Source organism: Camelus bactrianus, chromosome 9 (genome assembly GCF_048773025.1).
Source record: "Camelus bactrianus isolate YW-2024 breed Bactrian camel chromosome 9, ASM4877302v1, whole genome shotgun sequence".
Lineage (NCBI taxonomy): Eukaryota > Metazoa > Chordata > Mammalia > Artiodactyla > Camelidae > Camelus > Camelus bactrianus.
Genome location: NC_133547.1, coordinates 30,014,338 through 30,086,426, shown reverse-complemented (window position 1 = coordinate 30,086,426; position 72,089 = coordinate 30,014,338). Strand labels below are relative to the sequence as shown.

The following is a 72,089-nucleotide window of genomic DNA, read 5'->3' as shown; positions in this document are numbered from 1 at the left end:
CTAAGCACTCAGAATGGAGCCAGCCTGGAGAGTCGGGGAAATGGCATGAAATTCTAGAAACATCTGTGTCATGTCTGTGTCACGTGGCCACAGTGCCGCTCCCACTACTGCCAATCTTATCTCCTTCCTTGTCCTGCGGGAGATGTTAGGCATGCAGGTTTGACTAAGTGCCTTTGCTCAAATGTCACCTCTTTAAAGACTCCGATGACCATCTATCTGAAACAAAGGCTCCTGTCCCCTTGCTGTCACCTTCACTGACTTCACTTTCCTTCATAGGCCTCGTTACTATCCGAGTGTGGATATGAGGCTGCTTGACGCTTCATCCCCTAGAAGATAACGTCCAAGAGACCAGGCTCTTTGTGGTCAGTCCTCATCCACTCATCACTGAGAGCTTCTGCATCGCACCTGGTGCATAGTCAGTACTCCTTTGAAGAGAAGAATAGCTCTAAATTCTATATGTAACTATCAGTCTGATAGTCTGAGTGTCGGTCTTTCATTTCAAGTAGAGGAACTGAGGCCCAGAGATGTTCTGTTGATTTCTCAATAGCTCCAGCCAAGAGTGCTAGTCTTTTGCAATTCCAGCAGATTGTCACCCACACCACTCAACTCCATCCTCTGCCAAAGTGCCTGTTTTTATCTCTTCTTAGAGACATGATCCTTTGAGAGATACAAGGATGTCTAAAAATATTCAATTCTGAAAAGACATGTACTGCTTGGAAATTTTAGCCAAAAAAAAAAAAAGTCCCTGAACCAAATGAAAATTAATCTAATTCAATGTCTACGAAATGGAACATGTCAACTACTAACATAGCTCCTTGTTCAGCTGCTCCTCAACTCAATTCTTACTTTTGATGTAGAAATTAAATGGAACCTGGGATGTGAACACGTTGAAATACATTTTATGTGATTAAGGGTGGAGAGATAGATCTCCAGAAGGAAAAAACGCCTAAAACCATTCTTGCCTGTTAAGATAGTCAAAGGTTGGAAGCATAACAGCTATTGATAGATTTTATATCAAAATAACACTGAAGAAAGTTTTTCAGGGCTTTCAGAGGAAAGTTATCACATTCTGATGGCTTAGATACCTAAGCTGTGGCATGAATCTTTTTATTAGAAAAAAATATGTGCACTAATTGGGCAGATAGACGTGAGCATTTGCAAATGACACAGTAGTGTTTTACGAGCTCAGGTTCTGTGGTCCGATGTGAATCACTGCTATATCACTTCGTTGACTGTGACCTTGGCCAAGGACATTGATGTCTCTAAACCATGTTTTCTCTATAAGTAGAGACCATGGTAGCCATTAATCCCAAAATCCAATTGTAAGAATTATGTAAAATAATATATATAAAGTAGTTAGTCCTGGCACACAGGGATTGTCCAGTGGAGTTAGCCATTATTATTGCTATTAGTTTGATCACTCTGACTTATGATTATTGTTATTTTTATCATTGTTTAATATATCAGGTTTCTCTTCATCTCGTGAGAGCCATTGACACATTTCCTATCCCACTGTCTCAGAGAAATTTCATGGCCTTGGTACTAGCAGGTGCCAGCTCCCAATTTGAGTGCAGCAGGATGGCCACAGGTCAAGTACACAGACTTCTGACCATGAGAAGCCGTGTACTCTCTCAGAGCGTCAGCCTCAAACACGTCTTTGGCAGGGGAATATCACTTGCCTGGCTCTTCAAAGACCAACCCCTGTGGCAGTCTCGAGCCCACCAGGGCAGTGTTGAGGGAATAGGAAGAAAGAGAATCAAAAAAGAAGACTCTCTTCTCTCGAAGTCCCCAACACCATTTCTTTAATATTTTCCAGTTTATGAGATTTGACAACGAAATAAAGGCATTGCTTCAGGCCATTCCAATCTCACAATGTAACTATTCTCTTAAAATTGCCACATCTAGGAGAGAGAGAGCCTTTATATCCATGTCATTACTCAAGGAAGAATTGTGAGGATGTGGGCAAGGGTGTGCGGGAAATCTTATTAAAACATTTGCACACACACACACACACACACACAATCCTCTACCTCTCCATTTGAAAGACATCTCTTTCTACTTACTTTATATCACTCATCAAAAATGTCCTGAGAAGCTGAATGATTAGCATTCTTGCAAAAGCTTTGAAAAGTACGGCACATAAAAGGAAGGAAAATAGAGCACCTTGCTGGCTGTAGCGTTACGGTCATGAAATAGATACTGAAATATGAGTGTGTGATAAACCCACAAGGGTGCGTAGGTAAAAGCACAGAAGATGAAGGCGTGGATTTGATTTAGAATCGTATCTGAAGCCAAGAATGGGAATAGTCTTCTGGAACCAGATCTCACGAAAAGAAAACTTGACTGAACATTTAATGCTGGCTGTTGGGGGAAAATATCATGCGTGTGTGAGCCTGTGTGTATGTGTGTGTTTGTGTATATATCTCTTCAAGCTCTTTAGGCAAAAGGAGGTTTAAAAATACATGAAAACATAAACATCTTTGAAAATCAAACAGGAAAATTACATTAGATGAAAATTGTATGAGGGTGGAGGGGCAAGGAGGCGGCAGAAACAAAGCTATTTAAGAAGGAATGATGATACTTCTGATCTTTATCAGCAGTGATGAATTAATGCCTTCACAGTTCTAGAGGAAAATGTTGTTACATTTAGATTCCATTCTTATTCAAATTTCCAACTAAGGGGGGCGGTGAAAATAATAAGCTAGCTGAGGAATAAGAGGTTCTCCCCTCCAAGTACATGTTCTAAAATATTTCCTGAAGACAGACTTGAGCAAAATGAAAAGAAAGGTGAAAATGTAGGGACAAAAGTAAAATAAATAAACAGTCTGAACCAATCCAGAAGAACTTCAAGAAATACAGGTATCTTTTGGATGGACCTTGAGGGCATTATGCTAAGTGAAATACATCAGAGAAAGGCAAATACCGTATGATCTCACTTATATGTGGAATTTAAAAAAAATCGAACTCAGAGATACAGAGAATAGCTTGGGGGTTGTCAGCGGTGGTGGTGGGAGGTGGGCAAAGGTTATGAACTTCCAGTTGTAAGATAAGTAAGTCCTGGGGATGTAACGTACAGCATGGTGACTATAGTAAACAATACTGCTTTGCACGTTTAAAAGCTGCCGAGAGTAGATCCATCTTAAAAGTTCTCATCACAAGAAAAAAAATTTGTAAGCATGTTTGATGACGGATGTTAACGAAGGTTATTGTGTAATCATTTCTCCATATTGATATATATCAAATCATTATGTTGTGCACCTAAAACTAATACAATGTTATATGTCAATTTTATCTCAATTAAACCAAAATAAATAAATAATCATTTTAAAAGAAACAGAGATATCAGCACATTATCTAAGTGTACGGTGACATTAATGACAGTGGTTAGCATACTGCTCTTCAAAGTCATACAGACCTGGGATTGGAGACTCATCTCCACCAGCTGTTCGTTCTGTGATGCTGAGCAAGTTACCAGCCTCTCACAATAGTATCCACCTCTGCATCATGATGAAGATGGTGAAAATCAGTGTACGTCAAGTGATTAATCCTGAACCTGACACAGGATGAGTCCTCAGGAACTGTGGGTTATTGTTACGGTCAGTATTGTTATTCTGCACAAAAGCCACATGTTGCATGTGCAAACACACTATATGAAAAGTAGACTAAGTTATTCGATTACTTGACTATCTTGACTATATATGAAATATTTTGAATATCTATGAAATGAACGTTAGAGCTTTAAATGACAGGCATTAATGACATTTAAATGACAGAATTAATTGAGTGTTATAGAAAAACATTAAATGAGGAAGAGTTAGTGGTTCGTATGTGCACTTTACGGACAAATATCAAGTCCCAAGAATCATTCATCTTAAAGTAATTACTGACCTGTACGCTGGCCTTAGGACTTAAACTTGTACAAGATATGACTCCAATTTAAAACTATTTTGTACCGTGTGCATTTTTGGCGGGAGTAAGCCTTGATAAGAATAATGAAAAAGAAAATGATGCTTATGATAACTATGAAATAGTGTTGAGATGTTTATAATAAATGTTAAGTAAAAAGAAGATATACATGTTTATGTTACATGACGACAAGTAAATAAAAAGAATAGATAGAAGAAAAGACTTAAAAAATAGGTATGCTAAATGCTAATATTGGCCAGGTTGGTTGGCCAATATTAGTTAAAAGGTTAAGATTATGGGGTTATAGGTGATTTTATTTTATCTACTTCAGTTAGTTAGACACCTATGGAAAAACACACAAAACATTGATATCACAATGTACAAAGATGCTCTAACCAAGATCCATATTTAGAAATTATTGAGATTTAAGAATTCTTCAATAATCTCAATTATTAATGACTTGTTTTCTCTTTAGGGGCCCCAAGTTAAATTGTTTCACTGCATCATCCAGTGTATCTATACCGATGTAGAAAATAACAATGAGTTATATAAAATTATCTGCATTTGCTCTTGAAATACTTCCTAAAGCCATTACAGGCAGACCCACAATTAGTTTAGAGTCATAGTAAGTTCCTTCCCCAACCCTGACCCTATGCTGGTCGAATGCCTTTCCTGCCTGACTGGACCACTATGATGGGGCTAAATCAGATCACACCACTCTCCCAAAGCCACGGCTGCACCGGGATCCCGTAGCTGGATCTAAGCAGCAGAAGTCTGGCTCCTCAGCTAGACTTTGGAAGCCCATAATCACATGCTTGGGTTTTCATCAGGCTATATCCTAATTACCACAAAGAAACCTATTATTATGTGAATTAATACATAAAATACATCAAATCGTGTCCCAGAAACAGAACGACTGCAGACACTGAGAAGCCTGTTAAACACAATGAGCCCACAAATTTAGCACATATTGTTCTCTTTCATCACCAGTTTCATAAATAGCTTATCATGAATTCATTCATTCATTCAATAAATATTAATAAAATAGCTAATATATATTAGATATTCTATATTTGCTAGGCAATGAGCTAAGAATTTTACATTTAATTATTTTGCTGATAAATATTTGAGACTTGGAAAGGTTAATTAACTTGTCCAAGAAACTGTTGAGAAGTAGTGGATCCAGGACTCGAACCCTCATTTGCCAGGAACCGTGAATTCTAGAATCTCCAAATGGCCGTTCATGTGTGAGTGGGCTGGCTCAGTGACATGGCCCTTCTTCCTGGGATCCTCTCTGGCGAACAACGCCGGGGCTGGAGGTGAAGGCCGCAGCCACGGGTAACAGGAGGCTCAACTGTACGATGTATCCCCCTCCCCCACCCAGGGTCCGGGTGCTGGGCGCTCAGCTACTGCATTGCCTCCAGCACAAGGACCAGGTGGAAAATCCCTGAGGAAGCCAGGACAGGAAGTCGCGCCATGGACAAACAATCCCAGCTACCTTACAGTTTCCACCCGGACACATTTTCTCCATGTGACTTGCCCGGATCCATTGCTGCTCCGCTCCGAACTATTCTCTGCACAATAGCCAGAATGATACTTTCAAATGAGCTTGAGCGTGAACTTGGAAATCACCTTCCTAACATCTTCAGAGGCTTTCTATTTCCTCTGTGGATTAAATTGGCAAGACTGTTGTAAAGGCACCAAAAACGCAAAAGGCCGGGATTTGTTCAGCGAGTGATCACAAGGGGTGTCACCTGGCCTGAACCCCCTCCCCACCAGCCTTGTCATGGGTTGCCCTGCTCCTTCCTCCCCACACTCCAGTGATAATGGCCTTCTGTCCATTCTTCCCTCTTGCAGGGTTTCCGTGCAGTGGCTCCTGAATTTATTTTGCCCACCCACCATCCCTAACGCCCACACTTTTCCTGGGGAAGCTTTTACTGCCTCTACAGATCAAGTGAAGTTGCATGAAACATTCTGTTAGAATGAAGAACTACCACTAATGTTTCTACAGAATTTAAGATCTGCGTCCTTTCACGGCCCCCTGCATCTCCTTCAAAGCCTTTATCTCACGTGACTGGAATTCAATAGTCATTTGTTTGTGATTTTGTTGAACATTTGTCTACCATGATCCATGTCAATTTGATGAGAATAGATCACATATATTTTGTTCATTATTGAATCCCCAGTGCCAGGCACACAGTCAGTGTCCAAAAATATTTGCCAAATTAATAAATATTCACTGACAAAGAATCGAAGAGCCAGTCACTTTGTGTCCCTTTACCAGGAGCCCGTGGTGAGCCATGTGACCTCCTGAAAAGGCAGCCTTTCCCTCGCAGCCCTGTCACCTTCTGCAGCTTCCAGGGCTCCGATGGGATCTTTCCTCCTAAAAGCACTGACTTTGAAATATCTAAACCTCAAGGACATGGAGGTTTCCCCAAAAGTAGGGAGACAGGCAGCTCCCCACTGTCTACAACAGAACATCACTTGCGAAAGTCTACACACTTCTTTAGAACCATTCATCCGTTCACTCTGTTCATTTAATGAAGAAGCTGAAAGTCCCCTCTATGCCTGGCACTGGTCGGGGGCACTGGTCGGAGCTCTGGGCATTCACAAATGAAGGGCAGTCCTGGTGTTCAAAGAGCTTCCTGTTAAGTGGGAGAGATGGGAAAATTAGACCAATGATGGCCACACAGTGTGGCAATTCTGAGAGAGGACCTCAGAGGAGGGACACCTAGAATACCAAGAAAGGCGAAAGAAGAGGTCATCAGGAACTGCTGGAGAAGACTGTGCCGGGGCAACAGGTGGTAAAAAGCCACCCAGACAATGGGAGGAGTCTGTGTTACAGCCAAGACAGGGGGGGAAAGGCAGGTCATAAAAATCCCAGAAGTTTGGGATTGGGTGCTGAGTGATGGACAAACCTGGGGGGCAGGCCACAGAGCAAAGAGCATGTTTAGGATCCCATCTTGAAGGTAACTGGAAGCTGTGAAGACTTTTAAGCCTAGAAATGGGACCAGGGGAATCAGATTTGCTTCTCAGAAAGAGCATATCAGAACAGTGTTAAATATGGGAAGATGGGGAACTGTAAATGGACAAAGGTCCTAAAAGAATGTCCCAAAATATTTTTGCATACTTTGAGATGGGTGTTGAAGTGAAAAGAGTAATAATTTATGTGTACTGAAATAGGGATATATTCTCCTAATATTTGAGAAAAAGGTTTACATACATCATTTCCCTTGAAATAAATTAGGAAATGAGGATAATGGTTCTGCAAAAACTAAAGACTGCTGGGGACTCATCAGCCAATTAATTGATATGAATACATTGGGTAAATCAAGCTAAAGGAGAGTCAGTTACCGCATATTAGTAGAGAGAGAGCTGAGTAAGTGTTTGTTGTGTTTTAGTCGGTTTTTTAAAAAATAATAAAAGCAAGGCTCCTGCACCTTGTTGAGGAGTGCTAGGCAGAGCCCCTGACCCTCAGCAACAGGGTGTGGGGACAGCGTGGATGACAGAGACCCTAGATGGACGGGTGGGTCAGGCTGGGCTGAGGAAGCCTCCGTCGGCACCCTGAGGCCCACCCAGCACTGTATTATTTTAAAAAGCATTGTAGGTTTCCTCCATATCAATTTGTAATCCACACCATTAGCTAAAAGCACACCCCAAATCTTTTTCAGAAAAGCCCGTTCTCTCCCTGGGTCCTCCTTGAAGCTGCTGGAGAGCAATGCCCTTGAGATGCTCAGCAGTCGTGTTTAATGGAGACGGTGTGCAAGTCACAGGCTTATGATCCTTAGAAGACTCACTGTCCAGTGGAAAGGGTCTTTGATGCTCTGGCTTAAACGTTTCCTGATTCTGAGGGAAACATTGTGCAATGGTGGTAGGATTCGGGGTATCAGTAAACAATTTAACAGACTAGCCTTTAATATCTGCGGAACTTTTTCCATGTGAACTTGAGGGTGAAAATGGGAAAATGAACACTTGGCTTTCCCGTTAGGAACATTGTCATCATCCACACACTTAAATTTTTTTCCTTTAGTTTCTTAACTAGCGCCGTTCGATTAACTTTTCATTATTCTTTCTGCTTACATTGTCTATAGGAGTCTTTATCGGTGAACTCCTTTCCCAAGTTCTTGTGATGGGGGCGGGAAAATCCAATTGCTTTATCTGGAAAACCCCTAATTTATTCTAGACTTTATTCTGATTTTGTTTTATGGCCATTTCAGGATTGTTAGTGAATAGTTGGAGACCTGGTGACGGAGATATTTCTCATTCCTGTTTTTGCTTCCACATTAAATCCCCTGGTTCTGGCTTACGGCTGTTCACAGAAAAGTGAAGAGTTGGAGTCACATCTGCTCCAGGATCTCTTCCTGAATGCTGCCTAAAGGTGTTAAAAAGCCAGAGTCACTGATCGACTCATCCTTTCTTTACTTGCAGGACAAGATTACAGTGCAATCTGTCTTCACAGAACAGACTCTGAGGATGGCACCTTACAGCTCCCTCTCAACACCGACAGCTTTTCCAACCCCTCTGATCTCTGCAGCTCAGGGTCTATTAGGTTATCCTCGGAATCGCGTCACTCTGATTTTTCCATCCAGTTTTTTGCATCTGAGATTCCTATCAACATACTAGCCAATTGATAAAAATCTGGGATTCCCAAATTATCTGTTTTTAGAACAACTCTGAATTTCTTCGTAAATGTCTGCCTGCATTGTATGTGTAGGCTTTAGAAAGTGATTGACAATGGCTCTCAATTCAAAGACCAGAGTTTAAAATCAGCCACAGCAGAACTTGATCTATTCTGAAGGAGATTTAATTTTAAGAAACATTTGAGATTCAGCAGTTTCTTGTTGGCTAGAAGAGAGAGGAGGCGAGTCAGGAAGAAGAGGAGGAGTGAGGGTAATGTAGGAGAGGAGTAAAGGAGTTGAGACAGTTATAATCGGACTGCTGCTCAAGAAGATCTAAGAAAGATGGTTTTCATTTTTTCCTTACATTTCTCATTTGCCTTGGCTAAGGCATCTTTTGAAAGCATTAATTTTAGAAACTGGAATTCTTTTGAAAGTTTTCTTTTGCTAATGAAAAATGCAAACCATTTCCTTTCTAAAGTGCCTCTTAAATGAATAATTTTTTTCAAATTGAAAGTCCCCCAAAATAACCACTTTTATGCCCCTTAAGTGGGAAAATACATATATTATAGCAAAATTACATGTTAAAAGCAAACTTCCCAAAGTTATGCTGATATCCAGAAAAGCAAAGACCTTGACTTGGAACAGTATTCTCCCCTGAGGTCCCTTGGTCTTGTCACTCTGAGGTCTCTGACTACAACGGGGTGTGAACTTAGACTGAGACCACATCAGGAGAGCAGCAGTCTTCTGAGGAAGCTGCTTCTGCACTTTGTGTCTTAGGCGCCTGTGCTAATCAGCTCAGGTTGCCCTAATAAACCACGGCAGCACAAAGGTACTTTCTTGCAGTTCTGGAGGCCCGGAGAGCCAGGATCAGGGTGCCAGCCAATTTGGTTCCCGCAGAGGGCTCTCCTCCTGACCTGCAGACAGACGGCTGCCTTCGCACTTCGTCCTCGTATGGCAGAGAGAGAGAGACAGAGGCAGAGGCAGAGAGAGAAAGCAAGAGAGACCAAGAGCAAAAACTCTTTCCTGTCTCTTCTTATAAGGACACTAACCCTATTGGATCAGGGCTTCATCCTTATGACCTTATTTAACCTTAATTACCTCCAAAAAGTCCATTTCTCCAAATATAGTCACATTGGGGGTTAGAACTTCAACATATGAATTTTGGAGTGACAGACATTCAGTCCATGGCAGCCCCCAACCCAATCGTCAGCCATTTCAAATGCAGATGAAAGATTAGGACTAGAGCACTTGCCTTGAGCCAGACTCTCATGGATAAAACAAGACAAGGCTAAGAAAAGTGCTCATAAGACTTTAACAGGTGACCCAGGATAAAGCTTGTCCCATGAGGAGCCCAGTATGAGGAGACCTCCGAATTCCTCAAGGGATGGCTACTTCAGATCTACACCCATTCTCCTTTGATCATCTTTTTATATATTTTCAGCAGAAAGTGTTAAGGACAGACAGAGATAAAAAATAGCATTTTTAATCACAAGATGGCTTTTCTCTAAGGGAAAAAAGTTTCAAATCTGTTCAGATAATCAAAGGATTCCAAAACAAGGATGTCTTCTTCCTCAGAGACATTTGGGAGCTGAATATAAAGAAATCACAGCTCCAACCCACTTGAGGAACCCATTATCTATCTCAGTCAGAGAGACTCCAGACAGAAAAGCTCCAGGTGTCTCCTCGGAGTATGCTATTCCAATTCCAGAGTCTTGGGACACCATATTTCAGTACATTTTTGAGGATTTTCTACTGTCAGATCCCCAGAAGGCCACTGGAAAAACCCATTGATAAAACAGAACTAAATCTGTTAGATGTAACTCAGTGAAGAAACAATCACTCAATAGAGTCTTAGTAATGTCTGAGCTGAGAAGGCTGATGTCAGGGAAAGACATTTATAGGCTTTATAGGATGACTTAAAGGGAAGTTTTGCAAGGAGGCATATTAGTTAGGATTTTGAAGATTTTATGACATAATGGACTTGGATCGGAGGGCACAGGGAGGTAAGAGTTTTAAAACAGACCCTGATGAGCAAACTGTTAGTTTTGATAAGTAATCTCTTTCAGTTGGTTCAAGTCTTATCTTCCAGGACCAGGTATTTCCTGGAGCAAGTAACTAAATTATTTTTGCCTGGCCCCAGTATTGTTTGGCGTGAAAATAGGAAAGTAAGCTTGGTCAAAGACTCGTTTCACACAGGGAAGCAAGATAGGTTTGGTCTCAATACTCATCATTACAGAGAAAAATTCTGGAATAGTCATATTTTAGGATTCTTTCTTGATAAATTTGTTTGAATGAGATTTAACCAAAATGGCAAACTGCCTCTTTTTATATTTTTATTTTATAGGATTAACAAACTGAATTGACAACAGAAAAGGTTTGTGCTATTAAAATAATGATGATAATAATAATAATAGTAACAAAAGTAGCAAAAAAGAAGACAAGTGCTCTCAACTTTAAGAACACATTGATAAGGCCAAATTTATATTTGCCATTCAAAGAGTAGGAAGAGGAAGGTTTGCATTTGACTTACAAAGAATTTAAGATCATAATTTTAAAAATCTCTATCACACAAACCTATGTTTGACTTGGAAAGCAGATTCCAAATGTGTGTGTGTGTATATATATATATATATATATATGGGAGAGAATGTGTGAATTTGGGTGTGTGCCTATATGGCCCATCACCCGTGAGAAAATGCGGTGTGTAAACACAAGCACTGTCTACAGATGGAGAGTCGGGGTGAGTGCTCGCTTTCTCATGGAATAGTTCTACAGGGCACAGGCTACAGACCAGGCTCTGTGACGAACATCACCAACACTGAGAGGAATGAAAAATCCCTGGCCTCAAAGAGCTTACAGTAGAGGAGGAGGTGGACCCACATAAGTGAATTATTATTTTAAAGAAAACATGGAAGACGTAGCGGGAACCCTGTGGAGAGTGACGAAGCCTGCTTAGAGGGATCAGAGAACATTGACGTTGGAGCCAAACCTTGAAGGAGGAGTGAGCCAGGCAGAGAATGGGGCGTGCGGGCAGCTGCAGCGCCTCCATGTGGCAGGGGTGTGCGTGGGGATGGACGGGCCTTGCTCTGGCATTTTGAGGCCTGGGGAAGAGGACTGATGGGGGGCCCGATCTCATATGCTTAATATTTAAAACTTATAAATCAAGCTTAAAAGATTGTGAAAAAAATGTTTATCTTCTTCTTTGAAAATATAACTTTATGACAATAAAGATAAAAGATAACATGAAAAGTTATGGTTTTAGGTAATTCAACATTGGCAAACTAGCAAAGGTAACTAATTTAAATATTATTGAATATTTCTGGTATAAACTAGCAATGTTTAGATGCGCAAAAAAAAGATAAGTTCCTAAATTATTTTATATTTATTTCATGACTTTTTTTGCTTTTAATTCAGCAAAATCACCATGTTGTTATAAAATAAGATTTTTATATACTTGTATTCCATTAATAAAACTTACAGAATTAAACAATAAAATGCAATTGTATTCAGTGTAAAAAATTAAATATACTTTCATCGAAAACACAAAATCAATGTAAAAAATAAAAATTATTTAACAAATGTTTCCAAATTATTTCTTTTTAAACCATTAAAAATAAATATTTAATAAAAATAGTAGCTACTCCATTAAAATTAAAAAACAAAAATCAAATTAGAGTTAGCCAATATCAAATTTTTAATCAAAATAAAATTTTATTTGATTTAAAGAATATTTTAATTAAATATATTTAATACAAATTAAATTGATTTTAATTAAAATTAATAACTTTAACTTTAAAATACTTTTAATTTTAATAATAAATCATGTTAAATATTTTCACAAAAATGAAACTATCCACAATTTTAGTTTCCATGTTCCTTGACTGCCACGTACAGTGTACTGAGTACACCACTATTTTTTGCGATTGCTTATGGAATTTCAGATTGGAACACAAAGAGAGGCAGAATAATAGCTGCTCAGAACTCCTGGGTCAGAGTGCTTTATTACAGAAGAATATACTGCACTTGTGTGATCTGCATGGACTGACCTGAAACATTTAACATGTGGGGCCCTCTAAACAGGTTCATAACAGGGCAGTTCTATGAATCAAATTGCCAAATGAAAGATAATGGTGACCAGATTGCCACGGGCCCCACAAGCCATGCTAGGGAGGGTCATTGAAAGCTGTCTGCTAGTCAGGGGAGAGCACGGATATAAAACAGCCTCCTTTGCTGTTTCCACCTCCTGAGGTCACATCAGCTCCTCTCTGAAGAAGACATCCAGATATTGACTCTGGAGCCCTGAGCCTTCATGAAAAGAGAAAGAAGTCAAAGGATGTAACGACTTACAGTGTCTTTTGAGAGTCCCCTGTATTTCCAGGAAGAAATTTACACTTGGGAAAAGAATATACATATTTAGAATCACACGTATAGATTTACGTTTACACACAACATATTGAAAAAAATTCCTGACAAGTGATTTTGCTCCTCTACTTTCTGTAACTTTAATAAAGTAATACAGCTAAACCCCAAACATCACTACGCAACTCCCCAGCTAAAACACTCTCCCGAGAGCCTAGCCCTTGCACTAGAAAGCCCCAGGCGCTTACCGTGGTGTCGAACCCCTTCTCATCTCTCAGCTAGACCACTCGCCAGAGCCTCCTTGAGGGTCTCCCATCCTCTTGTGCCCTGCGTAACCCATTCTCTCCAGTGTGATGTCAACTGGTGCCTGCCGAGACCTGCAGCCCCCAGACTTCCAGCCTTCAGGCATCCATCTGCTCATCCTCTCCCGACGTGTGTCTGCCTTAGCAGAGCTGACAGCCCTGGGAAATGGCCAACCTCACGCTAGCGCAGGCTGACTTGTCTCAGCCCACGTCTCCTCCTTATCAGAGTCATGAATCCCACTCCCCTGCTTGTCTCAGCCCATGTCTCCATCTTATCAGAGTCATAAATCCCACTATCCTCCCATTTATCAAAGCCCCTTACTTCACTTATAATCAATCAAAAATCTATTCCCCTGTCCCTCTGTGTCATAGCCCGTTCCCAAAAAAGACCCTAAGCTTTCACCCTTGGTGAAAGGCACCTCTTCAACGTGTAGCCTGCTGTTTTCTCTAGCAACCTATTACACTTTCCTTTATCTCTGGTAAATTCTTTTTACCACCCATGACACCGGCCCACCATGTCCCCCAAATCCAGCACACCCTGAGTGAGAAATGAGAAAATGCCTCACCCTGATTTTAAAGCCTATTATTGACTTTCTCTTGCACATAGGATAAGATATAATCTGCATACCATGAGCTACAAGAGGCTGCAAGATTTGACTCTGCCTACGTCTTAAACTTACCATCCAGCACCCTCCTTCCTGCTCACTGTGCTGCAGCCTCTTCGGCGTTCACTCACTCTCTAGCTCATGTCAAGTTCCTTCCAAGGGCTTCTATGCTTCCTGTTTCTTCCACCTGGACGGTTCTTCTGCTAATCTTCACATGACTGGTTCCTAAAGAGCCCTTCACTCCCCCTTCCTCCAACAACACATTGGTTGTTCTTTCTCCCGCACTTTATTTGCCTCTATGCTTCCTCCACAGTATATTTTACAGTCTCTATTTTGTTCATTCCTTATCCAGTATATGACTGATATATTCCTCTTTCATATAGAAAACTTTCCTGATTTGTTCAGTGATGCATTCCCAGCTTTCAGCACAAAGCTAACGTAGGAGAGGTGCAGACTAAATGTTTGTTACTTACCTACCCCTACGGGCTCGTTTACTGGCACTGCACACCTTGTGGTCTTTATACCAGTGCTGCCAAACCTCCCGTGTTTCCTCCAAATGCTCTAGGAGCAGCCAGAGCTACTTTAGACCTCTGTGTCTTTGCGTGAGCTGTTCCACCAGCTCGGATGGTTCTTCTCTCTCTTCACCTGGCTAGCCTCTACTCATTCTGTAAGTCCCAGTTCAAATAGCATCTCCAGGAGATGGAGCTAAGTACACTTCCCTCGTACTTCCATAGAATTCTCTGCCTTTTTTACAAGCTTTATCACCTTTTGTGAGCATGTCACCATCATATATCTGTGTACTTTTAAAAAGCAGAAACCATACCTTATTTATTTTTTATCTCCAAGTTGAGTATCACAATTTACCTTCCTAAATTGAGTATGAAATCTTTAGTATACTGCAGGTGTTAAGTAAATGTAGTTACATGGAATTGAAATGTTTTTTCCACTTCTAACAGGGGAGGCTACATACATAAACTCCAGGGACAAGAGTGCGTGGCATCAAATCTCAGCACTGCTACTTACTTAACCATCTTGGGGAAGTCACTTGGATTTGTGCCTCAGTTTCCTAATCTATAAAGTAGCACTGAAGATAAGACCTAACCCATAGGTTGTTGTAAAGATTAAATTATAAAATGCATGTACAAGATTTAGAAATGCTTACATCCCTGGTCATCATTCAATAAATGTCACCTGTCACTTATCTACAATGTGTTTCTCCTACTCTTTTTTTTTTTTTTTAAGGACAACTGGAACAAATAAAAGAAGTTCTTCCAAGCTCTCTTCTCATGTAACAGTAATAAACTTTAGTTTATGGCAAATTTGTGATTATCTTGGCACCAGCCTCTTTTCTAATTGGGCACACATACATAAATCGTGACTTTAGCTGCTTGACTGTTGTGTAACTTAAGGAGTATGTATATTGCCAGTCTGTGCCACTTGGCAGCTTGAAAATTTTTAATTTAATTTAATTTAAAAAGGGAGAAATGTAGTACATATGAGATTAGTACTATGTAAATCTGCTTAAATCTATACCCATATGTTTTGTTCAAAATGTTTTGCACTGTTCAGTAGGAAAAGAAAACAGATCTGATTATACGTCACCTCCCTGCTCCGGATTTTCCAACAGGTCTCAAAATAGGGAAGAAAAATGAAATATCTCAACAGACCCTCAAAAGAAATAAAATGAACAAAGGCAATGGAAAAAAAACTGAAACACATATACAGAAGACCAAAAAAAAATCATAGAATCAAGCTTATTAGTAATCAAAGAAAATCAGATCAAATCCAAAGTTACCAATCTATCAAATAACAAGCTTTAAAAACAAATATTCATTGTCGGCAAGAATACAAGGAAATACACACTCTTACACAGTACTGTTGGGAGGGAAATTTGGTTCCAGCTCTCAGGAAAAAAAATTGGAATAGGTACCAAGAGCCTTTAGAAATTTCATACTCCGTCGACTTAAAATATCTTTCACATCAATAGTGTGGGAAAATAATCAAATATCTTGACCAAGATTTGTCCATATTTTCATTATGATATTACTTATAACAATGAAACATTAGAAATAACCTAATGTCCAGCTAAATTAATTTGTGTTACAGCTACAGAATGAAATAGCGTGCAAGCACATAAACAGTGGTTTTGAAGCATACTTGGCAACATTAGGAAGTACCTACATTTTATATTGAATATACCAAAAGCAGTATATAAACGAAAAATTTGTACCATAATGCCAATTATATAATATATTTGTACATACGTGTATGTGTTGTGTGTATAAAAGAAAACATTAAAATGTTATTGACGACAAGCAATTCTCCAATGAAGACATAGCAAAAATATGATACAATTAGGTAATTCATACATAGCTTACTAAAAGCAAAAGCTCTGATTTGATCTTCTCACTCTTTTCTGTCCATTCTATAGTAAATGACCACTCTTAGTAAACTTAGTGAGCAAAAACTTATAATTAATTTCTGGAAAGCTGAACATGTCTAACACTGTGTTTTTCAGTAGATAAGGACCCTTCAAGGTACCACATTTTTTCTATGTATATGGAACAAGTAGAATTCAAACTTTTGTTTCAATTTGATCCATACTTCTTTCCCTGAAGAGCCAAAATCAAAACCAAATAATTGCTTCTTAACATCCTTGAATTAGACCTTTTGATCATTAATCTCAGTAAGAATATACTGCATTTATTTAACACCTTTATATGTGTCAAAATATTTTCGCTTAAAATATCCTAACTGATTCTCAGAACCACCCAGGGAGGAGCCATTAGCAGTTCGTCTTTAGTTCAGTGGTATCCCCAGTGGTCTACTAGACCCATGCGTCCCAGCTAGCCAGAGCTGACGGTAAGATTTTTTGGAATTTTGCAAGCTGGTTGTTAAGCACAGACAATATTAAAAGCTAAATTATATGAATTGTATGTATAACCTAAATATAACTAAATTATATTTAAATGATTACAAATACTTAAAATTAACCACTTTCTAATTATTTATTACATTTGACTCTTATTTGTGCTCTTGAGTTTCTTTGTGTCGTATGAGTCTCTGTAAGAGAAATACCATACAATAGTGTGCTACCAAATTTACACTCAGTGGCATCCGATTGGTTGCTTGAAATCAACTGTAATGGGAGTATTTATTCCACTAAAATTGGCAAACACACCAATCATGGCTTGATTTATTATCATGTTGATTGCCTAGACTTAAGAAAATGACAGAGAAAATGTTACTAATGAAGATTAAATTTAAATGTATGCCATGCCTATAGTCATTATGATATGAATTGCACAAAAAAATTGAGGAAATACTCTTCCGGTATTTAAAAGTTACTATGTCATTCAGTGAAGAAGACACTCATGTCATTAATAAATGAGTAAAGTTCCAGCATGTGCTTTCATTTTTTCATTTCCGTTCTGCTCATTGACTGAAATGAAAACATCAGCTAGCATTTCAGGTCGGAACCACACCCATTCATCAGCTGCACCGGAAGTTGGCTACTCTAACAAGAATGGGCAAAAATCAAAGCCGTCGTTCGGTGAGAATCAATAGGCTATGTGGCATTTATACCAAAGGGTATATGTAATTATTACTTGTAAATTATGTGAAGTGCATCCTATATAACAGTAAAATGTATTATATAAAGTCATGTATGTATAGATACTTAAATATTTTGGAAAAAAGCTCGGTGTTAAATGTTTATTGGCACACTAGCATCATATAATGATAACATAGAACACGCAGGTAGAAAAAAATAAACAGGAAAACAACGCATAGAGCGACCTCCTCTGTCAATTAATGACTCATTTTTATCGCCTGCACAATCATGCTGGAAAGCATCTTAAAGTATATACTTCTGTCCGACCTCCACCTAAACCTCAAATATATCCCAGCTGTTTGTCACTTCCATGAACCCCAGCAGTTTGTCTCAGGTATCAGAGAGAGTGTCAGGCACAACCTATGTGCTCCTCAGACTTCTTCCTTTGTCTCTGAGACCCAGGCCACCACAACCACCAACCACCCATGGCCATCACCTCTCCAAACTGAAACCTCTAGCCTCAGTGGCTTTTGCGTCCCCATGCCAAGCCTATACAGCCCAGTTTGTCCCTATACTTGTGGACATGTGTGAAACCCCACACCACATAGTGTGGGATCTGCTTTCCTGAGCCATCGCTGCTGGGCTGGACCACGCAACTCAGAACTGAGATGCTGTCAGGGAACTTTGACCACAGGAAATAGAAGATGGGATGGATCCCTTCCTTTCACCTTTTCATGAACAGCTAGTTGGTTCCTCCCAGCAGCTTTGCAGAGAAGTCCACATGCTGAGCTGATACACTTGCTGAGCAGCAGATGGTATCTCTCAGCAGTGACTCATAGCCAGCAGCCAGGTCGGTAGGAGACGAGACTTTGCTCCACATTCTCCCAGGCTGCACGCTTGCTTTTCCTTGCCCTGCTTGTAGGTCCTGCATGGGCATCCATCTGTTCAGCCTTACCTGTTTCCTAGAGACTCAAGACACAGAACTACAGCTAACTAATAACATGTTGCTTTTTTAGGAATCCAAATGTATTAGTTTCCTGTGGCTGCCTTAACAAGTGATCACCAACTAGATGTCTTAAGACAACAGAAATGCATTCTCTCACAGCTCTAGAGGCCAGAAATCCAAAATCATGCATCAGCATGTCTGCACTCCCCAGAATACTCCAGGAGGGAATCTCGTCCTTACCTCCTCCAGCTTCTGGTGGCTTCCAGGAGTTCCTTGGCATGTAGCCACATCACTCTGATGTCTGCCTCCATGGTCACGTTGCCCCCTTCTCTTCAAAAATCTCTGCCTCTCTCTTGTAAAGATACATGTGGTCACATTTAGAGCCCACCTGCATAATCCAGGATTAGCTCCTCCTCTCAAGATTCTTCGTTTAATCACATACTTTGCCGTATAAGGTACCATTCACAAATCTAACCATTAGGACCCAGACGTTTCTTTTCTGAGAGCATATTTCACCCACTACACCATGAAAAGAATTTTGCTCATAGTCACAAGTCAATTATATTTTAGGAAGTGGAAGTAATTTTCTATACCAGATACTTCTTGTAAATTATGCAGAACATGGTACTCATGTGACAGCATAATTAGATATACATTTATTCAAACAAAATGCAAAAATCAAGCACAAGAGAGTAGAGATGAAACAATGCAAAAGTTTTTACTCTGTTATTCATCTGCTTAAACATTAGGGTCATAGCAAGTGCTCCCGCACACACAGAAGACAATGACAGCCTTTGAAATGCAGAATAAGTGTTTTGAAGTGGTACTGGTTTGGATGGAAAGAATTTCTAATTATTAAAGCAAGATCTTTTTTTTTAAATAAATGCTTAGGATTTGCCTTCTGCTGTATAGGTTTTTTTCCCCCTACACAAAAGGTTTTGGCTTCATTTCTGCCTTTTTATAAAAATGAAGAAAGCTAGTATGAAGGGTTACTGGAGGGGAAGGGAAAGGGAAAGGAGGCAGGCTCTGTAAAGTGAACAGCTGGGGTGAGCCTGATCTGAAGGTGGCTGCTAATATTACATAGTATAAAATCCCAGCGTGAATTCCAGCTGTGATCATGTACTCTGTTCTTCCATCTACAGTGTATACAAAAGGAATAGTTATCATTTGCATATTTGAATTCCACATGCATTTTTATTCATTTGTGAGTGTCTTCAATTTTTCTTCTTCAATTTGCTTTATAAGAATAGGCTCCTTTCTCTGGTTTGGGGGAAAAAATCCCGGCACAAAATAATATGATGTGTTTATATTTGAGTTTCTAAATATAATTCATACCATACTCATCTATCATTGTCTCATTTATCATTTATTCTTTGTATTGTAGTTACAATTACGACATTCAGGAGAAAGGCAGATTTTCTGACTCCTAAATGCCCCTGGGTCTTTCCTTGCTCACTGAGCAGTTATAAATGAAATACATTTAACTCCCTGGGTTGTAGGTTTCTGCAATGCAATTTTCGGTTTACAGGTAAAGCTAGCTATCATTAGAAGCAGCTAACAAACTACACAAGCAGAATCATTTCGGAAAGAAATGCTTCTCTTTTGGTGATCTTCAGATTAATTCATAATTTGATAAACATATTTTTTGACTGAAGTTTCTTACATTACCTGAAATGACTCTGATTATAGATATGACCCTTTCCTCACACTCAGAACTCGTGTCAACAAGTTTGATTTTGTAAAACAGTCATGTCTTTGTCTCTTCTTGCATTATTGACATGTAAAAGCCCCACTGCGTATTTATTGACAGTGCGCCTCAGCGCCCTGGACCAATCTCACACGGGGCACCATGACCAGCCCTCCTGAATTCCACTGGTCAGAGGCCCCTTCATCTTCAGTGAATGGTCATATTTTGATTATTACAGTAGTTCTATTTCAAGGAGAGTTCTGGGAATCTTTGATGACATATATTGATATATATATATCCCCCCAAAAATGGAAGCCATTGGAAGACAAGGATTAAATCATATTCAAAGTTGAATTTGCCACAATATTCTCCACACAGTAGGTACTCAAAGTATCTGTTACTGGACATGTGGTTAGGAGACAGACAGTAAAGGCTGGTTAGGAATAATAACTGGAATGTTCAATTAATTCCATACAAAAGCCATTAGCTCATAAGATCCAAATTCATGCCTCATTTCTGGAAGAAAATTTCCAACAACAATACTCAAAATTTTAAATTGTTTCTATCCTTCATGTAAAAATTATAAATGTATTCCAGGAAAATTAGCAGACTCTGGCAAATGTTCAGTTCAGCATTGTTAATAACAAATAAAAATTAGGAAAAAACTCAAAGTCCAATAATAAGGGGCTGTTTAAAATATGACACATGCCATCAATGAAACCACAAAGATGATCTAAAATATGCTCATTGGCATGCAAAGCAATTTAAAATTTAAGTGTTCAAGATACATGAACATTAAATATCTATTTATTTAGATCTTCAAAGTAAGGATTAATTTCCAAAATAGGTGAAGAAATCAAGGCTTAGTGTGTATAACTGGGATAAATTAAATCAATTAGTGTCATCTATCACGTCCACAGCCTAAAGAAAATCATATAATCAATCAACAGGTGCAGAAAAAGTATTTGACAAAATCAATACTCATTCATGATGAAAATTGTTAGCAAACTAGAAATGTACAGAAGTTCCCTCAAACTGGTAGGAACACCTACAAAAAATCTACATCTAGCTTCATAGTTAATGGTAAGAAAGTTTATATTTTTCTCCTGCTGGCAGGAGATAGGCAAGGATGTCTCTCTCATCTCACCTATTTGACATCTAGTTAATGCAATAAGAAAAGAAAAAGAAAAAGGTATATAGAATGGAAAGGAAGAAATCGAGCTATCTAATCACAGATGCTATACTTGACTATGTAGAAAATCCCAAAGAATCAACAATAAAACTCCTGAACTAATAAACGATTAGAGCAAAATTGCAAGATAAAAGGTACAGAAGGGAATTGCTATCCTGCATGCCTGCAAAGGACGACTGGAACTTAAAACTAAAAATACAACATCTTTTGTACAAAAGAGTTAAATACTTAGCTGTAAATTTTAAAAATATGTACAAGATCTATAAAAGGAAAACTACAAAACTCTGATAAATAAATCAAAGAAGATCTAAATAAATAGATATTTCATGTTCCTGGATAGGAAAATTCATCCCTGTTAAGGTACCAGTTCTTCCCATTTTGATCTAGAGGGTCAGTCAAAATCTCGGCAAGTTATTTTGTGAGTTAGCTGATTCCAAGGTTTATATGAAAAGGCAAAATAGCCTAGAATAGCCAGCACAATATTAAATAAGAAGAGCAAATTTAGAGGCCTGGAACTATCCAGTCTCTCTCTCTCTCTCTTTTTCTCTCTCTCTCTAGCTAAAGTAAAGTTAAAGTAGTAAAGACAGTGTGGTATGAGCAAAAGAATAGAAAAATAGATCAATGACAGATAACTTGAAAATAGACCTACAGAAATAAAGTGAACTAATCTTTGAAAAAGAATTAAATAGGAGAGAATATATGAGAACTGCTTGGGGATCTAATGTAGAGCATGGTGATTATAGTTAATAATATCGTGTTTACTTAAAATTTTCTAAGAAAGTGGGTATTAATTGTCCTGACCACAAAAGGGAAAAAAAAAAAGGTAACTATGTGAGGCGATGGATGTGTTCATTAACTTGATTTTAATAATGATTTTACAAATTTTATGTGTTTACAATCATCATGTTGTAAATATTTTAAAAATCGCATTGCACAACCTAAATGTATACAATTTTCCCTTGTCAATTACACCTCAATAAAGCTGGACAAAATATTTGGGTAAACATAAAAGTGTCAGAAATCAGATCTCTTTGTTGCTGGGCATGGAGGGAGAATGGACTACAAATGAGTATGAGAAAACGTTTGGGGCAGTAGATATATTTATTATTTGATTGAAATTATGGTTATATATATATATATAAAACTCAGCACATTGTACACTTTCTCTATACACATGCAGTTTATTGTACATCAATTGTACCTCATAAAGCTATAACAAAGTAAAAAGAGACAATGAAATAGTTAACTTTGAGGAAATGTATGTTCTTTCATGTGCAGCTGGAAATCCTCTGTTCCTAAAATATTTCACCACCACCGTTCTAACGTCATGGCAACCTAGGGAAGTTGAGTAGGGTAACTGAAGCATAACATCTGGTTTTCAAGATCTAGAGCAATCATTGTCAAGTGGAAATTTCTACTGCAAGTTGCCAAATTCAGTAGTCGGTTCCCCATTCTCACTTTACATGAGTTCTCTGTGGCACTTGACAACAGCTCAGCCCTCTTCCTGGAAAAGCTATCTTCACTTGGTTTCCATATTTACCTCTACCGCACTGGTTACTTCTCCTTGAACTCTCCTGGTTTTGTCATCCCAGTAGCTGAACTGCGGACTGCCTTGGTTCTTGGATGTCTTCTCTGTATCTAAATACACATCTTTGGTTGTCTCATCAGTATTATTGCTTGAAATACCATTCAAACGTTGAATTTCAGAGCTATATTCCAAATGAACACTCCGTATCTCCACTCGTATGTTCAGCAGAGATTTCAAACTTAACATGCCACAAAATAAAATCCCTGGTGTCTCTTACCTTTCCAAACTATTCCACTCACAGTTTCCTTCACTTAGTGGAAATTTCATTCTTTCACTTGTCTATAGCAAGTATCTTGCTTTATCCCATATCTGACCTGTCAGAATAGCCTGTTGGCTCTTACTGTCAAATATATTCTTTTTTTTTATTTAAAAATGTTTTATTATGTAAGTTTCACATGTTCAGCATTATAGTTCAACATCTGTACATTGCAGAGCAATCCACCCTTCACTGTACACTTGGCCCCTTCCACTCATTTTGCTCATCCACAAGCCCCTCCACTTCTGGTAACCCCTAATCTGTTCTCTGGGTCTATGAGTTTGTTTTTATTTTGTTTGTTCATTTTTTTAGATCCCACATATGGGTGGAATCCACATATAAGAAGTCATAAGGTATTTATCTTTCTCCAGCTGACTTGTTTCACTTATAAGGCCGTCAAGGTGCATCCATATTGTCGCAAATGGCAGAATTTCTTTTTTTTTTTTTTTGGTTGAGTAGTATTCCTCTGTAAGTATTTACGTGTGTGTGTATGCGTGTATCTCTCACATCTTTATTCTCAAATGCGTTCTTTATCCAACTTCTCAACCTCCCCTCTTGGTAGCATCATCATCTGTCACCCATGTTGTTACAACAGCCCCCCTAAGTATCTTCCCCGCTTTCCCCACTGCCCTTCCAGTCTGTCTATTATGAAGGCATTCAGGGTGAAAACACCCATGATCTGTCTTACTGCTCTGACCTGGTCTCCTCCTACTTTTCCAAAATTCCATTCCAGCCACATTGACCAACTAGCTGTGCTTCAAACACGTTAGAAACACTCATTTCAGGAGACGGGTTCCTCTTCCAGACACCTGCATGCTTTGCTCCCCCATCTCCCTTATCTCCTTCTTTAATCACATCTCAGTCAGGCCTTTCCTGAGGTCTCTGTCTGAAACTGGAGCCAGGCCCCAGGCCCTCTCATTCTAAGTACTACTCTTTCATTCTCATTTTAGTTCTTTCCAAGCACTTATCACCTTCTAATATATTTTTCAACTTACTTATTTCATTTATTATTTACTTCCACCCCCTAAAATGTAAGTGCCATTATTTCAGGAATTTTTCTTTTTTCCTGTTTTGCTCACTGCTGTATCTCTGGCACCCTGGAGAGTGGTTCACTGTACACATTCAATAAATAAACGTACAAGTGGCTGAAGATATTGCCAACAATACAGAATTATACTGTGCTTTTAATCCTTAATATAGTACCATAAATGGATAGATTTATATTTTAGTTCTCATATCACTGCAAAATGACTTAAAAGAAATTTTTTTTCGAGATTTGAGGATGTCACTTTTGTGATGGCTAGATTTTAAATTCTGAATAAGGATGAAGCAAAATATCTCTGCTGAGTTCAACACTTACCAAAAAAATACAGAACTTTCTAATGGAACCACCATTGGTACCCAAACCATTAGGATACAAGTGAGCTTTACCACAGTAAAACAATATGGCTCTTCCTTGTCAAGTCAGATGCCAATAATTTTTTTTTCCTATACCTGGCATATAAAGTAAAATGTGGCGCAAAGGATTTCTTTTCCATGAGTACATAGCAGACGTGAGTACAATGAGACAGAAAGCAGACAGATGGGGAACAGCCAATATCTTTGCTTCACAGATTTAATTTTTTAACCTCAAAAATGATGTTTAGAGGGTGTACTTTCAATTCTATAAGATAAATAAGTCTTTACAAACAAAAGCATACATCAATATTCTACAGATTGTTTTGATGATTTATGCTGTCAAAGCTGCTAGTATCTCTTCTCATGAACTCTTCTCATGAACTATCTCTTCTCATGAACTATTTGTTTAGCTTATTTTGGAAGTCAAAAAATGGCTAATTTCACGGGTGGGAAGCTAGATTTGTTTTGGAATTTAAATAGGCAATCATACTAAATAAACAATCATACTTTCCTTAGTCTACCTAAGAGACTTGATAATATGTGTATTTGCTGGTGGTGTAGCAAGCAAGATAAAATCAGCAATTTTCCTCTTACTTCTTTAATGAACTTGATCAACACTTCTGATGCAAACTGATGTAACCGAACAGCATCCTACAGGGCCTTCCCAGCACAGACCCCTTCCCTTCCCCCATATCCTCTGCTGTAGCTCCTCTCTGAAGTCCCCAGATAACAGTACCTGATGCACAGTTCCTGAGTTGTTTTACAGATGCTAAAACCCCCATCAAATGGAAGAGATTAACTACTTGATGATCATGAGCCCCCAGACCTACAGGCACCTAAGGACTGATCATGCTAACTCCTGTGACACCGCCCCATTACCTCACCATCAACCAATCAGAGAACTGTGCACGACTTGATCACATACTCTGCGACCCCCTCCCTCACCTGGCTTTCAAAACTGCTTTGCTGAAACCCTTCAGGGAGTTTGGGATTTTTGTTTTTTTTTTTTTAGCATGAGCCACCCGTTCTCCTCGCTCAGTTCTGCAATCAACTTTTCAATGCTCCGAACTCGAGACGTTTCAGTTTGGCCTCACTGTGCATCAGGACACGAACTTGTATTCAGTAACACAGGCTGGCTTCAAAATGTCTTCTTTGTACCTGAGGGTTTCCTGCTCACAATGTAAACTCTTATTTATGTGGCTTTTTCAAAAGGCCAATTGCCTCACTACCCCAGTATATCTGCCTATAATCATCAAAAATTTTAATTAAAATGGCTTGCCTTAAACAAATATATCTATTCTATTTGAATACATTCAGTAGGCTATATTTTCTTCCTTTTTAAATAATTTTATGTTTTTCACTAGAACTAAAGCTTTTTTTTTTTTATTCTGAGTATAAACGTGGTATCTCTGAGAATAATTAAGAAAATTACACCTAAAAGAGTAATGTGCAAGACTTATTGCCTTCATGGATCCAATAATTTTACTTAAGCCCCCTAGCTCATTTCCTTTATGTGTATTTCTTCTAAAGAAAGTAGTTTTTGAGCTGAAGGAGGCGTGTCAATGTCATACATCTGCAATTTGGGTAGTAGTCAAGTTCCGTGTTGTCAATTTGTTAATTAACTGGGTTGCATTAAATTCATGTTTTAAAAGTTTACTGGTGGAGTCTGCATTAAAATAAATGTTCATGGTGTTGCATGGAGTATCCAGAGAACAAAATTTTAACCTTCCTTTTCCCACACAGGACTGGTTGTTGGTACTGGGTTTCAGACCCAGTTTCGTGTCTCAATACTGCTCGGTTGCCCGGTGATACTCCTCAGTCTCTTCTCCACAATCGAATCCCTGTTCATTGGTTGAGGTGCTGGGGTCCTGCTTCATTTGTGCTAAGCTCCCGAGATAGAGCCTGTTCCCGCATCCCTGGTTTTCTGCTAGGGTTTTGCCACATGTGGATGAAATTGCCAAGGATGGTCACTAGATCACTTGACTCCCAGGTATTAACTGATACCAGGATATTTTCTGTCATTATTAATTTCACAGATTAAACACCTTTTCAGAATTAGCACGCATAATATTGTATTCTTCGTACACTATGTTTAACACACACTGCCATCCTCTCTAGAACTATCAGCGACAGCTGAGTGAGTGGCCCCAGTTTTCCTATCCCCTTGGGGAGAAGGTGCTGGGCCCCCACTCCCCTCCCTGCGTTGCTAGGACACACAGTCCTGACATGCCATGTAGTGCAGCAGAGACCAGACTTCTCAGTCCTGCCCAGGGTCATGCCAGCTTTGGTGCTCCTCCTGAAGCCATTCTTCAGAGACCCTTTAGCTGGCTTCTCTTTCTCTTTTCACCCAGTATGGTGGTGGTCTTCAGGATTCTGTCTTTGGCTTTTTTTTTTTTTTCCCAATTCTTCTTTGGTAGTTGTATCTACTCCCATGATTTTAATGACATCTAACTGCCAAGTCTTCCTCTTCAGTCAAGATCTCTCTCATGTGCTTCAGATGTGTTTATCCAATTGGCTATAGACATTTCTTCCTGGATTTCCACCCCACCAGTGCAGTTCCCTTAATTTGATACAGGAAAAAATATGGGGCCAGAGAATGGCCGTGTCCCAGCTCTTCACTGAGTCCCTGGGATGGGCCCCGCCAAGTGTGGGTCCTTGTTGGCTTCGTACAGGAAAGAATTCAAGCGTGAGCCACAGTTGAATAAAGGTAGATTTATTCAGAGAGCTACATACTCCATAGACAGAGTACAGCCTGTTTGAGGAGGCAAGAGAAAAGCCACGAGGTGTGGGGCTTAGCTGCTCAGTTTAGAGTAAAAGTAGATCCACACTCCACAGACAGAGTGCAGGTCATCTCACTGCGCAGGGACAGCGGCAGCGAGCTGTGGGGATTGTAGGTGTCATGGGCTCCGTAACGTCATTCGCTAGCACGTGGGGGATTATTCCAACCACTTTGGGGAAGGAGCTGGGAGTCCCAGGAACTGGGCCGTCACTCACCCCTTGACCTTTTATGGTCAGCCTGGGAGCTGTCCTGGCACCTGTGGGAGGGCCACTTAGCATGTTATTGTATTTCAATGAGTGTAGAGTGAAACTCAGAGACAACTGAGAGTTGACACTTGCACCATCCGGTGCTAATTGTGTGTCATTCTTTTAATGGCTGTGCCCCACCCCATTCCCTCCCATGTCAATTCATTCTATGTCACTTTTCAGAGTCATGTTGATTTTTCTACTACAAATGCCTCTCTGCATTGTTTCAACACACAATTCCAAGGCCATGTCTTTTGTAAAGACTTTCCTAAACCTTACATTACACCCTTTATGTTCAGGCTGGTAAAGAATGCTGAGGCTGCAGATGAGTAGGTTTTAAACAGTTATGGAATGGGGAGGAATTCCTGCATAACAAATAGAAATTGAGTGTGGGCCACCTTGTGGAACTATTACACATGCTAAGGCAAAGATAATTTAGCTCATATTTCACGACTGCTTTTGGTAATAGCTATTAGAGCTTAGTAATAAAGTAAGTAATAAATATGAATTTATTGAACTGAATTATAGGAATAGAAGGGTTAGAAACCCAATCAAATACCAATATTTTTAAAATGCAATTCATTTTTATACTATAACTTCCTGGATTTGTAAAGTTATCCTCAACTGTTTATGAAAGTCTATATTTACTGGAAAGAAGAACAAGAAATTGTTTTAAATATATACTATAAAAACACTTCTCTCAAAATAGCTATACATAAAAAACATTCAGACATTCTGCAACATGCAAAAAGGTCCAATCATATTCTTTGTAATATTTAGGACAGTAGAAGAATTGATTTGGCCAGCTGGCTCTAATTTAACGAAATTATATTTTCATATTCAGTCCTAGTAACAATGAACATTGTTTTCTCAGCTGGTGAGGCACAACATAGCATTCTACTATCAACGGAAACCTGGAATCCAATCATAGTCATGGCCAAAAGGAGCGACACAATGACACGACAAAGGAACATCCATCGGGGTTTGATGTCTGCTTTGGAAAGGACCGCAGCTGGAACCATGGGACCTCATCATGACGCAGCTGTTCGTGATTTCACGGTAATGTCTGAGGTCAGTGATCATGCATACTGGGGACAGATATGCATGAAACTACTAGCCCTGCCTGGCAGCGTGCTATGGCGGAGCAAGCCAGACCTCAGGACGAGGACTCCAGAAGCCAATGTCAAGTATACTACCAAATATAGCCTAGATCAAGTCACATGCCTTCTTTAGCCCTCAGTTTTAACATCTGTAAAAATACCTGCTTTAAGACTTTAGGTCACCTCTAGTTCTGAAATTCTTTTATTTTTAGACAATGTCAACATGGAGCCAAGACAGGAAGCTGCAGGAAAATAGAAGGCAAATTTAAGGTAATTTTCTAAATTTACCCTGTCTCCTCTTGTATTTTTCACAATCCCCTGAAAGATGAAGAATATGAGAAAATCAGAGTCCAAGAGGAAGGGGAAGCCCAGGCAAGGGGACTGACATGTTCTTCTAAGTGCTTGGAGTTTCAAGGCTGAATCACATGGGACTGGGTATGTCATGTGGGAAGTTATCATCACTGCACAATAAGGGAAAGAAGAGTTGGCTCCAGTCACTTTGCTATTTTTTTTTCTTCCCCATCAAAGATAAACTATTTATGGCTACATGCCTGAGATTATAAACGGCTACTTCTCCATAAAGCCATAACGGGCTGCTTATTCAACTGCTGTCTCTCCACTCCAGATTCACCCTTCCAGGCTCTTTTGTGAAGCTGGGGTTTGGCACAGTGAAAACTATGTTTCTTCTTTGCCAGTAGGGAGGACTAGACAGAGAATGGAAGACTGGAAGAAGGGTGAAGTGACTTTTTCCTGTTTTCCTGTTATTCCCATCAGCATTCCCTCAGCGATACATTTTAGTCTAGCAGTAGAAATTGGCTCCATCCCTAGGATCCTTCAGTAATCTCAGAACCAGCACCCCCAGCAGCTTGCACATCCCTCCTCAGTGCTTGGAGCTCCAGGTCTTCAAAGCTGCCAGCTCTGACAATTCTGTGCTCTTCTCTTTGCTCCTTAAGCATACACAAGGCTTCTGTCTGCCGTCTGAACCTTCTCTTTCAGGTAAGACAAGAACTGGGGTCTTGTCCCTTCCCCTTTTGGGGTGACAAGCCCAGGAGGTGCTGCCCCCTGCAGTTGTCATCCTCATATCTCCTCAGTGCTTCATTCTGTTCTTTCATTCTGTCATTACCCATGTAGCCCCTTCTTGTGTTAAATTCCCACTCTCAAAATACCTAGTGTGGTTTTAGTGTTCCAGACGTGGCTCTCGCTCATACGCCGTCTGTGATCTGAAAGTTGTCTTTTTTTGGCAGCTCTTTTACACCACACTCAGCACTTTCAGTACAAAAGAATGAATGAACGTTCCTACGAGCAACCTCGGGAGATCCATAAAAGGTAATAATCACACTCCCTTGGTTCTCACTAGTAACATTTATCAGCGTTATTATCCCGAACTATTAACATTCATGGCTTACAGATTCAGGTCTCTTCGAACTTCATCTCTAAAAACCTACTATAGTCACCATAGTGCAGTGGGGGACAAAGGAAGGGTTAATTTTACTGAAGGCACAGAAATGTAGGCTTGTCTAAGGCTTCAGACCAATTGAGTGAAAGAGTGAGAAATCTAACTCAAGTTTCTGGAATCCTAGGGTGGACTATATCAAATTGCTTCAAAAAGTTAATTCATAAGAATTTTTTAATAAAGTTCAAGGAAGCACTTTTCAAGTTTTCCTGACAATATGAGAACACAAGTCAGTACAAATATTGAACAATACTAACTTGCACATATGCAGTCCTGTATAGTTAACGATGCACTTTCAAGATTCTTCCATTGATTTCGTCTCACAACTTCAGAATGCTGTTGATGCAGAATTCTCATCCGCACTTACAGAAACTGAGATTCCAGGAGGTTAAAGTGACTTATTCAAGATCACCCAATGAATAAATAGATAAACGCCAACTCATATAAGAAACAAGTAAATAGCTCTATCCACCCCCAGTCAAATAATCTCTCCACTGTGTTAAACTGCCTAGCTATTATCATATATGTTCATGCTAGCATGAATGTAACTACTTCCATTCTCTTTATAAAAAAAAAATAAAATATCCATCAACAATTACCAGGAGCCATTGGAAGAGGATTGTATTCGTCATTGAATTATTTCATAATCAATAATATTTTAACTTACCAAAAACCGAAAAACATCAGCTGAGTTCAGATGACCATAATGGGCAGAGATAAAAAGTTGCTCTGTCACTGTAAGAAATCATTATTAAGCAAAACAAATAATGAAAGCAAACCAAGTTCTACCAAACCTTTTTAGAGAGTAACCTGCCTTTGCCTGGGTGGTATGTTATTAGCATCTGAAAGAAAACCAGGATTTTGCTCCAAGCAGCAGATTCAAAGTTAATGCGCTAAGGACACTGCCTCTTTGCAATTCATTTGATAATACAATACTTTGCTGAATAAAGAGAGCCGCTTGGTCTTTACACATTGAGCAATTGTTCATCTGCAAAAATGTCAGAATGCCAAAACCCCAAAGAAGCAAGTTGCAAAGGATTTCCAGTTTCTTAGATAAGACCTTAAAACAATATATAATATCACTCAGAAATACATACATACATGTAATAATGGCAAAGTCATCCTGTTCTGAATTCAAAAGTGAAAGAAATCTGGAAGGCTTCTCAGTCTGTATTTTTAGGAATTCACTATGACTGTTTAAGACAAGATTCAGGTCAAGTATCAGCCATGCTATTTTATTTCAAGCCATTGTCTATGATAAGAAATAGCAATAGGATATTTGATGATGCGTCACTACCAGGATGCCATCGGGCTCTTTGCCAACATCCTCCTCTACATCCAGAGGACCAAGAGCATGTTCCAAAGGACCATGTACGAATATGAGATGATTAACTAGCAGAACGAGCAGACGCACGCACTGCTGGCCATCGCTCTCACCAGGTAGCCCATGCGTAGTGACGAGAGTGTTCACCTCTAACTGTGGGAGAAGCATGCGGACAGGATGCTGTGCACGCAGAAAGGTGACCCGCAGGTCTGCGGGGAACCCTTCAGCTACTCCTGCCCCAAATTCCTGTCACCAACCATGACAACGTGCACCTCAATTCCACAAGGAGCCTTTCCAGCAGCAGCTGAAGGTGTTTCCCCAATGAGGTGCAGCAGCTCCCTCCACCACCATGACTGGCCAAGCTGGCCGGCTTCCTGGACCTCGCAGAGCAGGAGTTCAGAATCCAGCTTCTTGTCTTCAAACACAAAATGAAAAACCTGGTGGGGACCAGTAGCATCTCCGCCCTAGGTGGCAAATTTCAGTCGGCCTCCAAAGTTGGCTTCTACATCGATAAAGACATGATCCACGTCACAGACTCGCCAGGCCTGTAGGGATTTCTTCATCCGGCAGAGTCACAAATTTGAAGAGTTCAGCTGAACTCTGAAGAAGATGGGACAGAGACTCTGAGTACACTTACACCTGCTTCACTCAGGAACCTATTTTGATGTCAAAGTAGGTGGGGAGTGTTTTTGCCTTCATGAAGCTTTTACTTGGCTCAGCGATCGGCCAGTCAACTGAGTTGAAGTTTATTTGAATCAAAGACTGAAATGTTTTAAATAGGTCTCAATCAAGGAAATTTGGAGCCAGAAAAAAAAAAAAAAAAGAAAAAAATAGCAATAGGAAAAAAAATTCTTATTATTTTAAACCACGATGACAATTTAAGTAAATGAAACTGACAGTCACCATCTGTGGTGACTACAGGTGCATTCAAGAGTGTGATTTAACACTGTGCGTTCTGTCTGCTGTAATTGACCCTGTGATTCAAAGACAGTGTGGGTTCTGCGCAAGATTTCCAGCCTTGAGCGAATCCAAGGCCCAAAGCGACCCAGGGTTTTCAATGCTGAGCCTTTGCTAGTGCGTGTTCGAGCCTCCACCACTGTGTATCCTGCCTCTTCATGCCACAAGCCCACTGCAGCATGCTGGGGGCCGAGCTAGGATAGGAGGGTCCCTTGTCAACATTCAGCTTAGGAATCTGACCATGAGAACCCCTCCTCTTCCTCCCCTGTGAATGCCTTCCCTGATTGTAGAACCTCTGCTAACTGGAAAGTCAAAAGCAGCTCCTCCTTTCCAAATTCTGTTGGCAGGGAGACACTGCAGGGGGAAAACTGGAAATCTCCCGTAAGATTCTAACAGATCTACCTGGTGCAGGCTTTGGAAACGACCATAAGTATTGCTAAAAAAAAAAACAAAGAAACAACGGGCCCAAAATGGAGTCACTTGCCCATGTCACCAAACCAAGCCACGCTAATATCCAGTCTAATTGTAGTTTCAGCCTCTCCCAGAAACATGACCTTTAATCAGTCAGTCTGATCACCGGATGAGCACTAGTAAGGTAATCTGAGCGACGGACCCCCACAACCCCCAACAAAAGTAAAGCCTTTTAAAAAAAAAAGTAAGGCAACATGCTGACCTGGTTAGAGCTAATGAGAAAAGCTGTTAGGAGAAAGTGCGACCAGGAGATTCACAAAGAAATTAATGAAAAAGTAACATTTTAATTTGCTTACCGTACACTAAACTCTAAGATAAGCCTTTCCCAGCTTTACCCCCCAATGCCCTGCCCTCTGATATTAGAATCAGGCTACCCTTCAGCATATACCCAGCTCTCAAATCCTGCTTCTGAGAATGAGGCCCATGGTGCTGAGTTCTCGGTGTGGGTATGTGGGCACTGGAGGAGGTGAGTAAGGATCAGAGAATGGGGAGAGGTTCCTTAATGGCTTAGGTTGCCAGCAAAGCACTTAGATACAGGCGAGCCAGCACAACTCTGGAACGTCTGCGTACACTAAGGGATGCCGTGTGCACTGCCCCCAAATTCAACACCGTGGCGTCTACCTCTTCAACGTGGGCTTGGAGTTTTCCTTCTGATGGCGAATGTTTACCAAATAAACAATTCCAAGGTGGCTATGAACTAGTTCCCTGTCACCAGACTGGGATGTCCGAGGGACCATGGATTTGGAGGCTCTGTGATAAGGTCATACTGGCTAGACGTGGGTAGGACAAGAGAAAGGATAGGAAAAGGAAGCTTTTGGAAGCCAGGTTGTCTATAAGAAGAGCAAGAACAATAAAAACATCTAATCTCATTACTTTTCATCAAGTTCTGTTCTTTTCTAGGCAAAGTGCAGAGTAGTTTATGTGCATTTATTGTATCATTCGATCTTCACGCCCCTCAGGGAAGGTTTTTGCATCTCCCCTTTATAGATGAGGGAGCAGTGGCATCAACTCTTCAAAGTCACATAAACAGCTGAGCTGCACAGCTGAGACTTGCACCCAGTCACCTCCAGCCAATGCCCTTAACCTGTGCTTCTGCTTCAGTACTCGTCCCCTCTAAGAGAGGCGTCAAGACAAAATGAAGGCGGGCAGATGTGGCTAAGAAGAAAGTTGAGGTCATAAACTGGGGCAACTGAAAGTGGCATTGACGGTTGAACCTGAGCAAGATTTATAATCAGAGATTAATGTAAAGGAAAGAGAGTCAAACATAAAATGCTGGTGATGGGGAGAACACACTAATGTGGCAAAGCTCGGTCTTGAAAGAGGAATTAGCTCTCTTTCATGCAAAGTCCTGGTGTACCCATAGTGGGCTCTTAGAAGCTGCCACATCAAACTAGATATTATGAAGCAGTATTCACAATTAATCAAAATTGCTAATGAAAGTGTTGCTTCCAGAAAGGCCCCAATCATATAGCAACATTTCTAAGTTCCTCAGAAATTGATGTGCAAATAATTGTCCTGCGATACCTTTATGAGGGAGAGACTAATTTGCTCCCTTTGTATTGTGTTAATGTGCAGATTGTAAACACATTAGTGGCTCTTTTTGTTCAAGTTCTTTGACTTCTACTCTTAAGGAAAAATTAAACTATACTAGTTCCTTTTTGTCCGAGGTACTTAGTTCTTGCCGTTAATGCTGGCAACTTCGTACTTAGAGGAAATCTTGTAAATTACATGCCATTCAAGGATAAAGTCACTGACTTTATTGTTTGTTTGTTTGAGATATTTAAATGTTATGGAAGCCTAATAACTTTTCATGCATTATTTATTTTAGCTTTATTTATTATAGCTCCTGGATTTATTTTTCATTCTTCCATTTCATTGGCTTTTGAAATGAATTGCCACGTGTCTTATTTCAGTCATGCATCCAAGTCAAGTACGTTTTTGGCGTGGATTCTGCAAGACTGCAACTACTAACACCTGGAGTTTTCAAACGTTAACAAAAATCTATATCAGAAGCCATAGGTATTTCAAGATTAATTCTACCCTTTCTTCTCTGCTGACCTCTTGGCCGAAGGCCCTGGGGCTGTGCGTTGTTATGAAGAAGTTTAAGGGACAGGCAGCTACAGGTACCACGTTCAGAGTGTGGTTCACTCAGGACAGAAGGTAATATTTACTCCAGGCATTAACGGTCACAATCCACAAAAGTAAAAAATTGTTCCACTTTATCTCTCCTTAGATGTAACACACAAAAATGACTGGGGAAGCGAGCCACTTTCTAATGACAGAGGTCGTAGAGGGGTGAAATTGTCACTGCCATGTGCGTACTGCAGGGGCAAGGCCACTCTCAAAGACACTTGTGGTTTTTTTCTTAGTATTAGGATGGGAAACTGCTTGCCACCCACATCCCAACTGAAAGTTTCTCCAAAGAAACAAATTCCTCTGTGACTCTGAGTAAACACGTGAAAACCATGTTATGCCTCCCAGGAGGACCCAGCCGGAGGTGATTTCTCTGCACCACAGTATGTTGCCATCAGTCTAATTTAAATTTTCTCTGGAAATTATTCACACAGTTAACTTGGGGATAACTGAGACAACTACTGATTTGTGCCCTTTAGCTAGAAGTGCTCGCAAGAATATCAGGGGGAAAATGAGTCAGCGACCACGTCAGAGGAGCTCTAAGCCTGGCCTCCTGAATACAGAGCCGTGTGCAGGAACCCAGACCGAAGGGGAGGGTCCAGGGCAAGAAACTGTGACAATGACCCACAATCAAAGTCCTGTTTGGACCAGCCTTGGGCCAGCACTGCACAGCCAGCTTCGTGGCACGGAGGCCCAGTAGGACTTACTGCGAAGGCGTCTGTTTTGAGGAGATGTGGGAACGCTGACTGAGCTGCCACTTGCCCTTGACGCTTAAGCTCGAAAGCAAAGGAGCCGAGGTCAGCAAAACCTCTGGAAGAAGGTTCAGGGCTCCCTAACTCTGGGGAGGAGAAAGCTCCAGGGGCTAATGTGTTCAAGGCAATACGCTACTCATTCCAGAATATGAATCCTATGCTTGGAATGAAACTCTACAGATGTGAAGAAAGATTTCTTCTGGCCCCTGAATCGTTCATGAGAAATTCCTGGACATAGAGAAGAAAGAGAAGGGTGTACTGGATGCAGAAATCCCAGCCACGATCTGGAGAGGAGTTCTACCCTCCGTCAGCAGCCCTCCTCCCAGACCGCGTACAGTGTTGCTCTCTTTCCTGCTATTGAATTCCAGTCTGCTTGGGCAAAGGAGTTGGAACTCACCCATAATTAAAAGTAGCACAACCGCCTAAGGAGTCTGTCTCTTTCTCATACACACACGCACTTAAATATACAACACTTGTGTGGGTAAAGCTATAAGCGAACGCAGCACAACTCTTATGGCAGGAGCTACAGTGATGAAACTTTTGTGGTAGAATCAGGTATTGGAAAGAAACAGCAGAGTCACCGTGTGTGTAGCGGTGCAGGCAGGGAGGAAATGGGGAGGGGCCGCTAAAATCACATTATATTATGCTCTATCCTCAGGAGGGTAACTGCAGAAGTTTATTTCAGCCTTGAATCTTCCTTCTTCGCTTAGCAAGCATTGTTTCTATGTCTTTTCTTCATGACCTATAAAATTTTGAGGATGGGGAAATGGATCTGTCATATTCCGTATATCCTCAAAGATTAGGGCAGTGTCAGAACGAAACAGGCCACAGTAAAATTCTGTTGAGTGAAAGGATAAATGACTAGATTTTCAAGCAGAAGTCTGATTATCACCGGAAAGAAGAAGGAAGCTATTCTCAAACATAGTGGGTATTCAATGGTACCGTCCTTCTGTGTTTTCTTTGCTTACTTGTTTAGTTTTGTTTTTACTCTAGGGCACCAAGGTTTAGCTTTTCACCATGTACCATTATGTAGGTTGGCCACTGCAGAAGGCGAGAGGCCAGAAGACATTGAAGGGAACATTGATGCTGCAGATCAGAGTTTAGACCAAGAGGCAGGTAGGTCACACTTATTCCATGCATGTGTGAATCATCTCTGGTCTCCCTATTATCTTGCAAAATATCACAGTGCTCATTTATCCAGCAGGAGATCCAAATCTGCATGGGTACATTAGAGGTATGCCTGCATCCAAAGTCTGTGCTCACAGCAGCTTGTGCACGACCGTGGCGGGCTGTCTGCATAAATATATTTCTAAAAAAAAAAAAACACAACCATGGCTCAGCATGACTTCAAATAGGTGGAAAAAAAGAAAAATATCTTAGAAGCAATTAAGAAAACAATGCTATTGATTCACATTTGGAGAACTTGTTTTGTCTGATTAAAATTGGATAAGGCATGGAAAAGCAGGAACATAAGCCTGGTTGCTGCAGACTCCCAGTTGTCTGCCCTCTTTATTTCAATTCCCACACTCTCTTTGCAAAGACAAGCTACCGGAAACTCCCATTGTTATTCCCTGTGGTTTGAAACACCAAAAGCTGTGGGTTTTTGAAACTTCAGGATAAAATATTGACATTCCCCACAACAGAATTCAGCTTTTTACAGCCTTATGACTGAGTAACGCAGACAGAAAAGCATGCGTTGGATATGGCACTTCATTTCTATCTCAGCTCGTTATCACTTTGTTCTCTTGGAAAAGCACTTCGGCATCTATTCCGATGCAGACAGTGGCTCTGGCTATTAAGGCAGGTGCAGCGCAGCCCTAGAGATGAGCGCTGTCTGGCATCCAGCACCGCCATGGAAGGAAGTCAGGGGAGGCTCTCCCTTTCCTCTGCGGGGACAGAGGAGCTGCTCCACCGAGCACACCTGACTCCAGACCTCTCTCCAGACCCAGGGCACAAAGAACAAAGTACTGGAGCTATCAGACACCTCGGTTCTTTATCCAGGGAGAAGATTCTACCCCCGGAGATCTTTGACTGTGTTTGATCAAAGAAGCTAGAACCAAGAGAGTCTCACCATACCTTTTGGTGTTTGTGGAAAATGAAACTTCCTGTAAAGGACAGTGGGGTTCATTGTACCCAAGAATAAGCCCAGAGGCACCTGAACTGCCTAAGTAGCATCCTGTCTGGGGATACGGGGAGGCGTATAGCTTTAATGTCAGTGCAAAAGCTCGGTGAGCATAGCATTTCCTGCTCAGACCCACAGAGTGGTGGGTTGTTTTTTTTTCCTATCCTAGCTATATTCTGTGTTGGCCTAAGACTTGACATACTCCTCTGTATAATTCTTACAGAAAGTAGAGAGGTCTCTTTTCCTAGACTACAGATCCTCTTTCCAGCCATTGTGTACAGACTGGAGGACCCCACAGAATTGTCAGTGGGGAGGAGGGCCCAACTTGTGGGAGGGCAGTATCTCAGCCCATTCCAGAGACTCCTGGTCATAGTCTTAAGTCTTCTTTGAGACACAAGACCAAAAATTCTTTAAAAATGAAACTGTGTAGATTGCATGTATCTTTAGATATATTTTTAATAAAATAGAAGATGAGAGCCCCGTCACTAACAGTGAGGATGACGATGATGATAGTTAGATTCTGGTGTGTCTCTAGGATGTACTCATCAGATTCAGGGCTCAGCAAACTTCTTCCGTAAAGGACCAGATCATAAGAATTTCAGACTTTGTGTTGTAACTACTGCACTCGGCTATTGTGGCCTGAGAGGAACTGTACCCAATACATGCACAAATGGGAACAGCTTGCTGCAGTATGTCCGAAACAGATTATGGTCTGGGTTTGGCTCACTGGCTGTAGTTTGCTGACTCCTAATTCAGCGCACATCACCCATTTTATACATGAGAAAACTGAGGCCCCAAAACATGAGAGTATTTATACTACTGTCTATTATTGGAAACAGGATGAAAAATGGCATGGGCCTCGGTCCTATCATTTTTTTCATTATACCAATTTCAAGAGGTTTCACTGATTAACATGGTAATAAATTATAATATCCTATATTAAAACAAAGGCAAAATTCACTTGAAAGTCTGACAGTCTCTTAGAGATCTTTTTGTTCAATAAAGGCTGATTTTGAACCAAGATGTATCTACTTTACCTGGTTTGTATTGATGTGGTGTACACAGCTCCAAGACCAAGCAGAAGAACCCAAAACACAGCTCATTAAGTCAAATCAGGAATTAGGGGAGGCCGGTGCTCAAATTGTGACAGACAAGATGATGAAGCTAGCTGAACCGTCTCACCAACACGTAAGTGAAAATTCAATTGTGAGGAAAGCAAGACACAGGCCCTCAACTCAGCTACCTACCCCTGCAGCTGCTGTCCAGAATTTTCTCCAAGGCTTCATGTAAACCTGTTAATACCATCACTAATTGAAAGAGGCATATTTCCCTCCCACTATGTCTATTGTCAAAGCTCACAGCCTTTGAAATTTCACTTATGCTGCAATTCATCACAAAACTGGAGTAGTGATTGTTGCAAGTTTTGACCGTTTGGAACACTTTTTTCACCAAATTTAACTTTAAAATGTTCTCAATAATACAGTCAGCAAGATAAAAAAAAATATTAGGCTATATATATCAAAGCGGCAACAAGGATTTGATTTTTGACTGATGAAACGAGACCTTTAACAATAATAATAACTACTAAGAAGAACATTAACAGCTAAAATGTGCTGAGTGTCCCCTAAAGATCATACATTTAGTCCTCAAAACCACAAAGACACAGAGGGGCAGAGACATAACGTAGTCTGCCATCCCCGGTTGTACGAATTGTAAGTGGCAGGACCGGAACCCAGGCAGCTGACCCGTGAGCCCGAGCCACTGGCCCATTGCCGGTGCCCGAGCCCCAGAGTCAGGCTGCCAAGATTCACACCCCGTGAGCCCTCCAGCCCTCTGGGGCACTGGGTGTCTCTGAGCTGGTCAAGTTCTCCGAGCCTCAGTTTCCTTATCTATGAGTCAAGCATACTTTAAGCACCTCCTTGGGGCATTTGTGTATATATCCCCGGGCCAAGTGCTTAGCCGTGCACACTTAAACTTCCAGAGTTATTATTATTATAAGTATCAATATGATTACACGTCTTTAAATAAGTAAATAAACATTCCCCCAACCCTTAGGGCCAAGCAGACCCGGACTGAAATTCTAACTCCGCAACTGACCGGCTATGTGATTTCAAGTTAGCTAGTTAAATGCTCTGATCCTCAGTTTCTTCTTCTTTGAAATGGGGATAAAAATACTTAAATCACAGAGTTCACACGAAGATACAAAGAGACGATGCCTTCAGGGTCCTGACCACAGGGCCAAGGAGGGTGCTGGGAAAATGCCCATCACCCCCGGCCTTGCCCGGCGCCTCCTGCTCCTCGCAGGCTGTGGGGCTTTCACCGCACCCTCGACGCTCTGCCCCGCTAGACCTCAGTCACCGTCCAGGGCACGAACTTGAGCAGAGAGCCCGCGGGAAAGAAGCACAAGGAGATGACAGTAATTACAGTAAAGTGATGCAGGAAGACCGGGAAGCACCGAACCCGGGCGGTGACGCGTAGGACAGGGCGTCTCAGAACACTCCGAGGGGTCGTTCGAATTAGCAAGGCAAGAGGAACGCTTTAAATACCCCAGGCAAAGGGGAAGCATAAGAGGAAGCTCTGAGGCATACGAGGTAGAACATTCCAGAAACTGAGATCAATTCTCACTGTGGCTGGAGCATCCAGTTCTAGAGAGAGAGCCTGAGAGCTGAGGCTGCAAAAGTAGAATCTGGGGGCGGGGGGGGGGAAGAAACAGTGATTCCCTAAAGGGATGTTCAGTGGGACGGGATAGGCTGATACCATCCGATTGGCATTTTAGAAAGATTATCCCAGGTGTATCTTCTTGGGTCCTACTCCATCCTGCAATGTTACATCCTCGCTCTGAATAACCACAACTCCCATCGTTTATGCCATTCCCTCAACGTGCAGTCCCATAGAGATTATCATTTTAATTATAAACGTTCTTTGTATATTTTTGTGCTTTACTGCCTAACATTTTTCACAGTGCTCTGCAGACTAAGTGCTCTAGACCGTTGATCTGTCCATCACACCCCAAAGCTAGGGCTAAATCTTTTTTCATCCCCCTCAGTATGGAGCAGAGTTGTACATAGTTGAAACTTAGCTGGGGACAAAAAGGACGGTGTTCTTGTCTTCTTCATTCCAAGCTGCCCTCGACCCACATTGTTTCTGCTCGTTCTAAACATCTAACCTAAAAGGGAAACCTAAGTAAACAGACAGCACATTCCTCACACACAGTCTGTCTTCATTGCCAGCTAAGATGACCTTATTTAATTATTTGTCATCATTATGATTTTGGAAATTCATAAAAACATGCAGCCCAAGAGCACAGAAAGTAGCCAGCAAAAAGGGGGGGAGTGTGTCAGCAGGAAACCAGGAGGCAAGGAGGTGGGCTTCTTAACAAACCAAAGCCTGTGACCGGTCACAGTCTGCCAGCGATACCCCTGAGTGGAGGCGGCGCCCCGCGTGCGGAGCAGGCCCCTCTGACAGCTCAGGGAACAAAGTGGCCGATTTCACTGCATATTAGAGAAACACTGCCCGGGAAGGGAGGTGAGAGGGCTGGTCGGTTCCCAGTGAAGGGGTTAATTAAAACATTCCACGGAGATGGTGACAGCAGTTGACATTTGGTTACTTGCGTGAAACTGTATAAAAACAATGCTGAAGAAAGGAAATCTGTCCTGTGTGAGAGCCACGAATTGCCCGATTCTGGTGCCCTAGTGACACCTCCTAGAACAGTTCAATGGAGTAAACGTGAGTGATGCTCTTGTAAGTCAGCTCTTCAATGAGGTATAAAATTCCCATTTTCCTCCCAGTAGTCCTCTGATTGAATAGGTAACTTGAATTTCCCTTCAATGACTCATAGCAATGCTGAAAGCCAGTCAGTCTGAGCATAAGCTGGAGAGGTTGGAACATCAGCGCTGAGCGAGGTCCAGAAACAGAACACACCAGCTGCAGATGATGAGACAACAGTCAGAGAAGAAACTCACTCCAGGTCTTGTGTTAAGAGAGGAAGAAACTCACTAAACTGCCTCAACTTAGCATCACGGTGGCTCCAGGGAAATGGGTATTCCTTGAGAAAAGAGAGCCACAAAATATTTTATGCAGATCTTTAACAATGACGCTCCTTAAAAAAAAAAAAAAAAAAAAATTCCTGGGAGCAATCAACAGTCAGTGAGAGACTCTGTGACCATAAATCAAAACCTGTCATTAAAACCGCGTTAGTGTCAGAGTGACTGCCCGTGGGGAGGTAAGCCCTGCTGGGAGGTCTGCTAGCGAGTCCGCTGGGGTGTCTTGAAGCCCAGGAGTAACTTCTGGGAGAGGAGAACCAATCATGTTGACAGTCTTCATGGATTTAGAGTAATCAGAAGACAGGCTTCAGTTTTCAGTAACTTTGTAAGTGAGAGCGAGTGAAAGAAGGCTTTGCCAGGTGCTGATAAGCCTATAGCCTCGAGGGCACCTTTGAGCACAAACCTTACATCCAGGCACTGTGTCCATTTAATGGAGGTGGGGTTTAAAGGACCATCTTGATAATCTGTTATGCACCCAACCCCACAGTCCTTATAGTTATGACCTCTTATTCCCACGAGAACCCTCATTTGAAATTACATCACCTTCATTGATAACCACCAAGGCCAAGATCCATCAATTCCTCTTTCTGACAAATTTCTTTCTAAAAACATATACTCTGAAAATGGCAAGGGAACTTGACAGAGCTGGAGGAGACCTGAACAGCCTCATGCAATACTGAGAAGACCTCAGTGACATCGTCTGGGCATTGACTGGCTCTATTTAGCCCCGTAGCTGGGTGGGCCTTCCATCTGCGTATCAGAGGTCAGCATCACAAAGCAGTTCCATTCCTCATACGGCAACAGACTGGACACCACTGTGTTTTAATGGCTTGTCTGCGGTTCAAGGCAGATGTAAGGAGGGGATTGCCTCGTCCTAGTGGGGTTTGGGCTAGAGCATAAATCCTGTTCACTTCCCTTCAAAACGTTGAGGTCTGGGTATCACTAAACTTCTGAATGAGCTAAATCCATCAAATGCCCTCTTTTGAAGTTGTTCTGCTCTAAATCCCACCAGCTTTTTCACAAGTTGTATCCAGCCTTCAGTGTCAAACTTCCAGCCATTCCCTCCTCCCTGGCCATTGATTTCCCCTTTTCTCTGTCTGCCGTCCCACAGCACGCATTATCTCTAACTACGCCGTCCAGTTCTGCGCTACCAGCCGCGTCTGGCTATTCAGCACTTGAAATGTGGGTGGTTTGGATTGAGATGTTCCGTAAGTGTAAATCATACTCTGGATTTTGAAGACTTAAAGTGAAAAATGAATGTAGAATTTATCAATAATTTTGATTACCTGTTAAAGTGATAATATTTTCATATATTGGATTAAATCAAAATACACTAAAATCAATTTCAGCTATTTCTTTTTACTTTTTTTAATATGACCACAAGAAAAGCTAAAGTTACATATGTGGTTCCCATTTCTAGCTCAAGTTACACTTCTACTGGACAATGTTAATCCAACTCAAGAGTGTGGTCCACAGGCCACAATCATTTGACCTGGCAGTTTGTTTTAAATGCAGAGTCTCAGGCCCTATCCCCAACAAGCTGGTGGTATATGACACTAATTCTGACACCGTCAGCTTCATAGTCATGGATTTCATGTATACACATTACAAGATGCATTTTATAGTAAAGACAACAACCTGTATTTCTTGCATAATTTGCATAGCACCTATAATACAGGTAAACACCTAAGAGATATTGAATAAATTGACAATTTAAAAATTATTTTTACAAAGTCAGGTGGTTCCATCATTTTCCAGATCAATTCTTACAGGTATTAAAATTTAATCTGTGTTCAAAAATATTTTACAAGATAGTGAATTAAATCTTCAAATGAAAGTAAATGGAAAATAGTATGATTTAAGTATGGTGCTAAGCTCACTTATATATCTTTGTAGTTCTCTATCCCAAAATAAACTTTGGAAAACTGAGGGATTTACTAAAATCTCACAATTAAAATGCCACGATTAACTTCTGCATATGGGAAACCTCACAAAGTATGAAGTTATTATATTCTCCCTTTCTTAGAGTTTCCATCTGAGGCTAAGTCTGCTCTTTTCTTTTCAATAAGAAAATATTATAGAAATATTTATTAATACTTGGGTAATTATAAACAGAACTTCAGTTGCTTATGTGCTTGATGTATATGATGAGAAAATAAATTGATAACAATGATTTAAAAAAAAAAAAAGGATGGAAGAGAGGAAGCTAGAGGTGGGGCATATTCAGTGCAAGTTCCTATTATGCTTATGTCCACTTCGGGACTATAGAGAGCTGTCCTAACCTCACTGACAATCAATTGAGATAGAAGGTGTAAATACCCTTTAAAAGGCTTAAAAACTACACATCTGTAGTATTCCAGTGAAGAACGACAACCTTGAGATCTTGGCCACAATTAATCATCCAGTAAAGATTCTACTGTGGACACCAGAATCACTAAGGAAAGAAGGTCACCTGTTGTATGTTTGAAATGGTGGTGAAAACGGACTTAATTCAATTAAATTGACTGGAATATCCTTGTCCTCTGAGCATTCTACTTTTAAGGGTTGTCAACAAAAAGTCCCCCAAGTTGGGTTTCAGGCCCTTCCAGAGATTAGGTAGTCCAGGATTTTATATTTAAAGATCCCATGTAAGTATTGTTCTGAAATGAGCCCTTGAAGTTAACCTCAAAATTCGTTTTGGTGTATGGTTACTATTGTTCAGTCTCAAAACAACTAAAATTTTTGTTAGCCTATAATGTGTCACTATAATTCCCACATTAATTATAGTAATTTCCCTACGATGTCAGGTAATGTAATAGAGATACCCAAATTGTTTGTTGAATGGAGACTAAAATTGTTCAGAAATATTTGACCACCTCACAATTCCCATTGGAACCACGAGGGCAAGCACTCTTAACATCTTGAGCCCGGCTTACAAAAGGAGGTACGTAAAGGCAAAGACCCTTCCTTCTAGTATGAGTACTATCTCAGTTCCTGCAGAAAGAGGGAAGTGAGGGGTGGAAGCAAGCAGAATTTGGTAACGGGGACCAATAGATTCTTTTTATGGGCTGCCGTCATCATAGTATTTCTCTATGAATATTTCCAACTGGATACAAGTTCTCTCAAGTCATCGGTGCTAAGAATACCATTTACACCTGCATGTATTTACACCTGGCAGAGAAAAATGAGCAAAAATAGTTTATACATTCATTTAGCAAACATGATTAAAGGGGAAGAAACTCAGTACCCAGCTATATCGTAATCACCATGGAGCCTGCAAATCTTCCCTGAAACAAGAGGAAATGTAGACCACAACCAGCTGGCTCTGCCTTTGATGGGTAAATGCCGGATGGCAGAGAAGGTATGTTTGCCACCTTCCACCTGGGGCACACACACACACACACACACACACAAAAATAGCAGAATGCAAAATAACTAGTATATCAAGTTTAGACAATTCACTGCCCAAACTTCTCCCGTATAATTTATAATTTACTCCCATTTCATTTTCATATTCCCCGTTTAGAGCTTCTCAACAAACGAAAATTGAAAATAGGAAGAAAGAGCTTTGGGGGCATTCCTTCTCATATTCCAGTAAGAGGAGAGAGAAAAGACGGATGCGCTGCAGTTGAAGTAGAATGATAGAAACCACAAATGGGACAGTTAGAACCTTGGGTTTGGGAAGGGATGAGGAAGCAGTACGGTTAGTCTAGCACTGTGCTTTCTTCCAGGTTCTTGGCACATTAGAACCAACAATTTGGGGCATGTTTTACAGCTTATAAATACCAATCGCCATCATGGCAGTAACAGAGTCAGGCAAAGAATTGTGGGCCAGAATTATCTGTTTTAAATGTTGACTGTAATTCTAGTCTTTGGTAATTATTACTTTTTTTTTTATTAAACTGGCTTGTGTTTTAGCAGCACTGTGTGTAATTTATTGTCCGTGGCATATCAATTGGAAGAAAGCTAAAACTTTAAATACTGGCTAACAAAATAAAAGGCATTTTATTACATGGAGGAAATTAACAAAAATAAACAAATGCTTTTTACAAGGCTAGTCTTCCCTTTCATGTTGTGTGTTTGTAAACTACTTTTCAACAGCTTAGGAAAGCTTTACAAGACCATTACTCCTCCACGATTTCTGTTTCTGACCTTGATAATAATAAGGAACCTAAAAGCTTTAGTTTTCTGCCCTACTAACACCTCCCCAATGTGCAAGTGTGTGAGGCCTCAGACCGACATGCAGATTGCTTTTCCTACTTTGGATCTATCAAAGCCAATTAAGTAGTTAAAGATCATTTGCACAGTCCCAATCTGAGCTACATAAAAGCATTTCCACGGCCCATTTCAGGCAGAATGTGTAAGAAGAAAATACCCCAAGGATAAATATTCTCTTTTATCTAGCGTTATGGATGTAAACAAAACAGCAGATAAAATATTGAATTTTTTGGATGCTAGCCTCCAGAATGCATAGATGATGCCGGCCTTTCCACCTGGACACTCTAAGGAAGGCCACCAGGAGGCCTAATTAGTGATCAGGACCCCTTCTCTGAGCCTAGGATCTGGCTCTTCCCTGGGGCACTGCCTCCCCTGACGTCCTCTCAAATGGTGTCAAGGTTTCCCTCACACAGCTCCCGTCCTGCTGGGTCGCACATGGGTAAAGGATCTCTGTGCTCTTCTTTGCTGCTCTCAGACCATTCTCCCTTCCTTCTTCTCAGAAAACCCCCCTGGTTTGAATCCCAGGGACGGTCCGTGTCCCCTTCTTCATCATTGCCCTCATTCAGGAACCACTCCGGCCCCCACCTCCTCCGCATGCAGCCAGGTCGCTGCTTCTCACTTTAGCTCCCGGCTCTCCACACTCTCGCTGCTACTTCCCTGACCTTCTTCGTGGTAAATGATCCCTCCGGCAACCTGACCTCTCAGTGCTTTGAGTTTCTTTCCTCCATGGATCTTGTACTCCACCCTAACTCACCACTCTCTCCTAATGGTCACCCTTTAAACCCCATCGCCACCAATAATAAAATCTTTCTGGAATCCCAGTTTCCTGCCCGTCACTCTGCTGACCACGCCCAATCTTTCTGGTTCATTCTTTTTAGCTTCCCCACGCCAACAATTTTTTGACCTTAACAGGACCTCTAATGGTGATGATCTTACAGCCTTTCAATAACTTTCAACTCTGTGTCTCCACTTCCATCCGTATCCCCTTTAAACTCCCACGGAGTCGCCACTTCACTGTAAATCACCTGGGCTCTTTTGCTTTTCACCTCCTGCTCTGACAGACTCCCTTAACAAAACGACAATCCTGTGTAAAGCCACCTCTCCGCTGACTGCAGCCCTGTGTTCAGGCAGTTGAATGGGGCTGGGACAAAATATACAACCACTCTGACGAATCTCACTATTAATTCATGAATTTCGAGTGGCTCCTTAGTGCTGCCCGGCAATCAAATTATAAATGATTACATTATATATCATATCACATCACTGTTTATATTTTTAAGGTATCTATCTCAATCACATTACACCTCCCTAGTTGATTCACTCATCCAGTCCTCTAGATGACTTTCATATCCTTTCACCTGGAAATCCCAAAGTCTTCCTCACTGTCCTCATTCTCAGCTGAGGATTCTCGCTTCCTACTTCACTAAAAAGTCAAATCAATCGGGGGTCCTCTTCCACGTTCACATGATTTTGGGCAGAACCTGCTTTCTTTCAGCTGCAAAACCATGTCAGGTTGCCTCTTCGGGGCCAACAGGAGAGTGTTTCTATTTTCTAGACCCTCTGCTAAGGGCACACCTGATTCTGTCAGTCTCACTCAGGATAATCTTGTTTTGATTAAGTTAAAGCCAACTGATGCGGGACCTTAATTACAGCTGCAAACTCCCTTCATCTTTGCCATATAATGTAGCCAGATTGTAGGGGTGAACTCCCGCCATATGCGGAGGTCCTGCTCACACTCGGGAGGAGGTGTTCATACAGGGAGTGAGACCAGGAAGCAGGGGTATTGAGCGCCGCCTTAGAGTTCCACTTACCTCACTAAATAATTCAATAGATTGGCATAATGACCTCTCTTGGTCCTAAGCAAATAAGGAGAAAAAAAATTGATTAGTGTGGAGGAGTAGTGCCCCCCCATCTACGGGGGGCACTTCCCAAGACCCCCAGCGAACGCCTGAACCTGCAGACAGCACCAAGCCCTACACATAGTATGGTTTTTCCTATACACACATGCCTATGATAAAGCTTCATTTATAAATTAGGCACAGTAAGAGGTTAAAACAAGAGCTAATAATGAAACAGACACGTAAAACAGTATACAGTTGGCCCTTAACACTGGTTTGAACTGTGCAGCTCTCTTACACGCAGGTACCTTTCGACAGTAAGCACAGTATACCGGTCCATGTCGGTTGAATCTATGGATGCAGAAGAAGCTTGGATTTGAAGAATCAACTATAAATTGATGCTCACTTTGTTCAAGAGTCAACTGTGCTGTAATAAAAATTATGTGAATGTGATCTTTCTCTCTCTCAAAACATCTTACTGCACTGGACTCACCTCCCTTGTGTTGGTATGAGACAATAAAGTGCCTGTGCAATGAGACGAAGTGAGTGAATGAGTTAGGCTACTATTGACCTTCTGACAATATGTCAAAAGGAGAATCATCTGCTTCAGGTGATTTCAGACCATTGAGCCATGACAAGCTTGACGGCTGGATTCAGGAGCAGACAGTGCTGATGGTTGGGGATGCCAGGCACGATGGAGCAGAAAGGCACGAGATTTCAACATGCTACTCAGAATTTAAAACTTACCACTTATTTATCTCTGGAATTTTCCCTTAAATATTTTCGGACCCTGTTTGACCCCTGTAACTGAAACTACAGAAAGTCAGACCATGGATAAGGGGCGATGACTATATGATAAAAAAGTATATTTGGTCTTTGTACCTATTGCTGCTACAAGAACTTCAAAAACTCTAGGAATTTACTGAATAGCAGGAATGTCTTCCTTGTGCTAAAGAGGTGACTTCGGTGGGGCCCCTGGACAGCCTCTGGGGAAGTGAGGCAGGTTGGCGGCTGATCACCAATGATCAGCGATCCAGTTAATCATGCCTATGCAATAAAGCCTCCATAGAAACTCTTGGACAAGGAGGTTTGGGAAGTTTCCGTGCTCGTGGACACCTGACATGCTAGGAGGGTGCCACACCCTGGGGCCCCACCCCCACACGTTGCCCTGTGTGTCTCTTCCATTTGGCTCTTCCTGAGCTTTATCCTTTATAATAAAACTGTAACTTTAATTTCAGTTCTTTCCTGAGTTCTACAAGTCATTCTGGTGAATTATCAAAGCTGAGAGAGGTTTCTGAGAACCAAAATTTGTCATCAACTGAACAAAAGTGTAGGTACCTCAGGGGCACCTGGGGCTTACAGGTGGCATCTAAAACCGGGTCCAAGTGGGGAGGGTATAGCTCAAGTGAATGAGCGCAAGGTGAGCACACATCAGGTCCTGGGTTCAATCCCCAGCACCTCCTCCGAGAGTAAATAAATAAATAAACCTAGTTACCTCACTCGACCGAAAAAACAAACAAACAAAAAAAACCCAGACATAAAATGAGGTCAGTCTGTGGGATCTGCACCGACTTGAAGTGGTTAGTATCAGACTTGAGTTGAACTACAAGACATCAGGTTAGTGTCAGAGAATTGACATTGGAAAACAAAAGAAATAGAGACAGATCTCTAACTTTTAAAAAAAATTTTAATTTTATTTAGTTGCTTTTTTGGGGGGGGGGTAATTAGGTTACTTATTTATTTATTTTTAGAGGAGGTACTGGGGGTTGAACCCAGGACCTTGTGTGTGCTAAGCATGTGCTCTACTGCTTGAGCTATACCCTCCCCACGCTAATTAACTTTTGACAACCACCTAATACAGAGTTTCAGAATAATCTGGAAGTAGTAATAAAGGCATTGAAACAAAGAGACAACAAATTCCAGCAAAAGGTATAAAGGTACACAGAAACAATTCTCAAAATATAGAAGAAGGCGAATCACACACTGAACCAACCCCACTTACTCCCTTAGTCACAGAGGGTAAAGTTTCTCGCCAGAGTCCCCACGGAAAGGAACTGAAAGTTGAAGTCACAACTCTACTACATCCCTTCTTCTTTCTTTCTTTCTTTTTTTTTTTTTTCTATACAGTTGCCTTGTTAACTAGATGGCAACGTGGCACGGAGTTCTGATTTCAGGATGTGAACCTTACTGCTCTCAGCAGCGTTTTGTAATTTTCATAAAGCCCTGAATTTGGGTAACAAACAGAAGTGAATGAAGAAAGGGAGGGGCTAGTGCCAAAGTCAGTGTATCAACCCTGAGCCAAGAAAAGTGAAAATTTGGAGGGAAGGCATAAGCAAAAGTGCCAAAACTTTCGGGAGGCAGAAGAAAAGAACCTCTGATGGGTTACTGCAGAGCTGTTTTCAAGGAGGCATTTCATCCAGTCTCATCTTCAGATGGAGACGGAGCCATTAGCACAGCATCTCAGAGCTGTGGGCTCACCGCAGAGTGTGGGGACCAATCCTGCCCTTCCGTGGCCCAGCTGGCTGCTTCTACTGTTCAGTCTTAGAACAGGTTTCCCGGGGGTTCCCCACCAGACGCCCCTGTACTCTTCTCAAGAGATCACCAGGCCATTTCCCAGCAAAGGAAACACAGGATGGAACAAAAGGAGATTCTGATTAGCCACAACTACTGAATAGTTTAGAGAGAAGGGGGTCTGAGTTCACAGTCAGTCAGAGGTACTGACTTTTAATATGGTCTTTGGTTTCAAGCTCAGGTTCCCAGGATAGGGGGGAGCTGCCGAGGTAAAGTCATCAAGTTGCTCCCCGGTGAGGGGACAAAAGAACAGAAGCGACCATGCAGCATAGCTGTCTCATCACGTAACACTGGCATCTTTGACCTTGCTCGTTGGATTCTATAACCTCAGGTCCACTAGATTAGAAAACAGAAGTTAATGATTCCAGGGCTCAACTCCACTCTCCTGTGTCACTTTGAACAAGATACTTGACCTTCTGGCTGCACATTTTTGCTCCTCTATCAAATGATACTAATAACATCTTGCCACCTACCTCTTAGCAATTTTGTTATTTCTCTTTTTTTTTTTTTTTTTCGCATTCCCACAATGTGCCGTTGAGTGCACAGTCCTGCTCTCCAGAGTCTAAGCTCATAAGTGAGCTGCTACGCACGGGCCACACGCATCACAGTTTTGTTTGGCGAGCTCGCATTCCCGGAGCTGCCATCTCCCAGCTCGGTCCTGAGCACAGAGCCTCCACATACCACGTGCTCATGTGATGGTGGTTGCTAACGGTGAGTAACGTGCTGCATTTCGTTTTTATTTTGGTTCTTCTTACTGAATGGATTAAATACCTGCTCCTAGCAAGTGATTTAAACGGGAGCCTCTGTCCCTTGTGTGGCCTGGGTTAGCATTCTCGTCTTGGTCTGCTCCGGCTGCCATCACAACATAGCAGAGGCTGTGTGGCTCCAACGACAGAAATTTATTTTCTCACGGTTCTGGAGGCTTGAAGTCTGAGGTCCGGCTGGTTCGGTTTCTGGTGAGAACGCTCTTCCTGGCAGCCGCCTCTGCCATGTCCTCACTCGGCCGCCCCGGGCGTGGGCTCCTGGGAAGAGAGAGCGCGACTTCTCTGGTCGCTCTTCTTACAAGGACACTAATCCTATTGGATCAAGTCCTTAACCTTAATTCTGTCCTCAAAATTCTATCTCCAGATTCAGTTATATTGGGGTTTAGGGCCTCAATATATGAATTTTGGGGAAATACAATTCAGTCCACGGCAATTCTCCAAGAAGCATGCTATGAGAGGCTTGGAATAAAGAGAGGAATAATCTCAAATAAGTGGAAGGTGAGCTGCTAGTCCAGTGGGTTTAACAGCATGAGAAATCACACAGACGAAACCCAAGGCTCTCAAACTTTTTGGAAAAATAGACTCTTACCTTCAAATTAGATTTGACCAGGAAACCCAATATATTAAATCGACATGGAGCACTCTCCTTAAAGCTGAGGTGAGAGGCCCTTCACTCCACTCTGGAACTTCAACCCCACGCCAAGTCTTCAGAGAGAACCAGGAGGGGTTCATCAGCGCACTTTCTGGAAAACAGCCCTATTTGTAATCCTAAATCAAGCCGTCCAGCACCAACCAAGCACTCCATCTCTTTTCAGTTTCTTCTGGGAAAATGCTTAAGTTTAACTAAGAGCAGACTCTTAACTTAGCTTCTCATGTGTCTCTCCTCTTCTCTCAAACATGTGATTTCCTGCCAGTAGACGAAGCACCTCAGATCTCTTTTATCCTCAAAATCACATCCAACATCTTCTACCCCAAATATTGGAGTTTGACATCTTCGATGGATAATGGACTTCAACCTGGTCATCAGCTAGCACAGAATCACAGCATCTCAGAGAGGGGCAGGACCCTGGAGCTCACCTACTTAAACCCACTTATTTTACAGAGCAAACTAAGACCCACGATAACTGCTCAACCAACTGGTGTCTGAACAATGAAGAAAACTCGCGTCTCTGCATCTGCAGACCCGCTGTCTTTTTGTTAAGCCCCACACCCTTTCAGAAGTCATTACTTGCAACCCCTGGTTTTGAACACAGAGACTCATATTTGGAGAATTTTGTGAGTGAAATTTTACTGGAAGTCCAGACCCTCAGCAAATTCAGAGTAAGCCGGCGATGCTCATCCAGTGGCTTTCATTAAACATCTGACATTTATCTTATAGAGGTGAGTTTGTCTTACCTCAGTTCTTCTTTGCAGTCATGGGGCAACAGCAGCACGCACTGTGTGAAGGTAAATATTATGGCAAGATAAATATTAACTTTTGAAAGAAAACACTTTAGCTGGTTAAAAACCACAAATGACATCAGTTGTTGAAGGTTTACGCTTTCATAGTGTCTCCACGGACAACAGAGTTTCTTGAACTAAATCAGATTTTCTCACCCACTTACTGTGGGGGTGACGGTATCAGATGCGCTACTCAATACAAAGGCACCTCTCAGTGGCAGCCTACACTGCGTGGGGCAGAAGGGACTCATCCAGGGCTATTTGATGTCCCTCTACGTGGCTCCTGTGCCTTCTGTGCCTACAAGTGTGGAATCGGAGGCAGAGAACGCCCTCCTGACCTCATCTCTGGCTCAGCAGTATTTAAGACATCCAGAGATTTTCAAACAGTTTTAATCAGAAGATGACTTGGCAATGCCGTCAAATCATCTACACACAGCTAGCTCCTCCTTGTCACTCGAGGGGAGCAGTCACACTAGAATAAATCATTAACCTGCCCCTCCTCCCTCATCAGAGTAGAAAAAAATATGTAAGGAGGGCGTGTTAGACTTTATGCAGTAGCTGGAACAGCTGCCACCTATTGGGAAAATGCTTTGTAAGGAATTGCTTCACATAATATAGCTTGTTTCATCTTGCTCTTCTTCAAAAAAAGAGTGTCTTGTCCATCTTATAAAAGGGCCCAAGGAATGACTTAGAAGATAGAGAATCATCACGCAAATGCTGACACTGAGCTCCTGGAATAAAAGAAACTTTCCAGTGATAAATGTCCTCGAGTGGATTGCTACCTCTGTGTATCCACAGAGGGAGCCTCCCACAGTATACGGATGGGTGAGCTACGGGAAGGAGCCGTGTTAAATGGGAGACACCAGGTGTCAGCTACATGAATACATAGAAGTTAGCTTAAAGGAACTGAATAATTTCTTGATGAAGGAAATGGTTTTGGGGGGTGTGTGTGTGTGTGTGTGTGTGTGTGTGTGTGTGTGTGTGTGTTTTCATCTGGACCTACTTAGGAACCTGGTTCATGGGACACATTTCCAATGGAACTGAGGAAACTAAGTACACCAGCAGTCTAACAGCTCTGAGTGCTCACTGGAAGGTCAAAAATAAAAATGATCAACCAAGGAAAACAATGTTATATTGTAAATAAAGTATAGTTACATTGCTAAATGAATATACAAAGCTTATTAAATAGCTTACACAATTAGTCATGAGAACTAATTCACATATTCTGGTGACTATCTCATAGATTAAGGTAATTTCTGATCTCTTTTTTCAGAACTGTGTCTGGAGACAGGGGTTCATTCTTTTAACTCTGCACAACAGTATAGTTCTTCCTTTGATGACAGACTTTATTGTTAGAAACGTTCACTTGCCATCAATTCTTATAACCAGCTAGTTAATAGAAAAGGATAAGAGTGTGGCGAACAGTGATAAAAGATGATAAATTACGAGTTGATAATTTAAATGCCAATGAAATATTTTCTTAGAAACTGTGCACTGACTCCAGAGGAAATTCAAATAGAGTTTTCTGGAAAAGTTTAAGCAATGGCAGAATTTCTGGAGTTGGTACATAGCTTCTAAAACAGATTATTTTTAAAAGGCAACATGTAGTTGTAGGAAAAATACCACCTATTGAAGAGTACAAAGGCCCATAACATCATACTTCTGCATTACGCAAGTTGACTAAGTACCTACCAAACCACTGACAGTTTCACAGTCTTGAAAGCGCTCTGTTCATAGGATTCTCGTGCCCTCGTGGCAATAATGTCGTAAAAGCTATTGCTGATGTAGGATATTGCAAAGAAACCCAGCTACACAGAAGAAATGCAAAAAGAAGGAAAGAGCTCATCCCCGAGGCAAAGCTGCTGGAAAATGGGAACAGTGTGTGACACGAGTCCCCTGAGATTAATGGGTCTGGAGGGTTCACTTTTGTTACAAACTACAGCTCAGGTCCCCTGTGAGGTAGCGTTAGGTTTGGAATTTAGGATTCCCCAAGGCTTCTATTTCAAAGAACAAACTGTCTGCGATGACAAATGGTGGAGGGGACCACATCAAATCATATATTTATGTGCCTGGTTGGGTTTTAAATCACTCTTTCTTGCAGAGAAAAATAAAATGCCAAATTTGAATCCAATGCCACAGGAAATGTTTAAATAGTAAATACTAATAAAAATAAAGCAGGCACAGAGAGGGAAGAGAGAAACACGCACTTGCGTTCTGGTTCAGGGTGTGTGAAAGAAACACACAGTGCCCTTGGGCAGGAGGAATTCTGTGCAGGAAAGAGAGAATTTTGTTGGCTTAGGCTTGTGAATGTGTTCAAATTTTAACTTATTGTTGAAGCTTCTGTTCCATTGATAAAACAAACTCGGCTTTTGTAGAAGCCGTTCAAATTGAATTTAAAGTGACAAAAGATTACCCAGGGATCAATAGCCCTTAGCAATAAAATGGTGGCGCTGGTAACCATAGCTTGACCCGGTGAACGTTAACGCAGCGTGTCCACGCTGAAAGAGGCTGGAGTACAAATTAACTAGTGCAAAGTAACCGGCGTCCAGAACAGGGACAAAGCAACTTTTAAAACACGTCTGCGTTTTCCTGTTTAATTCAGTGAGTCAAGACATCTGAATGATTTTTATAAACATTCAACTTTATTGATTTCCAACCTTTTTCTCATTAGATAAAGTTAAGCAGCCCTATTTGTTGCTTGATGATAAAATTCTTAAAGTATGGCACATTGGGCTCTGTGCTCAAAATAAAATACTGGTTAGTTGGGTTTGTTTGGAATATTCCCGGAAATATTGGCTAGGGGAAAATAAAATGACAAAAGATGCTATGTTTTTTTAAAAAATCATCTCATCCCCCAAAGAAATCAGCCTTCTCTTCTGAAATCTTCCCAGTAGGAACCATGGAAAAATGACAGGGAGCTGCTGGTTGGTTTTTCTTGCTGCTAAAACATATGTTGTTGTGTCATGTCCTAAACAGAAAACTGAAGCATCCCTTTCAAATTCTCAGCACCACTGACACTTCCAACAAGCACTTTCGTATTGGTTTTGGTCTTATCTGTTTCTCACAGACAGCCTCATGCCTTGGAAATTTGACCTGAAATAAAAATTCAGCCCCAAGTATCTGCTGTCAATTGCGCAGAAAATGGGAGATGACAGCAAAGTCACTTCTGCATGCTGAATTAGATCTCTCCCCAGCATCTTCTAATGTCATTATTAGCACTCAAATACACAGTGTCAAAATGTGTCTGTGTAGGGAGATGGACAGGGCAACATCGACTTTCCCTCTTAGTCAATTTGACAAGCTGTTTTTAATACATACCTCTGCATAGGGGATTATTGAGGAAAGGCACCTGGCTTGTCATGGACGTTTATAGATGAAGGCATTTAAAATGGACGTATGCCGTCAATCCAGTCACAATTAGCCACTTCCAAAGTTAGGGCAAGGCAAATGCAAATCTGGTCTTATCAATCTGTAATTCAAAGAAGTCAGCTCAACTTGGAAATTCTCTGAATTCAGTGACTGAGAAATGATAGGTGATTTTGATTCAGGATCTCTCATGAAGGGTCCATGAAGGATGAAGTTTCCATCTCCCTGTGAATTTGTTCTATGTATATGGAATCATACTGAAGTAATGAGACTAATTCTATAATTAGCTGGTATCCTTTATTACAGGCATGCTGCATACACGGTCATGGGTGAATGACCTGAGTTTCTGCTAAATTTCCCCTACCTCATCCCCAAAGCTCTACCTAAAATATTGTGATAAAGTAAACTTAAAGAAATTATCAGACAGATGATATATTACATAGGTTCCATACAAGATAACAAGATTTTTAATCATGACTTAGGAAATCTAGGAAAAATGGAGAGAAACATGAAGTCAGTGGAATTAGATGCAACACAGAGTGGAATATTCTCACATTCCTTCAGAGTCTTAGGAAGGAAAAATGGTTTCTTTCAAGAGGGAGTGAGTTTTCCTGTTATACAAATGAACCCGTTGTCTGGATGCTCACGAGTGGACTGAACGTTAGCAATAGTTCTATTAGTTGAATTTGAATGCCCCTTCTTCACATCCTGGAGATCTATGATTCAATTATTCTTTGATTCAAAATAAATCGAGGCCATTTCTAGTCAAGCAAAGTACTTGTGCCATTTCCAAAATCCCCGAGAAAACATCCTGAAACTGTAGTTAATTAAGAACTATATGCCTTGCTAGGTTCCTGACACTTGCTTGAAATAATAAAATTATAACCGGAGGTCGACTTTCCAAACTGTCTCTGGTGCCCTCAATGCTTGGCTTCTTGCCTTCTGTCCACTCTTTATTATCTCGTGCACGTCTGGACCTGACACCTCACGCTGGTTCCTCGATACTAAACTTAGCTTCTGCTCTCGATGACAACCTGAGCGCATTCCTTGAATTATGCCTCCTTCTGGCTGCCTCGGGTAAATATGCCAATGCATCCATCCTTGTGGTCAGAAAAGGACCTCCCTACAGTCCGTGCCTGGCCAGGGCTTCTCCGAGGCAATTAAACTACACATCAGGATAAGAACTTACGTATCCTCTAGTGTATGCAAAATGTATTTTAGCAAAAAGGTGTTTTACAGATAGAAAAAAATTTTTAAATAGTGATAATACTCAAATACCATATATCCCATTTAGCTCTGACCTGAACCACACGGAAAGTCTGAGGGTTTCAGCACCACCCTTTATCTTCCTCTCTTTTCTTGGCTTCCCCTTACCCAGATATTTTACCTACACACACACACACACACACACTCTGTTTTACTAAAAATTCTCAGTCCTGGAGGATTTGATCAGCCAGAGAATTCAACAGCTCTCCACATAACACAAGATTGTCCAAACAAGACTCGGGATCAACCCTTGCCTGGGTGTCATGTCAGGAGAGGTGTGAGGTGGCAGTTAAGTCAAATCCTCACGAAATCATCAGGAAGCTTTCAGCGACCATTGGGCCAGTTATCCAGGCAGTGCTCTGGAGGCTAGCGCTGAACATACTAGTGGAAGGCGTCTCCTGTGGCTTCTCCTGGCAACAACAGGACTCTTCTGGCAGAATCTGCCTACTAACTGGGCACAGGAAGAAAAGAGATTTAGCGAATACCTGTTACGTGCCATCAGTGTCCTGGGCAGATGTGTATACGCTCCTCCACTTCTGTCTCAACATACCCTTCCTGACTTCCTTCACTTAGTATGACAATCCCCAGGTCCATCCATGTTGCTGCAAATGGCATTATTTTATTCTTTTTTATGGCTGAGTAGTATTCCCTTGTATATGTATACCACAACTTCTTTATCCAGTCATCTGTTGATGGACAGTTAGGTTGCCAGAGGAAACTCTAATTGGAAAAGATACAAGCACCCCAATGTTCACAGCAGCATGATCTACAACAGCCAGGACTTTGAAGCAACCTAAATGCTCTTCAATTCTTAATGAAATAGGTTCCCCAACTTCCTCCCTGCCGCACACACGAACTGCTATTAAACAACAGCGTGCCGTCTAGATGGCAGAATCATAGAAATAGACAGTATATTTTTATAAGTGGAGGAAAGATTCTTAGGGATGCAAGATTTTATTCCAAAGAACTATCTCTTTCAGTGGTGGAGTCCTTGGGTCCTTCTGCAGCTGGCAGGGTATAACCTGAGCTCTTCCAAGCCTCACTGTCCCCACCACCTTCCTCAAAGGGAGCAGCACGGCTGGCGGAGGAGCTGCAGGAGGAGTTGCTCTGGGAGAATGCGCTTGTGCCTCCGGGGAACAAGGGGCGAGGAGCAACACAAAGCTGTCAGAAAGTGGGCTGTTGCACCGCTGGCCAAAGGTGGGTGGTACACACACTAAACAGAGAGCACGCAGCTTGCTTCCTAAATTCCCGGTCTTCCACCTGTGCTGCTTCTGTGACAACGGCACGTTGCTTTCCTGTATAACAACGTTGTTAATTTGCCCCATCTCCCTTTCCAGACCGTTTTTCTCAAGGGCTGGGACCATGCCTAATGCATTTTTATAGCATTGTCAGGTAATTATTAGAATAGCAGGTAATATCAGAGTGCTTATTACATGTGAAAACACTGCGCTAAGGCTTTGCCTATTTTATTTCAATTAATTTAATAAGTCTGTACACAGCCCGATTATTATCTCCATTTTAGAGATGCAGAAACTCTGATTTAGAGGAGTTGAGTGTCTTGCTACAAAATGCAAAGCTAGTAAGTGGCCGACTAGAGACACAGACTTGGGTTTGATGACCCCACAGCCTCACTTTGGTTTAAGAGGCTGAATTCAAGTTCACATTGTGAAGACAGACCCCGAATATACCTCTGCCTTGAAATGCGAGGTGCTGGTCTTCTTGGGTTCTGTAAGCATCTTTCAAATATAGGTAACATAAAACAGCTCAAAAACAGTGCATGAAGTAAGAACATGCACAGTGTCATCTCTGTGAAGTAAAACTGAATTCCAAGCCTTGTGGTTTTATCTGCTAATAACCCATTTTAGGGATAGGTGAGGCCACAGAGAGCAGTGAGACCAATTTTAATCATTTGTACAGATTAAAAAAAATACACATCCTAGTCAAATAGCTGGTCGGCAGAAGAGGCACCCAGACATAAAGTCACCTCCAGGTTTTTAGCTGGAATGAAACTTGGTTTTCCTGCTGACATCCTGTTGCTCTCCTAAAGGGGTTTCCGTGCATAGGAACACTTGAGTGCAATGCAAAACGGTCCCTGCGCTCTGATGTGGTGACGTGCAGCCAATAGCAAACAGTGGTTACAAATGACTAGTTATTCATCACAAAGTGTTGGTGGTTATAAATCATTTAGAAAGTGTAAAATGCAATTAAAATAGGAACTGATACAATAAGCCCGTCTTTCACGGGTTTAAGGGTGCTGGGAGGAAAGGCAGAAAATAATGGAAAAGTTTAAGTTGAGAGGATCTAACAAATTACTTTGGAAAACGCTTGTCATATTTTAATTCTAACACCAATAATAATAAAGCGAGCTAAAAGCATGGGGAACACACTGGACACTCTGCCTCGATCGTTCATCAGTGTTGCCCCACCTTATGTCATTTTGGTTTTCGATCCTCAAATTTCATCTGGCCCCTTCCCTCCCCCAGCAAGGAGAATAAATACAATCCTATTTCCCGGCTCTGGGGTGCAAGGCCCTCCCCGGTGGACGCTTGATTGACCTTTGCAGTGTGTTTCCCAATGCACATTGTTTCTTTCCTGAACCCTGTTGCTCTGGCTTTTGTTCTAGCTGTTTCCTCTGCCTGACGCCCCTCTTCATGTAATGTTGGCCACCGATAGTTAGCTATGTCTCATGCTCACTTAAAACCTGCCCTGTCCATTAAGTCATCCGAGCTTCCTCCGCTGGAATGAACAACTCTCTCTCTGATACTCTCAGCACCATCGTGCTGTCAGTGGAGCTCAGCCACATTATCCTCTGGATCAGCAGCAGCGTTTTTGTCAGCAGATACTGTCTTTGTAATGCCGGCGGGTACTTACTGCTATTTTTGGGCCCCCTCATCGTGCCTAGAAGAGTGTGTGTGCGCGTGCGTGCACGTCGGCATGCATTCAGTGGCTGCTCTCTGTATGTCTATTTCACTGAATAAAATGATCTTTGTGAAGTTTTATATCCTAAGCAACAACAAAAAAGCTTCTTCAACACTCGGATTGTTTGAGCTTCACCTCTTGACTCTACCCTTTTAAGCGGGCCTCAGCCCAGAAGAATCTCTAAATTTATTATCATTTTATAGCAAGATCTCCACAGCTCAGTGAGATCAATTGGAACTGAATATGGCATTTTCTGACTGTCTCTTTACCACGTCCCTTTATTGAGCAGATAGGACGCGTCTGCCCCCGACAAATCTCCACATGGCGACCCAGAGGCCACCGCACCTTCTGGAGACCAGTTGGCTCCTCCAGTCCCAGAAAAAGGGCTTATTTGATGTTTGGACCAAGACACTGTGAGAACGAGACTAATTATTTTATTCAACAAATATTTCTCAAGTGCCAAGAAGTTTAGGCACTCAGAAGAACACTGAGAGACGATAAAACCCTGACTGCTCCCGAGTATGTAAAGCGGAAGCGGGGCTTTGGAGGCAGGTGGACCCGGTTCACATCTGAGCCCCACCGCCCACTGTGTGTCCCTTGGTAGCCCTAAAATCACAATCGCTGTCACATGTCCTCTTATCCCCTGTTACACGGCCACCACTTATTACTGTTGTCACTTATGTCAATAATGGAAATGGGTCAAAGGAAGAAATTTCGTATTTTATATTATACTTTCCACAGAAATTAGCAGAGTCTCTGCCCTGCAGTGAGTACTTTAAAAAAAGTCTGTCAACTGAGTGAACCAGTTGTCAAAACCCAAGGTAAGAACAGTAAATGCTAAGAAAACTCAGAGAAAGGCCGTTTGCTGTAAGGTGGGGCAGGGAAGGCCGGGCGGCTCCCCTGGAAGGGAACAGCGTGAGTAGGGCCGAGGCTGGCAGAGGAGACGGACTCGGTAACAAGATTCCTGGGGGCAGAAATTGTGCCTCTCTGTGTAGATCCCAGCTTTTAGCTTATGACCAGCACATAGTAGGAATTTAATAAATATCGCTCGTATGAATGAATGGCTTCTCTGTGTAAGGAAGATCATCAACAGCAATAAATCGGGATTGACCATTGGATGTATCAAGAAAAAGTGAGATGAGGAGGCAGTCTGGTGACCAGGTGGACAGACAGTAGGGACATATGGTCAGCAAGGAAAATGTGAAGCAGATGTTGCGGAGCTTGAGTGTCACGTTGAATGAGGGGGACGAGGAAGCATCCTGGGACTGTGCACAGGGGTGTTAGACACAGAACCGGGAAGGGGGGGAAACGAGGCTGTGAGGAGCTGCGGGTGATGAGGAAGGGACTGTGCTGGCGGTGAGAACTGAAAGGAAGGGTCAGTAGGATTAGTCGTTGACGGGAGAGGGAGGATGAGGGGGGAAAGTCAAGCAAAACTTGGACATTTTAAGCCTCTGACGCTGAGAGAATGGTGGCGCCCCACAAATGGGAAAGTGAGAAGTTGGGGTGATTCCCAAGGAGACGTGATGTGGCCGTTTTGTCTGTTGCAGCTGAGTGGATGAGGGGCACCTAGGGCATGTGCTGTCTTACTCAGCAGAACTTTTTCAAGTGTCAGCATGCTTAGGCCTCTCAGAAGGATGCAGAGGGATGGCCTAGTCCTCGACCAGCCTTGGCTGTGCCCCAGAGGAGGCTGCTTCGGAGGCAGATGGACGAGGTAATAGGTGATGATATTCTCTAAAGCTGGAGTTCAAAGTTCAGAATTCAAGTTTCAGATGGGATGTCATGGCCAGGTCCTCACCACGAGCCAGACCCAGTCCCCCAGGATGAAACAGTAGGAAGCAGCAGCAGAGGGCAATGGCCAGGAAACAGGGCGTGGTTCGCCGCAGGTTTGGCCTGGTGGGAACACGAAATATCACCCTTTGCATAACTAGCTTCTTTTCCGCCTTCATGTTTTAGCTTGAATATTCCCTGAGAAAGGTTCTCCTCTTCCACCACAATATGCCACTTCTAACACGTGCATTTTCTTTCTATTCTAGCATAGAATGCAACATTCATGTCTTCACTTTGGGGAAAAAAAGGCATTACCCACCACTCTAATTTAGGGCAAAGATCATGATTTTCTTATTTACCATTAAACCTTTCGAACAGTGTGGCCTAACAGTGTGGTCTTCCACATTCTGCAATGGTGGAAACGCTCTGTATCTTTTCTGTCCAGTATGGTAGCCAGTAGCTATGGTGACGCATTAACACTTGAAACATGGCTCATGTGATTAGTATTTTAAGTTTTATTTACTTATCTAGTTCCAGTTAAACTTGAACAGCCACGTGCGGTTAATTGCTACAAGACTGGTCCTCACAACTTCAAAATCTTCCCTGGAGCCTGATACATAATAAGTAACAGTAAGTAGTGTTTTAATAAATAAACAAATAAAATACAGAGCAATTCAGCTTGGAGATTTGTTTTCCGGTTTTATTATGCAGAATTATTACAGTTTGACTGCGCAGACACATTATATTGCATGTAAATACATATTAAACAGTCTGCAACGCATTTTTTTAGTTTCCATATATGTACTATGTATTGTTTCTAAGAACAGGTTAGATCTCTAGCTTTTTAAACTTACATAGTTATCAGAGGAATAAAGCCAACTACAAAATAAGAAGCAATAAAATGCGGTAATCCAATCACAAAGGACAGTCAAATGTGCTCACACATATTCAAGAAATCAACATAATTCGTTCATTTGTGTCCTTATTGTTATTGTTACCATTTTTTAGATTCTTCATATAATTGATGTCATATGGCATTTTTCTTCGGAGAGTCTTTTAAATGTCTTGCCTACCATGTCACAGAAGCCAAGGCTTGGATATCTCCTACTTAGCCAAGAGCAGAAAATTGCAACATTTCATAATACCGTCTTAGCCTTTTTATCGTTACGATAAAAAAAATCTGTTAAGGATGGAATCAGATTATGACTCTACTTTTGCCCATCCCATCGATAAGTGATCCTGGACGGTCTCCTCTTATTTCCTTATGATTACCATTTGTGGCCTTTGGATTGACATCTGTGTATCTCAGTCCTTGGGTCCTTTCTCAGTATGCAGCACAAATGTTTGAGCGCTCAGAATCACCTAGTAGCTAGCAGGGGAATCAACATCTCTGACGAAGAAGTCTACCTTACTCTCAGGTGGCTCTGCTTAATAGCTACAGGAATGTGGACTGCTCCCCTGATACCCCGGCCACCCCCACCACACACACACATACTCACTCCTCGTGGAGGGAGACAGAATAACTTTTGGTTGAAACCAGGTAAACAAACATCAAGATTTAAAGGACCAGAATAATAAAAGTGTACAAAAAGGAGAGAGACAATCAAAAAATATACCTAGAATAGTCTCCAGACTATTTTATTATTTTATAACCAGTATGTACCCAATATCCTCACAGCTAAAACAATAACTGACACTGGAACAATAAATTAAGAACGTCAGTCTTTGTAATTTACCATAGGTTTTCTATAGTCAGCGCACTCCCTTGATAGTCACAGAAAGAAAAAAAAATGTTTTGCTCACTGAAAATAATCACTCACTAAAAAGCAAAGACAAAGAAAGAGAAAATAAAAATATTATTTCCAATTTCATTATTCTAACTTTTCACAGTTCTATGACCTCAAGCCTATAATTCTTTACTGCAAATATAAATAAAAACGAAATATAAAAAAAGATCAGGAATGAAGTTCCGCCTATTATTGCTGATTCCTCCTTTAGAATTTCTCCATCTAGGCCCATAACGTGGCTAAAATATTGAGATGATAAAATAAGTTTCATTGTCCAGTAACATGTAGACAAGGGGGCCAATGAGAGTCAGGCAGCAGTTGTTCTAAAGAAAACTGACTTGAGATTCTCCTTCGTCATCTCAGAGTATAGCCCATACCCTGCTCCACCTGAGGCTCCCTGAATGTTCCTGTTATAAATTTAGGTTTCTAGTCTTAGGCCAGAAAAGGCAGTAATAGGAGGGGGAAAGAGAGGAGGAGGTGATGCAAGAGGAATTGTCTGGGCAAACTTGAGGGAAGGCTCCACGAAGTTGGACCCTGAAAAGGGTCAGGTTGCTGGGTGGGCACCTCTGGACTGCTCTGTGGGAAATCAGTCCCCTTTCTTGAACAGAACCAGAGCTTCCCAACCAGTGAGCCATGGAACACAGCTCTGCAGGCTGGATGTGTGCTGAGATCCAAGAGTCCTCAGGGCACCCAGGCAGGACCTAGAGTGAAAACAGTGGGGCAGAAGATGCAGGCAACCAAGAAGAGAATCATTTCCTCTGTGGGCCTGGCAGTAAGAGTCTGAGGTGTACTCCTGTTACCCAACCAAACTTGGGTCCGCTCACCCACGTGCAGTAAAGCCGATCTACTCACACTGGGTTGTGGTGAAGGAAAGTGCAGTGTTTACTGCAGGGCTCCAAGCAAGGAGCCTGGACAGCTAGTGCTCAAAGCACCACCCCACCCCCTGAGCTCCCTAATGGGTTTCAGGAAAGCATTTTTAAAGGCCAGGTGAGGGCAGGGAGTTTCAGGCTATGTGATCAGCTGGTGCACAATCCTCTGACTGGTTGATAGTGAGGTGATAGGGCAGTGTCACATTGTCAGTCCTCAGGCTCTAATCGGTGTGGGGGCTACATGCTCATGGTCATCAGGGGGTTAATTTCTTCTATTTGGTGGGGGTTTTAGCATCTGCAAAACAACTCAGGAAATGTGCATGAGATGCTGTTAACCTGGGTACTTCAGAGAGGAGCTACAACAGAGGACATGGGAGAGGGGGAGGGTCCATCCTGGGAGCTCCCCATAGCTCTTGCTTGGTTTACACTTGCGTAGATAAAAAGAAAAGGAGAAAAAAAAAACTGTTTGCAATGTGCCTACAACCATCAGGTATCTCTAAAGCGTGTAAACGTCAAGGCCATCCTTGGACGTCTTTAAATTGCCTGTTTTGCATGTAGTCTAACATCACCAGTATTTCAGGACCTACTGAAAAGAATGAGCCAAATGCCTTTCTCCCTCAGTGAAAAAATGGTGATTGAAAAACTTTTCAGAGAGAAGAGCAGAAAGAGAATGTGACTCAGATACGAGATGCAGTTTCGTTAACATTTCCCTTATCCACATGTGTGTATTTAGGATAGCCTCTCTAATCTTATATAAATGATCTTTTAAGATTTAATATCCTTTTTCTTGTTTAAATATGTATCAAACTCTACAATGGACTTACCATAAAAATAACTCAAGCTACGTAATGTCAGAAAATAACACTTTATGCATATGAAGTTCCAGGGCCATGGAAATAGTAATATAAACCCTCAGTGTAATGCCTGTTTTATCAGCCCAGTGAGATTTAAAATCATGACCTTCTTGAACCTGAAGCATTCAGAATCACTCTGAATAAATACTGAACCAATGGGCAGGCAACGTAGTCTGCCCTGACTATGGGTAAACCGTCAAAATCCTCTGAGCCTCAGTTTCTACATCTGTGAAATGGGGGAAATACATATTTGGGTGGTCTATTGAGAATGCAAAATGCAACGATGCTAATAAAGGTTCTGATGCAAGAGCCAGCAGCATGTTGGTAGTACTCAAAACAGTAACATCAAGAAAAAATTTGAAAAACCCTCCATCTACAAAACTCTTCCTATACTTGAAAAAGTGGAGATGTAGAATTTTAATTTCAAAAATTCCTTCATATTTTAAAATTTAGCAAAACACATCAATGTGAAAGTTCCATTTTTTTCTTTGAATTCAGTGAACGAGATCAGCACTTGTCACCACAAAGTTGTCTAGGAAATTAACTCTCAGCACCCACACACGTCAGAACAAAACGTATTTCCGCTGTGAAATAAACTGCTATCAAGGGTGCTTGGACTTCAGCCTTCATAGGAACTGGTTTTGCTTTGTTTGTTTGTTTGGATTTATACACAGTTCTGTCTTCAATAGCAGATGTAAGTTTGCTGCAGAAGAAGTCAGAATAAACCACACTACCCAGAACCTCAATGGGAAGCGTGCGTGTTAGCAACACCATGTGATCTGTATCTCAAAAAACAAATTAACGCTGCACGCTTTCGGGACGTACAGACAGAGATCAATGAAGAGATGTTCTTGCAAATGGAATACTGAAAGGCAGGCACTCGTACACTTCTGCCTTCAGCATCTTTCCAATGAAAAGCAAGTTCCAATGCAGCAGAGGCGGCTTTTTCTTTCTTTCTTTCCCCTTAATGGAGAGCTAGCTCAACTTTCAGGTGCCACAGGAACCTCTCTTGAAAAAGAACTCGCCATTAAGAATTACACATCTATGAACGCAGTGATAAAAAAGGAACTTGTCTACGGCTGGTCCATTCTAAAAATGGGAGGAAACACTTCTTCTCAGTCTGAAACACCCTTTTCCCACTCCTCCTTGTGAGTGCGTGCCCGTGTGTGCGCGCCTGGGCTCACAAGCATCTCCAGCTCTGTGGGAGGAAAATTGTTTTGACACCAGTGTATGCACGTACCAGTGGATTCTGGGTAGAGGCTGCTGGTCCATCTGTGGACAAATAAGATGTGCTGCTGAGCCAGAGTGGATTGTCTAGGGGGCCAGGGACGGGTAGGAGAGGTGGGAGGAGGATGGAGATTCACCCTTCACGTTCTCTGGTTTTTTTTGTTCAATCCCCATCATGCTACAAAGGGGGCTAATTTATGCCTCAGTTCGGTTCATTATATGTATTTGTATCCTTTTCCTGTCATTTGAAGAAACATTATGCAATTTAGAAAATTCATAGGGATGTTATTTTTTCATCAGAACGCAGCGCTGCGCCCCACGCCGGCTTTGTTGTCGGAAACAGGGTCTCCTCCCAGCAGCTTCTGGGTACACTGCAGGTGCAGCAGCTGAATGTAGGAAAACCTGGAAACCAAGAAGAGGCTCAGGAAATGAACAGGGGTAGTGACAGGGACAATCTTCCCGTTAGGGAAAGACCTGAGACTGGTCTGGTTTATTGGTCCATTCTATTAGTCAAAATCTGTGTTCCTGTGAAATGAAATGTGTGGGTTTTTTTATTTATACCATTTAATTAGCTTCAAAAGAAAAAAATAAAAGCTCTATTGGGTAAATTGATAAGTCACACTTTGCTAAAAATCTAAATTGCCTTTTGATTGGTTTTCTGGTAATTGCTATAGGTAATCGGAAGCTTTCAGCACATTTTTCCTCTTGTCAAACACAAAACAGAACTACAGAATGAAAGCAGCCATTACAAGCCGTTTCAGGTCTTTTACGCCAGCTATAATTAAAGGGTTTGTGGCTGCTACTCACGCTGGTCATTACCAATGTGATCAATTTTGTGTCGCCCACCATAGTTTTTTCTTTTTTTTCTAATCATCAAATGTTCGTATGTAGTGTGTATAAGTGATACACCTTCAGAAGAAAAAAAGTTTATGAATCAAATGAAACTGAATTTTTATTATGCTCAGCATGAAAACTGTCCCTTTTTTTTTTTTTAATCAAATTTCTCCTGGAACACATCTGTCCTAGGGGCATTGTCCTATTTTCTCTCACTCTAAAATCAGCCAGCATCAAAAATATCTTTAATTACCGAAGATAATTATAGAAACCACTCTTTTCCTGGTTCTAGAAATCATTCAAGTTTTCCAACTTATGAGGCCTCTTATTTGAAAGTCCCTTGATGACACTGTATTCTTTGAATCAAGAGCTGGAACCTCTGATACATTGTGTAACCAGGGAAAGATGATCCATCTCCCCACTTTGCTGGGTGTGCACTTTTGACTCCACTGGTATCAGCCTCGAGGAGACCTCTAAGTGGTTGGTGTTTGGAGCTTCTTTTCCTAAACAAGTAAATAAGTACTAAGCGTGAAGAGAGAAATTAGTTAATTGCGTCAGTCCCCCAGCAGGATGTAAGACATGAAGCTACGGTGTTTCCAACTCCGGAGTTAAGTTCCGCTCTTTACAATGATGAGTTTGAATTGATAATGGAAGATGGAGAAAGGATTTGTGATTACCGGGATGAAGTGCTAATCTGCACCACAGAACCTGCTGCAGCCACCCTAACATTTACTCTAAAATGCTTTCAGCTCTCAAATCCACCCTCCAAAATTAGTAGGGGGTTAAAGTAGAACCCATTGGGAGGTTACATTTATTTAATATTCAGTCCTTTCTTGGATGAAATATTGCAGTCTATCCTCACAGGTATTTGTCAAGCCATTAGAGTAATGGTTTATAGCTATTAAATGAAATTGCAGTTCTGTTTGTAAGTTCCATTTACACAGGATAAGCAAAGTGCCTTCATTTAGATTTAAAATACCTGAAATCTTAGCTGCAGCGTATGAAGATTATGTGGTCCGTTAACTAATTCATCACCATGTGTGAGCCCGTCACGGGTGCCCCTGCTCCAGGTGTCCGCGGTGCACAGAACCGGCCGGTACCCGGCGGCACACTGTCACGCACGGGGTCATCCATCTCTTCAGAGTTGGAAGGCCTGGCGCTGGTTGATTTTTTTTTTTTTTTTTTTTGTAACAGCTTATACGCTTTTGTTTTGTAGAATCAAATGAAAAGGTGCTTTTAATCATTGTTTCCAGCACAGGAATATTTGATATAGTTCCCTCTGATAATAAATGGAGACTCATGCCTAGAGTTAAAATAAAGCTTTCCTCGGAAACCTTCTCTGTGCCTTCTCCCCCATGCTTTTCACTTTATAAGCAATTTGCACAGACACCGCTGAGTACAAAGGAAATGAGATAAATGAAGTCTTTAGAACGTCACCCTTCTCACTAGGTGATGAGTTTGATTGCTTTCAATAGAAGAGACACTTTTATATTCAAATGATTAATTACCAAAACTCATATTTTTGGTTGTAAAAGACCCTCCAGCTCTTGCCCCTTCTTCCAGAGAATAAGTTAATGCTATGCTAACGGCCTCCTATTTTCCAGGGTGAGTTCCCAATGGATTCTCATTGGAGAACCCCCCTCCTGCTCACTATTGGAGACCCTTCTATCCACACACATATATTACTATCCTCAAAATTTCCATGTCTTAATGTCACATAAAATGCCTTGGCCAGACATCCCTGACCAGATCACCTTTGTGTGAATTAGGCAAAGCCGCCCCCTCCAGGTGTACCTGCTCCGTAGGTGCGTAGCTTAGCAGCTGCAGCAGGATTTGGGTTTCAGACCTCTCTTTACCCCTTGACTGCATCTCTTGGGCAGGGCCATCTGCACCTTTGTCTCAGGCAGCTCTGACCCGTCCTTAATAACAGCAAAGGCAATGAGATGGCCATGAATACGTGCGGCTCAGAGCTCAGCCCGCGGAAGTCACGTCGACAGAGAGCTCCAGTGACTGCCCCTGGGGCTCCACCGTCACCTTTGCGCCAAGGCCACACTTGCCCTGCTGCTCCCAACAATGACTACGCGTGGCAGGGTGCTCGCCGTGGCCCATTCCTGGAGGATGCAGCCTTCCTCTGAGCGACAAGTCTGGCTTGAAGACATCCTGTTAGCCTGGCCAGGACTTCCCGCAGTCTGAGACTCGCTCTGCCCAGTCCTTCTTCCCCTCTCTTTCTAGGCGTCAGGTGAGCTCTTGCCTTCACTGGCTTTGTCCCCTTTATCCTTCACAGCCTTAACCCCCAGTCACTGTCTTGCCCTCTCACCCCAGCTTGATGTCTGCTGCTCAAGCCCCAACACGACAACTAAAACTTCAGAGTCTTTCCGCGCACCAGACACCCAGCTAAATGCTTCACCTTTGACTTCTCACATCTCCTCCCCAGCAACACAGTGAAGGAGACGCTCTTTGGACTCTTCTCGTCCTTCAGAAGCTGCAGTGGCGGCTTCGAGACGGTACCCGACTTCCCACATCGCATCAGTTGCGTGAGGCAGAGCTAGGATTTTGATGATAGAGTTTTTTTCAGTCCATTGTTCTGAATTACTCTATGACACTAGCTGCTATACATTTAAAATTTGATGGGACTGATAGAAACGCTAAGAACATTAAAGTTCGAAGTATTTTTTTCTCACAGAAAAGGGAAGAGTCAAATATGGCCTTTGTCCTGAGAAAATCACCTCAAGGGCCCATTTAGTAACCCAAATGCAGGGCGATACATACTTATTATTCTAGGCCAAAACTCTTTGGTAGCAATTATCTAGAATTCAAATACTTTCAGACTAAGGAACTAAGTGTTTTGTTTGTTAATAATTATTATTTTAGGAGTTGTTGACCTGGAGCAGAAAACTAGCCGTGTAAGCATGGCCTGTCCCCAAAGCCAAGCAGGGGACCCTGTCAATTCCAACACTCACGGCTGCTGGGAAGCGCAAGAAGGTTGCCCGATTCCTAGGTTTCAGACGGCCCACTGAGGCTGAGTCAGCTGCAAAAAAAGAAAAAGTACAGGAAGAACTGGGCCAACTTCTGAATGCGGAGCCTTGTGAGCTCTGAGAAAGTCGGGGGCCCTCGTGGCCTTTGGGAGGAATCAACTGCTGAGCTCCTGGGCTTCTCGGAAGGTGGCACATCTCTGGCAAGCTTTGTTTTCTGGAGATAGACTGGGGTCCCTGCGGTGCCGTCCGAGCTGTGCGGAGGACATCCCACTTACAGTCATAACAGCCGCCATCCGACCGAGAGCTCACAGCTCATCCAGCCCTGAGTTAAGTGTTCTGTGCACATCACGTGTGCAGTGTAGCGTTTAACCCTTTGACAGTCCTATAAGGTTAGTACTTTTTTGTGTCCTCCTAGTATCAAAATTTATAAAACTATGTGGAACCTTAAAAAAAAAAAAAGACACAAATGAACTTATTTACAAAACAGAAACCGACTCACAGATGTAGAAAACAAACTTATGGTTACCGGGGTTGGGGAAGGGAGTGGGGAGGGATAAATTGGGAGTTCGAGATTTGCAGATACTAATATATATAAAACAGATAAACAACAAATTTCTTCTGTAGAGCACAGGAAACTGTATTCAATATCTTGTAGTAACCTATAATGAAAAAGAGTATGAAGAAGAATGTATGTATGTATACGTATGACTGAAACATGATGCTGTAAACCGGAAACTGACACAACATTGTAAACTGACTATATTTCAATTATTTTTTTTTTAATTTATAAAACGGAGGTTAGAAATTTTAAACAATTTACTCAAGGTCATACAATTAGCAAGAGGCAAATAACAGGACGCAAACCCAGGTCTCTCTGATGCTGGGGCTCCTGCTTTATCACTAGGAGATGCTTCATCTGAAATTCAGACAGTCAAAGACTCACCTCTGCTCAAGCAACACGTTTCAGAAATTCTGTCCTCCAGGAAGCCGAGCAGTATTTTAATCACATCATGCAGAATGAGAAAGCAATCATATACAGTCATGTTTTTCCGAAAGATTGATACCGTGCCAAGCAATACCCCTCAGTTTTAAAAAGCGCAAAAGATATTTAGAAATACTGCGTGTGTAATACAGCTTAGTAAGTGGAGGTTCCACTGAGCACCTGCGGTACTCAGATTTCAGTATATGTCGAAGCCACCTACTGGGCTGGCCCCAATCTAGATTGCTAGATGTCAGATCCAGCGTTTCTCACGCAAAATGACTGAGAACGTGCGTTCATAACAAGTTCGCAGGTGATGCTTTTGCTGCTGGTGCAGGGCACTCACTTGAGAAGTCACTGATCTGAAGATCCCTTTTCTTCCCTCCCGTCTAGGGTTTTAAGGTTAGAAAAAGGAAAGAGTAGCTCAAATTTCTGAACTACAGAGACTGCTAAGGCTCCAGTTAGCAGAACCAAGATTCAGGGCTGTGACAACGGGCTGCGGTGAGACGAGGGTTCTGAGACCCCGCCTTGTCATGCCCCAGACCTCGCCTAAGAAAACTCGCAGCCAGACAGAGATGGGGGCCAGCGCGCAGTGGGCGGTACCAGCCCGAGGCAGGTTGCGGATTGTGTCTGAAGTCACGTTGCT

General features: G+C 41.7%; 1 pseudogene; it reads left to right on the top strand.

Annotated features, from left to right (window-relative positions):
- Positions 1-28,389: 28,389 nt before the first annotated feature.
- Positions 28,390-32,114, top strand: LOC105065383 (eukaryotic translation initiation factor 3 subunit L pseudogene; annotated as a pseudogene).
- The last annotated feature ends 39,975 nt before the right edge of the window (positions 32,115-72,089 follow it).